Here is a 72,089-nt window from a genome sequence, read left to right as displayed (position 1 = left end):
ATAAACACAAGTTGAACAATGGAACTCAGGGGCAGTAAAATTCACAAAACTGCAGAGTTGAAAATATCCATCACTGAAAAATGTCTTGAGGAAAGTCAGAGAAAAGGACTTGTAAGCAAGGGAGAATGGCAGGAAAGGGATTTGAGGAGGTAGGAAGGACTCGCCATTAAGCACAAGAAAAGGGGCTGAACATTGCCAACATTGCAGTTGGCCAAAAAGGGTGTATGCGTTTTTTTCTGTATATATTCAAGAAAAGGGCATACACTTTTTTAGCCAACCAAACAGGTGGGCACTGGAAATCAATACTACAAAAGATATCACTTCGCATCAGTCAGAAGAGCCATCCTCATAAAGCGTAAACAACAGAAATGCAGGACAGGGCAAGGAGAAGAGGGAGCCCTGTGAGACTTATAGTGGAAATGTATATTGCCAACGGCCATTCTGGAGAAGTGTATTGTGTTTACTAAAGCATCTAAAACATGAGCTACAGAGCATAGGGCACTTGCACTCATGGGCGTATATCTTGGGAAAAACAAAAATCGAGAGGACACAGGCACCCCAATGTTTACCCCCTCTCTGTTTAAAAGATCCTCGACTAGGATATAACTTAAATGTCTCTGGAGGGAAAAAATGGGTAGAGATGTGGTATTTAGGTAGAGTGGAATATTATTCAGCCTGGAAATCAATGAAATATGGCCAGTTGTAACAACTCCGGAGGAATTACGTATGATCTTTCTAGGTGACATAATTCAAAAAGAAAAAGACACATATCATAAGATATCACTTAAAGGTGGAATCCAAAATGGCTACACATGAAATAAATTACAAAACAAAAACATAGTCAAATATGTAGAAAACACGCATAAGGCTGCTAAACAGGAAAGGTGGGGAGGGCTGAGGCATCATCCAGGAGGTTGAAATTAGCAAAGATACCATTCCAAATACCAAACTGATAATCAACAAGGCCTACACGGTAGCTAAAGGAACTGCACTCAGCACACTCAAGTACCCGGAAAAGAATATATACGACTGGTAAGAATCTGAAAAAGAATTTATTGATGTCTCTCTGTACGTGAATCAAGTGGATGTACAGCAGCAAGAAACAGAGCTTTGAAAATCAGCTGTAACCAATATAGTAATAAATTGAAAAAAATAAACGACAGAGAGACAGAGAAAACCTCTTACAACTTTTCCTCAGGGACGGTGATGCAACATGGATTGAACACATCTAGACCCACAGCAGGATGAGACATAAGGCTGGAAACTGTTCGAGCTAAGAGAAATGTGAGGTTGGGTGAGGAAATGCACACCCTTTAAAGTAATACTACCTGGTACCCATTCAATGGGTCCCAAATCTGCAGGTTCAAGGGATCTTCCTACAGCTAAAACATGCATGGAAAACCCAGAGGACTGTACACCATGTGATCGGGAGATGTGTCTAAAATGCAGCTCATTTATCCTCTCCTGGTGCTCCTGTTCACCATTCCAGCCACGTTACTTAGAATCTCCCCACTTGGAGAATCAGCACATTTCAACTTCTGTTTCACACATTTTGCAAATTGTGAGGAGGATGAACGGGAAGAGGGGGAACCAATGAGAGAATAGTTGTAGGGGTTTGGACGGGCACATATCACTCTAATTTCCCATTAAGAATAAGAATTGAAAAAAGGCTCAGCCGGCCTCGCCGGAGCCAAAATAGGGCCTGAAGCAATCCTGCGGGTTTGAGGCCAGCTCACAAAAGAGCAACTTAAAAAATGGAGCTCAGGGTCACTGCAATTCACAAACCTGCAGAGTTATAAATGAAAACTAACGTCCAAAACTATATTGAGGTAAGGCAAAGAAGAGGATCTGAATGCAAGACAGAATTGCAAGAAACAGATTTCAAGAGATACATTGGACTCGTCTTTAAAGCACATGAAAAGCGGCAGAATTTCGACAATGATGCAGTTGGCCCAAAAGGGCGTATGCGTTTTTTCCTGATTATATCCAGGAAAAAACGCATACGCACTTTATGGGCAACGAAGCAAGCAAGCAATGCAAATGTGCACAACAAAGAAGTCTCATTTCCCACTGGTCAAAAGGGCCATCCTAAAAAATTGTAAAAACCAGAAATGCAGGACAGGCCATGGAGAACAGGGAGCCTTTATACGCTGATGGGCAGTGTGCGAACTGCCGAGAGCCACTCTGGAGAAGTGTATGGTGGTTCCTAAATCATCTAAAAAACAGAGCTACAGAGCATAGGACACTTCCAATCATGGGAGTATATCTAGGGAAGTCTAAAAATCAACAAGACACAAGCACACCACAGTTTAGGGCTACTCTGTTTACAAGAACCTCAACTTCAGTACACCTTAAATATCCCAGGAAAGAGAACAATGGATAAAGAAGATGTGGTACTTATGTACAATGGAATATCTCTTCACCATGAAATCAATGTAATAAGGCTAGTAGAAGGATAAAGAGTGGATTTAGGTCCGATAATACTACTTGAAATAAGTCAAACAGAAAAAGAAACATATCATAAGATATCACTTATAGAGGGAGGGTAAATATGGCTGCACAAGAAATGAATTACAGAACAGAACAGTGTCTCACATTTAGAAAACACACTTATGTCAGCTTAAGGGGAAAGGAGAGGTGGGGTGATGCATAAAACCAGAGTTTGAAATTAGCACAGATACCGTTCAATAAACCAAATAGATATTAGACAAGATCTACACCTTGCTCAATGAACTGGCCTCAACACACCCTATACACCGCAGAGAAATATATCTGAGTAATAAGAATCTTAAAACCCATGTATTGATATATCTCCATAAGGGAATCAAGTGTGTGCAGAGCGGCACAAACACAGCAGTGAAAATGAGCTAAACCCCATTATAGAAATAAATTTTAAAAACAAAACGCAGAAACAATGAAAGAGAGAAAAATTCTTACAAAATTCGCTCAGGGGCTGTGATGCAACCTGGATTGACCACATATAAACCCACAGCTGGATAAGACATAAGGCTGGACACTTGGGGCTGAGAGGATTGGTGAGCTTTGGTGAGCAACTGCCGAAAGTTTAATGCAATACTTCATGCTACTCATTCCAAGGGTCCCAACACTCCAGGTTGAAGGGAATCTTCCTACAGCTAAACCATGCTTGGGAAACCCAGCGACTGGTATACCATATGATCGGGAAAGGTTTCTAAAATGCACCTCATTTTTCCTCTCCTGGGGCTCCGGATCGACATTCCAGCCGCTTTACTAACAATATCCCCACATGGAGAGTCAATGCCTTTAAGTTCTGGTATCGCACAGTCTGCAGTTAGTGCGGAGGATGAATGGGAATAGGGGGAACCAGTGAGAAACTAGCTGTAGCGGTTTCAATGGGCACATGTCACTCTAATTTCACATCAGTAAGAAGAATAAACCAAAGGCACAGCAAGGTGCCCCAGAAGAAGAATAGGGCCTGAAGGAATCCTGTGGTTATGAGGCAAGATCACAAAAATAAGAGCTGAAAAATGGAGCTAAGGGCCACTGCAATTCAAAAACCTGCAGAGTTATAAAGGCCAACTATTTTCAAAAAATATATTGAGGTAAGGCTATGAAGAGGCATTGAAAGCAAGGCAGAATTGCAGGAAACCGATTTCAGGAGGTAGACTGGAATTGCATTTAAAATATAGGAAAAGAGGCAGAAAGTCGACAATGATGCACTTGGCCAAAAAGGGCGTATGCGCTTTTTCCTGAATATATTCAGGAAAAAACGCATACGCCCTTTTTGGCCAACCAAGCAAGCTTGCAAAGGAAATCTGCACTACAATGAAGTCTCACTTCCCCCCGGTCAAAAGGGCCATCTGAAAAAAGTGTAAAATCCAGAAAGGCAGGACAGGCCATGGAGAACTGGGAGCCTTGTTATGCTGATGGGCGGGATGTAAATTGCCAACAGCCACTCTGGGGAAGTGTATGGTGTTTCCTAAAACATCTAAAAAACAAAGCAACAGAGCCTAGGGCACTTCCACTTATGGTCCTATAGCTTAGGGAAATTAAAATCAAAAAGACACAGCCACCCCAAAGTTTGGGACGGCTCTGTTTACAAGAACCTCGTTTACGATACAAGTTCAATATCGCAGAAAGCGAAAAATGCATAAAGAAGTGTGGTACTTACGTACAATGCAATATCACTCAGCAATGAAATCTATGTCATCAGGCCCGTAGCAGCATAATGAGTGGATTCAGGTACGATGATTCTAACTGAAATAAGTCACACAGAAAAAGAAACATCATAAGATATCACTAATACACGGAATGTAAACCTGGCGACACAGGAACTGAATTACAAAACAGAACAGGGTCTCAAATTTAGAAAACCAACTTATGCTTGCTTAAGGGGAAAGGTGAGTGGGGTGCTGCATAAAACCAGAGATTGAAATGAGCACAGATACCGTTCCATAAGCCAAATATGTAATAGATAAGAGCTACTCCTTGCTCAGCGAAATGGACTCAACACCCCATATTAAATGCCTAAGAGTATACCTGACTCGTAAGAATCTTAAAACCTATGGATTGATATGTCTCCAAAAGAGAATCAAGCGTGTGTACAGCGGCATAAACGCAGCAGTGATAGGATTGGTGAGGTTCGGTGAGCAAACGAAGACCCTTTGAAGTCATATTGCATGGTACCCATTCCATGGGTCTCAACTCTCCAGGTTGAAGGGATTCTTCCTTCAGCTAAAACATGCATGTGGAACCCAGAGTATGATCCACCATGTGATTGGGAAACGTCTTCAAATGTGTCTCCGTTCTCGTCCCCTGGTACTCGGGTGCAATATTCCACATGCTTTACTAACACTCTCCCCACTTGCAGAGTCAGTGCCTTTAACCTCCTGTTAGGCCCAGTTTGCAATTTCTGCGGAAGATGAACAGGAATAGGGATAACCAATGAGAGACTAGCTGGAGGTGTCTGGACGGGCAAATTTAACTCTCATTTCCCACCCGAAGAGAAATGAACCAAAGGCTCAGCATGCCGTGCTGGAACCAGATTAGGGCCTGAAGAGATCCTGCGGTGTTGCGTCCAGCTCACAAGAAAGCGAGTTGAAGAGAGGAGCTCAGGGGCACTGTAATTCACAAACCTGCAGAGTTATAAATGACAGCTATCATCCAAAATTATACTGAAGTAAGGCTGCGAAGAGGACTTGAAAGCGGGGCAGAATTGCTGGAAACCGATTTCAGAAGGTAGACGGGAATCGCTCTTAAAGCATAGCCAAAGAGGCAGAACCTGGAAAATAATGCACTTGGCAAAAAAGGGCATATGAGTTTTATCCAGAGCTCTCATAACCGAGGGGAGGAGACTCTCAGCAGGCTCCAACTGCCACCTGAGGGCTCACGTTGCCAAGTAAACGTGAGCAAGCCAGGCAGGAGTTACCTCACAGCAGAGGTCCCACCTCACAGAAGGGTGAGAAACCCAGCCAACATCAGACTCTCACCAGAGGGCCCACATCACCAAGGGGATGGGAACCAGGCAGGAGTGTCTTCACACCAGTGGGGCCACATCACCTAAAGGTGAGGTACTCAGCACATGTGTCCTCAAACCAGTGGACCCACATCACCAAGGGCCTCGGAGTGAGGCAGGCAGGAGTAGCCTCACAACACTGGACCTATAGAATAAAAAAGTGAGGAATCCAGCAGTTGGAACCTCCCAGCAGGCGGTCCAGAGCACCGAGGCTATGGGTCCAGGCCACAGTGAAGTCACAGAAGAGGGCCCACGTCATGAAACTGAGCAACCCAGACATTGGGACCTCAGAGCAGAAGGCCCACATCCCCATGGTGATGGGAACCTGACAGGAGTGTCCTGGCATCACTGAGCTCACATCAGAAAACATGGGGAGCTCAGAAGTTAGGGCCTGACGCTAGAGGGCACTCATCACCGAGGGGAGGAGGCTCCCAGCAGGCTCCAGCTGCCACCAGAGGGCCAATGTCTCCAAGGCGATGTGTGCCAGCCCGGCAGGAGTGACCTCACAGCAGAGGGCACACCTCACAGAAGGGTGAGGAACACAGCCAGGATCAGACTCTCACCAGAGGGCCCACATCACCAAGGGGATGGGAACCAGGCAGGAGTGTCCCCACACCAGTGGGGCCACATCACCTAAAGGTAAGGTACTCAGCACATGTGTCCTCAAACCAGTGGACCCACATCACCAAGGGCCTCGGAGTGAGGCAGGCAGGAGTAGCCTCACAACACTGGGCCCATAGAATAAAAAAGTGAGGAATCCAGCAGTTGGAACCCCCCAGCAGGCGGTCCAGAGCACCAAGGCTATGGGATCCAGGCCACAGTGAACACACAGAAGAGGGCCCACGTCATGAAACTGAGCAACCCAGACATTGGGACCTCAGAGCAGAAGGCCCACATCCCCATGGTGATGGGAACCTGACAGGAGTGTCCTGGCATCACTGAGCTCACATCAGAAAACGTGGGGAGCTCAGAAGTTAGGGCCTGACGCTAGAGGGCACTCATCACCGAGGGGAGGAGGCTCCCAGCAGGCTCCAGCTGCCACCAGAGGGCCAACGTCGCCAAGGCGATGTGTGCCAGCCCGGCGGGAGTGACCTCACAGCAGAGGGCCTACCTCACAGAACGTTGAGGAACCCAGCCAGGATTAGACTCTCACCAGAGGGCCCACCTCACCAAGGGGATGGGAACCAGGCAGGAGTGTCCTCACACGAGTGGGGCCACATCATCGAAAGGTGAGGAACGCAGCACATGTGGCCTCAAACCATAGGACAGTCATCACCAAGGGGCTGGGAGTGAGGCAGGCAGGAGGAGCCTCATGACAGAGGGCACAAAGAATAAAAAAGTTGAGGAATCCAGCAGTTGGAACCTCCCAGCAGGTGGCCCAGAGCACCGATGATAAGGGATCCTTGCCGGAGTGAACTCACAGCAGAGGGCCCACATCATGGTACTGTGAGCAAGCCAGCCGTTTTGACCTCAGAGCAGAAGGCCCACATCCCCATGGGGATGGGAACCTGGCAAGAGTGTCCTCGCTCACTTGGCGCACATCAGAAAATGTGGGGAGCCCAGCAGTTATGGCCTAAGGCAAGAGGGCCCTCATCACCGAGGGGAGGAGGATCCCAGCACACTCCAACTGCCACCAGAGGGCCAACGTCGCCAAGGTGACGTGTGCCAGACAGGCATGATTGACCTCACAGCAGAGGGCCCACCTCACAGAAGGGTGAGGAACCCAGCCAGGATCAGACTCTCACCTGAGGGCCCTAATCAGCAAGGGGATGGGAACCAGTCAGGACTGTCCTCCCACCAGTGGGGCCACATCATCGAAAGGTGAGGAACCCAGCACATGTGGCCTCAAATCAGAGGACACATATCACAAAGGGAATGGGAGTGAGGCAGGCAGGAGTAGCCTAAAAACAGAGGGCCCAAAGAATAAGAAAAGTGAGGAATCCAGCAGTTGGAACCTCCCAGCAGGCGGCCCAGAGCACAGAAGCTACGGGATGCAGGCAGGAGTGACCTAACACCAGAGAGTCCACATCATGAAACTGTGAGCAACCCAGGCGTTGGGACCTCAGAGCAGAAAGCCCACATCCCCATGGGGATGGGAACTGACAGGAGTGTCCTGGCATCACTGGGCTCATATCAGAAACCGTGGGGAGCCCAGCAATTAGGGACTGACGCCAGAGGGCCCTCATCACCGATGGGAGGAGGCTCCCAGCAGGCTCCAACTGCCACCAGAGGGCCGACGTCGCCAAGGAGAGGTGAGCCAGCGAGGCAGGAGTGACCTCACAGCAGACGGCCCACCTCACAGAAGGGTGAGGAACCCAGCCAGGATCAGACTCTCACCAGAAGGCCCACATCACCAAGGGGATGTGAACCAGGCAGGAGACTCCTAAGACCATTGGTCCCACATCATCAAAAGGTGAGGAACCCAGCACATGTGGCCTCAAACCAGAGGACACACATCACGAAGGGGCTGGAAGTGAGGCAGGCAGGAGGATCCTCACAACAGAGGGCCGAAAAAATTTAAAAAGTGAGGAATCCAGCAGTTGGAACCTCGCAGCAGGCAGCCAAGAGCACAGAGGCTATGTGATCCAGGCCTCAGTGAACTAACACCAGAGAGCCCACATCATGAAATTGTGATCAACCCAGCCGTTGGGACCTCAGAGCAGAAGGCCCACATCCCCATGGAGATGGGATCCTAAGAGGAGTGCCCGAGCATCACTGGGCTCACTAAGAAAAGTTGGTGAGCCCAGCATTTAGGGCCTGACGCCAGAGGGCCCTCATCACCGGGGGGAGGAGATTCCCAGCACGCTCCAACTGCCACCACACGGCTGACTTCGCCAAGGCAATGTGGGCCAGCCATGCAGGAGTGACCTATCAGCAGAGGGTCTCCCTCACAGAAGGGTGAGGAACACAGCCAGGATCAGACTCTCACCAGGGGGTCCACATAACCACGTGGATGAGAAACAGGCAGGAGTGTCCTCACACTAGTGGAGCCACATCATCGAAAGGTGAGGAACCCAGCAAAGGTGGCCACAAACCAGAGGACCCACATCACCAAGGGGTTGAGAGTGAGGTAGGTGTCTGGACGGGCATATTTAACACTCATTTCCCACCAGGAAGAGGAATTAACCAAAGGCTCAGCGTGCCCTGCCAGAAGCAGATTAGTGCCTGGAGCAGTCTTGCGGGTTTGCGGCCAGCTCACAAGAAAGCGAGTTGAAGAAAGGAGTTCAGGGGCCCTGTAATTCACAAACCTGCAGAGTTATAAATGACAGATAACGTCCAAAAATATCCTGAAGTAAGGCTGCCAAGAGGACTTGAAAGCGGGGCAGAATTGCAGGAAACCGATTTCAGGAGGTAGACTGGAATTGCACTTAAAGCGTAGGAAAAGAGGCAGAGCGTCGACAATGATGCACTTGGCAAAAAAGGGCGTATGCGTTTGTTCCTGAATATATTCAGGAACAAACGCATACGCCCTTTTTGGCCAACCAAGCAAGCTTGCAATGGAAATCCGAACTACTATGAAGTGTCACTTCCCCCCGGTCTAAAGGGCCATCTGAAAAAAGTGTAAAATCCAGAAAGGCAAGACAGGCCATGGGGAAAAAGGAGCCTTGTTATGCTGATGGGCGGGATGTAAATTGCCAACAGCCACTCTGGAGAAGTGTATGGTGTTTCCTGAAACATCTAAAAAACAAAGCAACAGAGTCTAGGGCATTACCACTTATGGTCCTATAGCTTAGGGAAATTAAAATCAAAAAGACACAGCCACCCCAAAATTTGGGACGGCTCTGTTTACAGGAACCTCTTCTACGGCACAAGTTAAATATCCCAGAGAGCAAATAATGGATAAAGAAGTTGCGGTACTTACGTACAACAGAATATCACTCAGCAATGAAATCTATGTCACCAGGCCCGTACCAGCATAATGAGTGGATTGAGGCACGATGATTGTAAGTGAAATAAGTCACACAGAAAAAGAAACATCATAAGGTATCACTAATACACGGAATGTAAACTTGGTTACACAGGAACTGAATTACAAAACAGAACAGGGTCTCAAGTTTAGAAAACCAACTTATGCTTGCTTAAGGGGAAAGGTGAGTTGGGGTGCTGCATAAAACCAGAGTTTGAAATTAGCACAGATACCATTCCATAAGCCAAATATGTAATAGACAAGACCTACCCCTTGCTCAACGAAATGGACTCAAAAATGAGGTATCACCTCACACCTGTTAGAATGGGCATCATCAGAAAATCTACAAACAAAAAATGCTGGAAAGGGTGTGGAGAAAAGGAACCCTCTTCCACTATTGTTGGGAATATAAATTGATACAGTCACTATGGAGAACAATATGGAGTTTCTTAAGAAACTAACAATAGAATTACCATATGATACAGCAATCCCAGTACTGGACATATACCCAGACAAAACCATAAATCAAAAAGAGACATTCACCGCAATGTTCATCGCATCACTATTTACAATATCGAGGTAATGGAAGCAACCTAAATGCCCACAGACAGACGAATGCATAAAGAAGTGGTACATATATAAAATGGAATATTACTAAGCCATGAAAAGGAATGAAATTGGGTCATTTGTAGAGACGTCGATGGATCTAGAGACTGTCATACAGAGTGAAGTAAGTCAGAAAGAGAAAAACAAATCTTGTATATTCATGCATATATGTGGAACCTAGATAACTGTACAGATTAACCGTTTTGCAAGGCATAAATAGAGCAACAGATGTAGACAACAAATGTATGGACAACAAGGGGGGAAAGCTGTTGGGGGGGTGGTGGTGGGAGGAGTTGAGAGACTGGGATTGGCATGTAAACATTTATATGTATAAAATAGATAACCAATAAGAACCTGCTGTATAAAAATATAAAATAAAATTCAAAATTAAAAAGAAATAAAAATTAAAAAATAAAACAGAAAAAACAATTATTCCCTTCACATACATGTATTTATATGAATAAATTATTTCCATGCTTATATCTGTAAATACAAAAAAGAGGAATAAAATCTACCTTGAACCAAAAACGAAAAAGAGAAAAAAAACACGGAACCCACCAGTTACACAGAGGAAAACCGTATCAGGGCACTTGCTCCAGTTGTAAACAATTCTGAAGTTGGTCAGTGGTGGGGAATCGTCTCCCATTCAGCCAGCAGCCCCCACGCAACAAGCATCCTCATTGCAAAGCTGGGGCACCGTGCCGAAGCATCTGTGAGTAAACGTGAGCTGAGCCCCAGGCCAGTTGCTGCTGAACTATTCCCACCCTTCCCGGGTAAAACACCTGAATATATACAAGGACTTGAAAGCCTAGAGGAAGGGCCATGGAGCCACACGAGTGACAGCATGCCGGACGACTTGGTGCCTGCAGGCCAGCCAGGATGGTCCTGGTCCTGGGTGCTCTTCTGGAGGATTTCCATTTCCCTGCCTGAGATACCCGTCCTGTCCCTGCCCCCACTGCTTTTTTCCTTCCTCACCTCTGCCCAGGGAGAAATTCCAGCAGCAGGTATGGGTGACACATCCTCTTCTTTAGCAGGTGGCAGCCTGGCAACTGCTGCAGAAAGTCCAGCAGAGCCCCACTCACACTGGGCCACCCACAAAGCTGTGGCCTCTCACTCCCTCCCACCAGCCCAGCCCCGAGACTGCTGACAGGGCAGAGAAAATGGCGTCAGGCACAGCTGCAGGGGCTCTTGCTGCCTGGAGTGGTATTTATATTGATCTCAACCCAGGCGCACCTGGGGAGGGCTGGCCGGCACGGTAAGGCTGCCCAGCTCAGCCAATCATCACCCCTCAGGGGCTCACAGTTGCAGAAAATGGAACTTGCTGAACCGGCCAGGTCCAAGGAACAGGTGTGGGCTCCTGAGAGTCAGGATAGACAAGGGGCTGCAGCTTTGGCTTGTTTTCTAATCATTTTATCTGGCCCATGAGTGGGAGACAACTTCAAGAAAACCCTCTCCTAATGAGAGGAACCCAGGAGTCAGGGAGAGGAGGGGTGGGTGGTGGTTGGAGACAGAGGCCTGGTGCCCCGGGTGCAGTGGAAGTCTCTGGAAGACCAGGTGGAGGGAGGCCGCACAGAGTGATGCCCAGGGTCACAGACCTGTTGCAGCTGCTGTTTGTGAGTTCAAGTCCTGCTCTGAGGTGCTCTGTGTCAGCTCTGAGCAACAGGTGAGCTGGGGGTGCTCTGCAATGAGGGCTATGTGCATGGTTCCTGTGTGACCAGCCCTGCCATGGTACCTGCAAGGGTAGCTCTGTATCCTGGGAGGGGCCTGACCACAAGAGCCCCGTGGGCTGGGGTGGGGGTGGGGTACCTGCCCAGGTGAGCTCCATATCCTGGGATTGGCCTGACCACGAGAGCCCCATGGGCTGCAGGGGACCTGGTAAAGGATGTCAGGACAGTCAGTGAAGCCACCGAGGATATACCTCCAGTTGCTCCTAATTCCTACACCCTGCTGGTCATTCTACCAACCACCAGGACATGGTATTCTGTATTAGTCTTCAATGATGCCTTCGTTTGTATTCCATTAGTCCCAGAGTCACAAGAAATTTTGGCTTGTGAGTGGCAGGACTCAACATACAACTAAAACAATACTTCCGGGCCGTCTTGCCCCAAGGGTGCAAAAATTCCCACACCATCTTTGGGGAAAGCTTAGCTAAAGACCTAAAAGTTCTACCTCTGGAAAAGGAAACCCTCCTTCAATACGCAGACGACATTCTGATCGCCAGCCCTACTAAGGAGGCCTCTGACCTACCAAGCCAATAAAGGACAGAAGTTGTCCAAGAAAAAGCTCAAATATCACAGACTGCGGTGACCTGCCTGGGCTTCATTCTCACAGAAGGTCGGAGAAGCCCATCCCAGGAAAGGGAAGAAACCATTTGCAGCCTTACCCCTTTCTAAAACTAGAAGACAGCTTAGGGGTTCCTGGGGAGGCCAGGGTTTGCTGCTTCTGGATCCCTAACTACAGTCTACTAGCTGGGCCTCTATATGAAACACTGAAAGGAAAAGATGATGATCCTTTTGAATAGAATCCAGAAGTGGCCTTTCAAGAATGGAAAGAGCAGTCAATTCAGACCCTTGCCCTGGACCTCCCCAATTTAGCTAAACCCTTTGACCTTTACATTCCCAGTGAAAGGTGAATCGCCCTTGGAGTATTAGTGCAAAAACTGGGACCACTTGAAATGGAACAACGCAAGAAGGCCCTCCAGGTGAGAAAAACTACGGTCACCAAGGGATTGGCCAGCCGCCCCATCCAGCCAGGGTACTGGGGGTATCTAAAAACCTGGAAATCAGCAGCCCGCAAGGCCAGCTCCCTCCTAAGGGAAAAGGACCCCACGTGGTGATCCTAACCACCAACCATGCCCTGAAGTTGCAGGTGTCGCTCCGTGGGCACACTGACCTCGAGTGAGGAGGCCCTCCAACTCCAACATCCAGAGAGACAACCGGGGGCATCGGGCCCCCATGACGACTCGTGTGACCATCACGTGACCTGGAGCTTCTCTCAGAAAACAACAAGAGTGTGCCCCAAAGGAGCAGACTACTGCTTGCAGGACTTACTGCACCCAGAGGGGAGCTAATAAGCTTGGCGGGGGAACCGTATATCACACTGTCACCATAGAAAAGCCTACAGACACCGCGGTGATGGCGGCAAGTAAGACCGGCTGGACTCCCGGCTACTTCAAAAGACCGTTGACTCAGTGGCCGTCATGGTCCTGGATCACCACCCACCCTGGACTGAGAGTTGAGCAGGCAGGGCTCTGACACCTGGTGCTGTTTGTACGTTAATTCAGGGGCCTAACTGAAGAAAGCACAGACTACTGGTCAGAGCATCTAGGCTGGCAGAAACCGTCAGCCTAAGGTGGCCGAACAAATGTGGGGCGGGGTAAAACCGGACCCCCCAGCGTCTCTGCGCCTCTCTTTCCTGGACCCTTAAAGGTCATTAGAATCTACAACACTTCCAATGCTGGCGCTCAGGCGGACAAGCAGTGAGGCAGGAGGCCTGGGGACAATCAACCTCACCTGGAGGCTGCTGGGGAGAAGTTCTGACCCTCCCCCCCCCGGTTATGAGGACTCCCAACACAGCACGAAGCAGTTACATAAGAGGGGTCTGCACCCTCAGTGCCCCAAGAATGAGGAAAGGGACAAAAGGCAGAGGAGGGGTTTGTCACCGGCAAAGCCCATGAAAACTTCCTGGGAGATAAAAATAGAATCTGGGCAATAAAGTCAAGTCTAACCTTTTTTTCCTTTGTGCTTTGTCTAATTTCACGTGCTCCTAGGGTTCCGCATGCAGAGGTCCCACATCCGGCACTTCAGACACGATTTCCTAGTGCAGAATGGCTGGGTCGACACCTCAGCTCGCGGGGCCCCGTGCAGACTCCGACATATAGAGCCTGAGCTGCAGCCAACCCGGCCCTCGAGAGCTCCGCCCCCTCCCTCCCACTGACTCTGACAGGATCTCTACACAGCAGCCCAGCCCACAGCCCACGGGGTAGCGCATGCTCTCACCTCTCCATTCTCTGATCAAAATATAAAGTTTCCTTTGCTTGTGAACCAAACTCAGTCTCGATCTGTTTTCTCCAATGACACTGGGCAGGGGGACCCTTGTTGGGGCCCACTCTGGAGGATCAGTAACCAAAATTGAGAGCATTGTAACTTCAATGAACAGATGTGTGAGCCAAACTGTAATTAACATAGAGCAGTGTATAAGGCTCAGGTAAAATAAGACGTTTCTAACACTTCCATTTGATATTTCCATCACTTTATTATAAGCAAGTTCAGTGAAGAGGTTTGTCTTATTTGTCAGGTCAACATTAGAGAAATGAAGTGATTTCTTTCCAAGGATGTACATCTAATAATCCTGGCTAAAGCTTCAATCTTGTTTAGAATGCTTTTCCATTGAAAATGCTACCTCTCTTTCAGCTCCCCCATTTCTGAGAAGTATAAAATCTTATAATTTATTATTACCAAAGGGGAAACGTGGGAGGAGGGATAAATTAACAGTTTGGGATTAACACATACACATTGCTATGTATAAAATAGATCACCAACAAGGAACTACTGTATAGCACAGGGAACTACACTCAATATTTTGCAATAACCTATAAGGGTAAATAATCTGAAAAAGAATAGATATTTTTATCAACATCATCTATCAACGACAGATAAAATGTAAACTAAGGGAAGCCGATGGTGAGCGCTTCTGACCCTGAAGACTTCATCTGAAGTTTGGACTCTGCCTACTTCCCAAGGCCCTTAATGAACATACGTGTAGCCGTAGCTTAAAAATTCCAGTTTGGGGTTCGGGGAGACACTGATTTGAAAAAATCCCTGGTGTTCTCCTTACATGCACGGGACACTTCCTACTGCTAAAACATGCCTGTCACACCCAGAGGATGGTACACCGTCTGATCAGGAAGTTTGGCAAAGGCATCTCATCTCCTCATCTCTTGGTGTTCGGGTTCACCCCTCCAGCGTCATTCCTAACAATCTCCCCACTTGGGGATGTCAGCACCGTCAACATCCTGTTGCGTACAGTTTGGAATTTGTCCAGAGGATGAAGCGGAAGGATGAGAAACAATGAGACACAAGTCCTAGGTGTTTGGACAGGCACAAGTCACTCTAATTTCCAATCCGGAAGACGTACTGACCAAAGACTAAGATTACCCACCGAAACAGAATAGGGCTTGAGGAAATCCTGCTGTTTTGTGGCACGTTTCCAAAAACGCAAGTTGAAAAATGGAACTCAGGGGCACTAAAATTCACGAAACTGAAGAGCTGAAAATATCTATCGTCGAAAAATGTCTTGAGGTAAGTCACTGAAAAGGACTTGTAAGCAAGGGGGAATGGCAGGAAAGGGATTTGAAGAGGTAGTAAGGACTCGCCATTAAAGCACAAGAAAAGGGGCTGAACATCGCCAACGATGCAGTTGGCCAAAAAGGGCATATGCGTTTTTTCTGAATATATTCAAGAAAAGGGCATACAACCTTTTTAGCCAACCAAACAGGTGGGCACTGGAAATCAATACTACAAAGTGTATCAATTCGCATCAGTCAGAGAAGCCATCCTCATAAAGTGTAAACACCAGAAATGCAGGATAGGGCGAGGAGAAAAGGGAGCCCTGTGAGGCTGATAGTGGAAATGCAAATTGCCAAAGGCCACTCTGGAAAAGGGTATTGTCTTTACTAAAACATCTAAAAAATGAGCTACAGAGCATAGGGCACTTGCACTCATGGGTGTATATGTCAGGAAAAACAAAAATCGACAGGACACAGGCACCCCAACATTTACCGCCTCTCTGTTTAAAAGAGCCTCAACTTGGATACAACCTAAATGTGCCTAGAAGGAAAAAATGGATAAAAGAGATGTGGCACTTATGTAGAGTGGAATATTTCTCAGTCAGGAAATCAGTGAAATAAAGCCAGTTGCAACAACTCGGCAGGAGTTACATATGATCATTCTAAGTGACGTAATTCAAAAAGAAAAAGATACATATCATAAGATATCACTTAAAGGTGGAATCAAAAATGGCTACACATGAAATAAATTACAAAAGATAAACATAGTGAAATATGTAGAAAACAAGGCTGCTAAAGGGTAAAGGTGGGGAGGGGTGAGGCATTATCCAGGAGGTTGAAATTAGCAAAGATACCGTTCCAAATACCAAATTGATAATCGAAAAGGCCTACACGGTACCTCAAAGAACGGCGCTCAGCACACTCAAGTCACCGAAAAAGAATATGTACGACTGGTAAGAATCTGAAGAAGAATTTATTGATGTCTCTCTGCACATCAATGAAGTGGAAATACAGCAGCAAGAAACAGAGCACTGAAAATCAGCTGTAACCAATATAATAATAAATTTTTTAAAAAGACAGTGAGACATAAAAATTCTTACAACTTTTGCTCAGGGGCTGTTAATCAACATGGATTGAACACATATAGACCCACAGCAGGATGAGACATACGGCTGGAAACCATTCGCGCTAAGAGAATTAGTGAGGTTGGGTGAGCAAATGGAGACCCTTTAAAGTAATACTGCCTGGTACCCATTCCATGGGTCCCAAATCTGCAGGTTCAAGGGAACTGCCTACAGGTAAAACATGCATGGGAAACCCAGAGGACTGTACACCATGTGAATGGGAAACGTGTCTAAAATGCACCTCATTTTTCATCTCCTTGTGTTTGGGTTCGTCATTCCAGCCACTTTACTAAAAATCTCCCCACTTGGAGAATCAGAGCCTTTAACCTCCTGTTTCGCACAATTTGCAATTTGTGCAGAGGATGAACGGGAAGAGAGAGAACCAAAGAGACACTAGCTGTGGGTGTTTCGACAGGCACATGTCAGTCTGATTCACCATCGGGAAGAAGAATTAACCAAAGGCTCAGCCTGCCGGCCCGGAACCAGAATAGGGCCTGAAGCAATCCTGCGGTTTTGCGGCCAGCTCACAAAAAAGCGAGTTGGAAAATGGAGCTCAGGGGCAGTGCAATTCAAAAAGCTGCAGAGTTATAAATGACACCTAACGTCCAAAAATATATTGAGGTAAGGTAACAAAGAGGCTCTGAATGCAAGGCAGAATTGCAGGAAACAGATTTCAAGAGGTAGATTGGTCTAGCCTTTAAAGCACATGAAAAGCGTCAGAACTTCAACAATGATGCAGTCGGCCAAAAAAAGGGCGTATGCGTTTTTTCCTGAATATATTCAGGAAAAAACGCATACGCCCTTTTTTGGCCAACCAAGCAAGCAGGCAATGCAAATCTGCACAACAAAGAAGTCTCACTTCCCACCACTCAAGAGGGCCTTCCGAAAAATGTGTAAAAACCAGAAATGCAGGACAGGCCACGGAGAACAGGGAGCCTCATTACTGGGATGTGCGCGGTGTAAATTGCCGAGAGCCACTCTAGAGAAGTGGATGGTGTTTCCAAAAACATTTAAAAAACAGAGCGACAGAGCATAGGGCACTTCCACTCACGGGCGAATATCTTGGAAAGATTAAAAATAAACAAGACAAAGGCACCCCAAAGTATAGGGTTGCTCTGTGTACAGGAACCTAGATTTCAGTTCACCTTAAATATCCCAAGAAAGAGAACAATGGATAAAGAAGTTGTGGTACTTATGTACAATGGAATATCACTCAGCCATGAAATCAACGTCATAAGGCCAGCAGCAGCATAATGAGTGGATTTAGGCATGAGGATTCTAAGTGAAAGAAGTCACACAGAAAAAGAAACATCATAAGATATCACTTAGAGAGGGAATGTAAACATGGCTACACATGAGCTGAATTACAAAACAGAACAGAGTCACACATTTAGAAAAAGCACTTATGCCTGCTTAATGGGAAAGGTGAGGTGGGGTGATGCATAAAACCAGAGTTTGAAGTTAGCACATATACCATTCCATAAACCAAATATGTAATAGACAAGACCTACACTTTGTTCAATGAACTGGACTCAACACCCCCTATGCACTGCAGAGGAATATATGTGACTAGTAAGAATCTTAAAACCTATCTATTGATATGTCTCCGTAAGGGAAACAAGTGTGTGTAGAACGGCATAAACACTGCAGTGAAAATCAGCTAAACCCCATTATAAAAATAAATTTCAAACAACAAAAAAACACAAAGAGAGTGAACAAGACAGAAATTCTTACAAAATTCTTTCAGGGGATGTGATGCACGCTGAATTGACCTTATCTACACCCACAGCTGGATGAGGCATAAGGTTGGACACTTGGGGCTGAGAGGATTGGTGAGGTTGGGTGAGCAAATGGAGACCCTTTAAAGCAATACTTCGTGCTACCCATTCCATGGGTCCCAACTCTCCAGGTTTAAGAGAATCTTCCTACAGCTAAAACAGGCATGGGAAATCTAGAGGATGGTACACCGTGTGATCAGGAAAGGTTTCTAAACCGCACCTCATTTTTCCTCTCCTTGTGCTCGGGTTCGCCATTCCAGCCGCTTTACTGACAATCTCCCCATTTGGAGACTCAGCGCCTTTAACCTCCTGTTTCGCACAGTCTGCAAATAGTGCGGAGGATGAACGGGATGAAGGGGACCCAATGAAAGAATAGCTGTAGGTGTTTGGATGGGCACATGTCACTCTAATTTCCCATCAGGAAGAAGAATTAACCAAAGGCTCAGCCTGCTGCCCTGGAACCAGAATACGGCCTGAAGAAATCCTGCGGTTGTGCGGACAGCTCACAAAAAAGCGAGTTGAAAAACGAAGCTCAGGGGCACTGCAATTCACAAACGTGGAGTTAAAAAGGACAACTTTCGGCGAAAAATATATTGAGGTAAGGCAAAGAAGAGGATGTGAAAACAAGGCAGAATTGCAGGAAACACATTTCAACAGGTATATTGGAGTTTACTTTAAAGCACATGAAAAGCGGCAGAACTTCGACAATGATGCAGTTGGCCAAAAAGGGTGTATGCGTTTTTTCCTAGAAAAAAAAATGCATACGCCCTTTTTGGGCTACCAAGCAAGTGGGCAATGCAAATCCGCACAACAAAGAAGTCTCTCTTCCCACCAATCCAAAGGGCCATCCGAAAAATGTGTAAAAACCAGAGAGGCAGGACAGGCCATGGAGAACTGGGAGCCTTGTTACACGGATGGGCGGGTTGTAAACTGCCAGCAGCCACTGTGGAGAAGTGTATGGTCTTTCCTGAAACATCTAAAAAACAAAGCAACAGAGCATAGTGCACTTCCACTCATGGGCATATATCTTGGGAAGACTAAAAATCAACAAGACACAGCCACCCCAAAATTTAGGGATGTTCTGCTTACAAAAACCTCGACTTCGTAAACCTTAAATATCCCAGGAAAGAGAAAAATGGATAAAGAAGTTGTGGTACTTATGTACAATGGAATATCACTCAGCCATGAAATCAACGTCATAAGGCCAGCAGCAGCATAAAGAGTGGATTTAGGCACGAGGATTCTAAATGAAAGAAGTCACACAGAAAAAGAAACATCATAAGATATCACTTAGAGAGGGAATGTAAACATGGCTACACATAAGCTGAATTACAAAACAGAACAGAGTCATACATTTATAAAACGCACTTATGCCTGCTTAATGGGAAAGGTGAGGTGGGGTGATGCATAAAACCAGAGTTTGAAGTTAGCACAGATACCGTTCCATAAACCAAATATGTAATAGATAAGACCTACTCTTTGCTCAATGAAATGGACTCAACACCCCCTATGCACCACAGAGGAATATATCTGACTAGTAAGAATCTTAAAACCTATGTATTGATATGTCTCCATAAGGGAATCAAGTGTGTGTAGAGCGGCATAAACACTGCAGTGAAAATCAGCTAAACCCCATTATAAATATAAATTGCAAAAAACAAAAAAACACAAAGAGAGTGAAAGAGAAATTCCTACAAAATTCGTTCAGGGTCTGTGATGCACGCTTATTTCACCTTATCTACACCCACAGCTGGATGAGACATAAGGGTGGACACTTTGGGCTGAGAGGATTGGTGAGGTTGGGTGAGCAAATGCAGACGTTTTAAAGCAACACTGTGTGCTACCCATTCCATGGGTCCCAACAGTCCAGGTTTAAGGGAATCTTCCTACAGCTAAAACATGCATAGGAAACCCGGAGGATGGTATACCGTGTGATCTGGAAAGGTTTCTAAAACGCGCCTCATTTTTCCTTTCCTGGTGCTCGCAATCGCCATTCCAGCCGCTTTACTGACAATCTCCCCATTTGGAGACTCAGCGCCTTTAACCTCCTGTTTCGCACAGTCTGCAATTTGGGCAGAGGATGAACGGGATGAGGGGGAACCAAATAGAGAATAGCTGTAGGTGTTTGGACGGGAACATGTTACTCTAATTTCCCATCAGGAGGAAGAATTAATCAACGGCTCAGCATGCCGCGCCGGAACCAGAATAGGGCCTGAAGCAATCCTGAGGTTTTCAGGCCAGCTCTCAAAAAAAGCGAGTTGAAAAATGGAGCTCAGGGGCACTGCAATTCACAAACCTGCAGAGTTACAAAGGACAACTATTGTCAAAAAATATATTGAGGTAAGGCAAAGAAGAGGATTTGAAACCAACGCAGAATTGCAGGAAACAGGTTTCAAGAGGTAGATTGGAATCTCCTTTAAAGTAGGAAAAGCAGCAGAACTTCAAAAGATTGAAAGATTGGAAAAGATTCAACCTCCTCAGGGGTTTGTGGATGCTGAGCAGGAGGCTCCGTGCTGGGGTAAAGATTCAGCCTCCTCAGTGAGCTCTGGATGAGGATTTTGGCCTCCTGCTGGGATGGAGAAATTTCAGCTTCCTCTGGGGGCTCCATAGTTTTATCTGGGCTCCCAAAAAAATCCCTAGGTAGGCTCTCCTCAGGGTAAATGGCATCCATACTGGGATCTAAATAATCACCCTGCAAATGTTGTTCTAGACCCTGAGTGTATTTTTTGAAATTGGCCTGTAGTTCCAACAACAACTTTGGCAAGCTGTTGATGCTGAACTACATCTTTCTTCAGGTTTGGGGTGAACCAATGAACATCATTGGTTTTGAGCTCTTACTACCTAGAGGTGGAACAAGTATTTCAAATGATTGGTGACCTTCAGCCTGATCTAGACCTATGTTTTTAGTCTTATTTTTGTGTCCAGAAGGCAGAACCAAGGGCTAATTCTGATCCCAGTCTAGAACTGGAACTGCCTCTGGGAGCTTTTGCACTGGAACTGCCTCTGGGAGCTTTTGATGTTGGGTTTGCTTGTTATTCAGATCCTGATGTGGAACAGCAAACTGATCTGGCCCTGTAGGCAGCTCTCCAACCAAATCCGTGTCCGGGTATGGAACCTCAGTCTCAGTCAACTCCTGATGAGGCGGGGCCAACATCTGCACTGGAGACGAGGACGCCAAGTAATTAACCCCCCAGCTTCTACCAGGGATGTAAGGGCATGGGGCAATTTGGGAGGGGTTCTGAGGCGTGTAAAGACAAAGCCTCGTTCAGCCGTGCGGGGTTGGGGGGTCACCTGGACGGGGCCCAGGGCCCACTCCAGAGGCTGAACTGCCTGGACTAGAAGCCACCGTCGTTGCCATGTGAGAAAGAGACGTGGGGCGCAGCCACGACACAGAGGCGCAGCTGCGACATAACATGCGGCGGCTCCCAGGCGCACCGACCCAGGCCAGTGAGGAGCCGGGGCCACACCCGCCTTCAGAGCCAAACCGAACCGCTATGCCAGCGCCGCGATGCGAGGGCTCAGGTTAGCAACTGCCTGCCCCGCCCCCGCCTAACGTCCCACCCTTTATTTATGAAGTCTTTAGTTATGCCACCATTATTAGGCTCGTGCAGAGATCCAATCCGCGCCACCAGAGTGGGCCTTTTTCCCAGACTCCCCAGGGCGCAAGCCATCCTTCCCCTTGCAAAGGTGACAATTACCTCCTGCCGGGCCCTCTTCCAAACCCCTCCCTGCCCACCCTGGCCCCAAACAATGAGGCGGGATTTGGGCTGCAGACCCCAGTGCAACAAACTCCAGCAGCCCAGGGGTGGAGGGGGGTGGGAAGGATGCAGAGCTTCCCGAGGAAACCAAAGGACCTGGCATTCTGGGAAATTCAAAAGTGCTAGTCCATTTCTGGCAATCTGAACTCTTCCTCCTCAAAGCTGAAATCTGAGAGACATTCTTCCTCCCTTGGCCACACGGCTGACATGAAAAGTAGCTGACCTGCAAAATGATCACCAGTTAGGGTGGCAGGAGGGGGACACTCCTTACAATTATGCTAAAATGTTGCCATTTCCTGCAAACTCTCAGTATTCACGTCTCATGATTCATTCACCACTCTATTATAAGGGGGTCACCACTGAATCAGAGATGACTCCAGAACTTCTGTAGGAGGGATTTGGTGCAGGTGAGCAATTCATTCTGGGAAAGAGAGTCTAAAACCAAGTGAATGGCTCTTTACATTAGCATGGGAAAACTTCCCCCATCCCAAATTGCCTCAACAGAGCCATTAATCTAAAAAAACTACAGTGTCACTTTCCACAGGTCTACCCTGTGTGCACACATGGAGAAGACACTTAGAATGTTAAAGTCAGCATATTAAGTAATTTTCTTGAAATACTGTAACTAGCACCCAGTTTACTTTCTTCACAGTTCTTTTTATAATCTATTAATTTTACTCCTTTTTAATTGTCTGGTACACCTTTAACACCTAAACTCCAAGAGAGAAGGAGCTTCATCTTATTTCCAGTGCCTAGCACATAATGGTTTCGAAACGGAACTGATTCCAAGATTGGCCTCATTTAGGAGTAGATCTGTTGTTATAATCAGGTTTCCAAAATCTTTAGTATCAATACGGAATCCTTTCCTCTCACATTTCACAGGAAGCTAGACTTCTTAAAGCCCAAACATGGATACGTTTGAAGTTTCCTTGACTGATTTAAATTGAAATGAAATAATTATTTTGTACAGGAAAAACTTTCAAAAATTTTTCATTTTTCAGAACATAACCACCTTTTCTCTACTTTCTTCCCTTCAAAACAAACTTTGCAACATTGGGGTGACTTAAATAATCAGAAATCTTGCCCCAAATTAAGCTGTTAATGGTATGAAACACATTTGCTCATTTTAAATAAAAATCCTATATGCAGTACATTAATGTTTTCTTTTATAAATTACATTGACAACTTAATCCCTAATTCGAGGTATACCATATAACTGGTTTACAGAAAGGTTCTTTGGCAAAATATTTAACACAAGATATATATGAGATCTGAGTAATACACCTTACTTGAAAGGCATGAATAGTTTTTAAACAGTGTAGCATAATCACACTTAAGACCATAGTTACTTTGTTCCCAAATCCCTGCTATTCTATTTGAGGGGAGTTCTAAAGGGTCTGTGTCTTCTCCTGTGTCCACAACTGTAGACGTACACGGATGGCCCTCAATCCTGTTCTCCAAACTTCAAATAAGGGGCCAGAGACAAGGCTCGGAACTTGGGAAAGTCCTAGAAATTTCCTGCCTCAAAATCAGTTTCAGAGTTTCACCTTTCCTAAGGAAGACAGAGATGAGTAGACAGGACGAAGTCTTCCAAATCCTGCTGGTTGTTTTGAATTATGGCTACACTGGCTGTGTACCCCTTGAGCTTTTATCTCCACATACTTGAATTAAACCCTGTAGTTCCTTTTCGGTTGGAGCATCTGTGACCTCTTCACAGGGTCTAGATGCCACAGCTGTTTTACCACTTTCTGAAATCAAGTTAACAAGGATCAATCCAGAAGCTTTCTTGTTCTAAAACTTCCTGTATACAATGGTAGCACCAAATAATTAGATATTCTTTTGACTTCTAAAAGCAGAAAATAAGAGCATTTTCCTAGAAGTTCCCTCATCTGACACTTCAGTTTTTATCATAACTATTTGTGAAAACATATATAAAAAGTATCAACGTTGGTTCATAAACTTTACAAACTTAGAAATAAGAACTAAGGAATAAGGACATAGAAATAAAAAGCTGTGGAAACAAAAATGTTCAACCACAATACAATTAAATAGGAAGGCATTAGGTGGGGGTCAAAGTGAGCTCAAACCTGGGATAGATACCACTGGACTATAATAGATACTTCCTATTAGAAGCAAGAAAAGTGCCTACTCCTTGGGACCAAACTTCTACCAGATAGAATGAACAAAGCTTTAGAGACAGAGACAGAGAGAGAGAGCATTTGAACACTCTACTGGCAGAAACTGGCCCCTGTACATTTTGGACAATACAGCTTTCCTCAAGGCAAGCAAGGGCCACCAGGCTTTTTGATCCAAGGAGTTTTGGGTACATATAAGGAGTACCTTGGCATATTAGGCACAAACAACCCAGTCATTTAGTTTGGTTCTTAAAGGTTGTTACCCAGAGTTGACAGCTGATGGAGATTCTGACTGATGACCAGGGAAATCAAACTTCACTGGAAGGATAGCACAAGCTGGAAGGCCAAGACCAATCCAGGGTCAACTCTTACAAGCAAATAAGGTCTCTGACAACTTAGCTAGGATTTCTCAGTCTCTAAGCCTGCAGGGCTGTGAAGCAGGGGAGCAATTCTGTTCCGGGAATCTACTAATCATAAAGTTTCCTTTGGGCACAGCCTGTGACATTCTCACTGCTGTATAACTCGATAAGGAACACAATCAACGCTATTCAATAGCATGACCAGTTTCAAGGCTCACAAAAACGTAGCCGATTATTATATAAGAATCATACTCACCCAATATATCAGAAATGAAAACTGAAATTAAACTGATTCCAAAAACATAGTCTAATAAACTCTTCAACAAGAAAACAGCAATAATAATAACAGTCAATATGTTTTGTCTGCTTACTATGTTTCAGGCATAGTTCTAAGCTTTTTAGATTCATCATCCCATTTACTCTTACAATATCCCCCATTTGGTGGTAAGCTGAATTACTAACCCTATTTGCAGATAAAGAAATTGCAGCTTCGAGATATTAAATACCTACAAATGTCTCTGACTACAAAAATCTAAAATTGCAACAACAACAACAACAAAATCTAAGAGACAAGGTTAGGACTCAAACACAGGTGTCCAAGGCTTATAATCACTACACTATTCTGTACGATAAGCAAGCAATTGAGGAAGAAGTGGATCAAACACTTTCTGTATGAACTGAGGCAAGTCATTCTACATCTAAACACAGGGGACAATAATATTTGCTGTCGTTTTTCTCATAAATGCCACAAAGAACAAATGTAAGACTCCTGCTGTGAAAGCATCTGGTGAATGAAAGAATATGTAATGTTTTAGATAACCATTATTTTCATCCAATTAACTTTTCAAGTAAGTTTATTTGCTCACTGAAACTGAAGTACTTCAAGGACAATCAAAAAGGTCTTACCTAAAACCACAATCAGCAATTTCGGGAATGCATCTGTCATATCTTCTGAATAGCAAGCTTCTGGGTTACCTTCCTTCCTATACGGAATGATAACGACCCTAAATCCAACCAAAACAGATGAATTTAAAATGCCCATATGAATAACTGATTTCTAGGTTATATGTTTAAAACTAAAAATGCATCTGTGATTCTTAGATCATAACCTCAGTGATTAAGGGCAGGCACAACACTGGGGTACGGGTGAATGTCTCTGTTGCAGGTATACCCTGGCATGGCACATTTTTACTGCTCAGATCTATTCTGGAAGTTCCTAAAATACTAGACGGGAAATGCAAACCAAAAACGTGGCACAAATCTCATATTACTCACAGATTTCAAATACACAAGCTGAGGCTACACTGCTACAGACCCTGCTCTCGTGTGCGTAAAGGGCTGGATTCATACAGTGAGATAGATTTGGTGGTAGTGCAGATGATCTGGCCTCTCCTCAAGCATCACCCGCTCAGGCGAATGGTGGAGCCTCCTCCACCCCATTCGTTAACAGCCCTGCCTCTGACTTAAAACCCTAAGCCCAAGTGCCTTGAATTCTAGGAAAAAACTCAGTACCAATCGGAATCCCCTTTCTAGGGATCTACATTTACATATTCTGCTCAGGCCCTTTTGTAGGAGGCAAAGGACTGAACATTTACACAAGAGTTTATTTCAATCTTTAGACAATGATTTTGTTGGGATAACTGAAGGCCAGAAGACATCTGTATATGAAGGACTATTTTAGCACAAAAATAATTATAAACCAAAAAAAAAAATTCCTAACTAATTTTCCCTCCTCCTAAGCTTCTTGGCATGTAGTCATTTCTAAAATTCTAAAGTTTAAGGTGCTGTCAGGTATCGCCTAAGATAAAAACCTATACTGTCAGGCAGAAAAATTCTGCCCAGGGCTTGAGTTGCTTAGAAAAGGTGATGATGTATCTGAAAAGTTGAGTTTCAGAAAGAAAGGAAAAAAGAGAAATCCCACTCGCTCACCACCCCACACACTCACATACTGGAAAACAGACCTTCCTCCAACTTATCCAAAGGTTCCTCAGCCATGCCAACTCCAGGACTCCTGCACTCGTGGGAGGGAAACACCACCTCTAAAGCACAAACGAGCTTCAGGCTTTGCTTCTGAAGTGGTGGCACAATATCTGTATTTTCCCGTTCTTCAAGGTTAGAAAGATCCTGAAGCTGTTAGGATTTTGAAGTAAAGGCTAGACTTCAACATATTCTGTTGTTAGAAATAAATACTAAACTCCAGCAATCCCAGGTAATAGTTTAGGTATGCTATCCCTTCAAAATCAACTGAGACTTGCAAATGAATGACTAGATACAGACAACTATTTTTTTTATGATATACCATACAAATACTGGAGAAAATTATGGACACCACCATCCAAGTCATTGAGATTATCACTAATTCTAGGTGGCAGGCAATGCTCAGATACTTCCATGTGGAAGTATCTCACATCTCCTCCCCATAGCCCTGTTCTATTCTTCTATCTAAAGTCTAGGAGTTCAATGTTGAAAGGAGTCTGGTTAGTCAAAGAAAATCTAAAGAGTTTACCTTGATGATCCTTTTTGACCACCCACCCAAAGTAGTAATTTGCCAATTCTTGGCATCTGGAGCTCTTTAGGGCAAGTGTATTATTTTGAACCGCCTTAGGTCTGGTGCAGAGATGAACCTAAAGACATAAAAGACCTAAAAATATCACAACCCTACATAGAGACTCATTTTGGATATAACTGAGATTTATCAATACCAATTTTATAGAGTGGTTGTGAAGATTAAGTAAGGAAATTTTAAGCAATGAGTTCACAATGATCCCTAAATAAATGTTATTTATTATTTTTAGGTCAGTACTTTTCTGCATCATTTCCAGGACCCCTGATTATCCAGAAGGTTCCCTGACCTCTGGTGGTGAAAGTAATGATGAAAGAACCAAGGAAGGCCAGCAGAAGCCTATTATGGGGCTGGGGGTAAGGAAAAGAAGTGAACTGTTTTACTCATCTCATCATGTAGCTCCTGCTTGAGAATATGACCTGAAGAGGAGATAAGATGGACCTGCCACCGAATTAGGAGCTTAATCTGTAGCACCCCCTCCCCACATTACTAACCCCTGTTAGAAGAGGGAATACATATACCTCTATGAATGTAAATAAAGGAACCAAAAGAATTAGAGGTTCATCTGCATTAACAGGCTTCTTTGAGAGTGCAAATATTTCCAGTCTTAACTCTCTAAAGAACTTACATATTACTGCGGAGTTTTTATATCACTAGTTCTTTCTTAAACGTCCATTTCCATTTTGAACAGGGTATAGTATATAAATATAGTCATAAAAATTCAAATAATACAAATAAAGTCAAAGCATTGTTAATTCTTTATTGATTTGTTTGTGCATCTTCCTCTGTCACTAGTTTATGAGCTCCTTAAGTGCTTGAAGGAACCATATATTATTCTTTCCTTGTTACCAGAAATAAGCATAGATCATGGCATACAATACAGGAGTGATGGTCTGTTGACTGAGTGAATGAATGAGTATATAAGAAAATGAAATTACTTTCTCCAACTGAAGCTGCCTGCTGGGAAGGAGAAATGAAGATTAATTTTTAAATGTTGAGTGTCGCATGGGATGCTAGGCCCTGTACGGTGAGTCTAATGGAGCTGTCCTGGACAATTAGGTATCTTCAGAAAGGCTCTGAGCCCCTAGGTAGTAGAGACAGCTGACATCTGGGATAACCTTGCCACAGCTCTTGCTGGCAATCCTTTCCCTTCGTGCTACTGAGAAAAACTCAGATGCATTAGCCCTTTCCTTCATTTTAAGATGTTATTCTCTTTTCTGTATTTATAAAAAGCACAGGGGAAGTAAGATAAGAAGTATGTATACCTGCCAATGAATAAAAGAACACATAATTGGAACTTCCGTGCTGCTGCAGTGGTTAAGACTCCGTGCTCCCAATGCAGGGGGCCTGGGTTCGATTCCTGGTAAGTGAACTAGGTCTCACATGTATGCTGCAACGAAGAGTTTGCACTCCACATTTCAGGAGCCTGCAGCCACAGAAAAAGGAGCCTGCCTACTGCAAGTGGGGAGCCCACGTGCCACAACTGGGGAGCCCTTGAGCCGCAACTAAGTAGCCCACCTGCTGCAACTGAGACCCGGTGCAAGCAAATAAATAAATAAAATTGAAAAAGAACGCATAAGTAAAGTAGGGAAAAATTTCGGCGTTGTGGGTAGTAAACTAAGGCTCTGCATTAAATAAAGAAATCTAATATGAATGCCCTTTCCTCTCAACTCTATAGTGACTTGGAGAACATTTTCTTCATTACTCTTATCAGTGACGGGCTTTATGCTGTGAAAATCTCACAACCTACGCTTATGGAATGGTCTTAATGTCCAATATAAGAAAAGAACTCATTACTCACAACTGATACCAAGTAACTGTTTCATAATCTTTCCAGGACCATTTGTAATATCTGAGTGGTTATGTGAAATGGTCGCAGGGTCTGCAAAAACAAGAATGCCTGAAACAAAATCATTTCAATCCCAGGGAGTACAGCCAGGATTGAAGAGGGTGTTAAACAGGGTACAGAATTGGGAGGCAGGGTACATGGAGTCCCGTCTGAGGAGAGTTCTCAGATTCAATAAAGGTGAAATCAGTGAGTAAAGAAATATGGGTGAGAAGAGGCAGCAAGGTCAGTAGGAAGTAGCCAGAGCAAGAAGCCAATCAGAGAAGACACACAATTATAAAGGGAAAGGTCTGGGAAATCTAAGCCTCACTCACTTATTCAGAGGAACTGAAAAGATCCTGAAAAAGGAATGGTGGCTGAATGGAGGCATATAATGAAATGTTAATTCTGGGGAAGTAAAATTGGATGGCATGTTGATATGGAATAAGGTTTCTACAATGCATTAAAGAATATTTTAACCATTTTCTGGAATCTGAAGGGAGTTCTGATTAGGCAGTTTGAGAGTGATGATGATGATGAAGCCTCCTTTATCTTACATCTGACAAAAGTTCGTCAAGCTCCGTACATCCCTGGTGGCACAGTGGTTAAGAGTCCGCCTGCCAATGCAGGGCACACGGGTTCGATCCCTTGTCCGGGAAGATCCCACATGCCGCAGAGCAACTAAGCCCGTGTGCCACAACTACTGAAGCCCGCGTGCCTAGAACCCGTGCTCCGCAACAAGAGAAGCCATTGCGATGAGAAGCCCACGCACCACAAGGAAGAGGAACCCCCGCTCTCCACAACTAGAGAAAGCCAGCGCTCAGCAACAAGACCCAACGCAGCCAAAAATAAATAAATTAATTAACCAAAAACAATTTTGTCAACCTCACATATTTAAAATCCACATAAAAGTAAATATAAGGAAAACTCTTGTGAAGATTTCTTAAATTAAGGGGCAGCATAAAATGACATTGGGTTTAACATCAGTTAAGTTTGGGTTTGCCCTCTAGTTTCCACATTTACTGTCATGAACCTTACGTAAGTCACTTAACCATCCTGAGTTCAAGTTTCTTCATCTAAAAAAAAGAAAGAACTGGGGAACTGGGGGATCAGTGGAGCAGTGCATTTGAGAGCATTCTGTACACCACAGTGCTGTACAAACGCTGGCCTTCCCCCCCCCCCCGCCCCCCGGGATCTTAGTTCCCCGACCAGGGATTGAACCCAGGCCCTCAGCAGTGGAAGTGCAGAGTCCTAACCACTGGACCGCCAGGGAATTCCCGATGGCCTATTAGTTTTAAATTCAGCACTTCATCCCAGTAGAGCGAGGAATTCCACATTTGGACCCACCTTCACTGGAGATGTGTGAAAAAGCTGCTTCTGGTCGCATGCCTTTTGGGCTCTCTGGGCATCCCTTAGCTGAATAAAACTTGATGATGGCATAGAACCCAGGACCAGCCACTGCTGTGTTTGGGAAGACTCGGACCGAATACAGAAGGCCAAACTGGGAGAAGACTGTGAACAGAGAATGCTGTAGGGTGGTCCCACGCTAAATAAGTGCAGTAAATTTCAGGCCCAGGAAACCAAACCGCCCATTCCCTTATACTCCCCCAGCCTTTCGCCACAGGCAACTGTGGTGAGGATGCAACTCCAAACACTTCTCATTTCATGAACAAGGTTCCCTCTGAAATCCTAAGCTTCGAGAAGCATTAAGAGGCAATGCACCACCACTTCCCTAGTGGTGCAGTGGTTGAGAGTCCGCCTGCCGATACAGGGTATACGGGTTCGTGCCCCGGTCCGGGAAGATCCCACATGCCGCGGAGCGGTTAGGCCCGTGAGCCGTGGCCGCTGAGCCTGCGCTCCGCAACGGGAGAGGCCACAACAGTGAGAGGCCCGCGTACCGCAGAAAAAAAAAAAAAGAGGCAATGCCGTCTGTTGGGAACTGTCTCTCAAAAATCTATGGGGAAGAGCTGACTGCTCAGGTCGGCTCTAGAACTACGATTCCTCTCAGCGGAGACCACAGGCAAATTAGGTACTGAATCAGTACCCCGGGGCGCCCAGTTACTGGGGCGCGGGGCAGTTTCCTCCACCCCTCCCTCCGCCCCGGCTCGGCTCACTTGCAAGGCCTCAGCCGTGGGTCCAGAGCGCAGCTCCCACACCAGCAAGGTTTTCTCACCCACTGTGAGAACCGGAAAAGGTACCAACTCCACCATCCTACTGCCACTGCGCATGCGCGGCTCGAGGCGCAAACGGACTGCGCCTGCGCACGCGCCCTCGCGCGTTTTTAGAACCGGGAGCCTGAGGGGCGGATCCAGCTTGGTGGGAGTGGGACGAGGGCGGTGCTCGGACCTCTCCCTCGACCCTCCCACTCCGGGCTTGTCTCTTTCTCTAGGTCAGCTTCTGCAACCCAGGTGGCCAGAAGTCTTGGAGTTTAGCGCTTTTATTCAAGTGTATTTTTAGCGTAGAGTCCAAAGTGTGAGTTTACGGGATCGAATGGTGCGGACATCTTTATAGCAGCTGGCTTCATCTTCAAACTCCCAGAGAAGACTAGAGTACCAAGTAGTTAGCGCTAACTATCCACTGAACTTTAAAAATTTAGATTTCCCGACTCTGTGTGAGAAATGACCACCAAAGATGCAATCCTTCGACTTGAGTGTTTTCATGAGTCTTGAATATGCAAATCAAGGTATAACATTAAAGCCATCAACAGTCTAGTATGAAATTCTTAAAAAGCTATTTTCTAGCTCATTTTCCTAAAGTACCCCCAAATCACCGAGCACATTTCTCCATCCCCACGACTTTCTCCACCTCAATATATCAGACCCTTATCCCCACCCATTACCTGCTTCTGAGCTCTTTTACTTCAAAAATTGTTGACTTTGGAGGAATTACTTGGATCTTGATACTGTTTTAAACCAATAACTATAGATTTATTATCCATATCATCCATTGCATTCATTGTATGTATCCATTTATTCATTGTATCCATTATCTGTGTATGGAGATTATCTCCATAATCTTCTCCAGATAGATTATGAACACCTCATGAACAATATTTACAGATTTATCATCCTTTTTCTGGTACCTATTACACTCATACTCTATTAGGTACTCAAGTATACTTGGGATTAATCTGTTGCGGAGCATGGGCTCTAGGCAAGAGGGCTTCAGTAGTTGCAGCATGAGGGCTCAGTAGCTGTGGCTCGCAGACTCTAGAGCACAGGCTCAGTATTTGTGGCACACAGGCTTAATTGCTCCGCGGCATGTGGGATCTTCCCGGGCCAGGGCTCGAACCCATGTCCCCTGCATTGGCAGGCGGATTCGTAACTACTGCTCCACGAGGGAAGTCTGGAAGGCGGATTCTTTACCACTGGACCATCAAGGAAGTCCCAGGATCAGCGTTTTAAAGAAGCATCCCAGAAATGTTTGAGTGTAGAGGGCCACAGACCATATTTTGAGAAATGATATTTCCCTATGGACACCTTTTCTCTGGCAGCCCTTTTAAATGGCAGCTATGTTCTCTCCGATGCTGCACTGCCTGCAGTCTACCCAGCTTTCAGCTTTCATTGCAGTGAGAACATTCCAGAGACCAACAAAGGATGAACTCCAGGTGTTTCTCCAGTCACCTCTGGGGCTGACTGCATGCAACCAGTACCTCACCTGCTGCCCAACTACAGTGACACCTTCCAGATTTGTGACTCAGCTAGCTCTCCACCATGTTATTCTATGTAGACACCACCCGCCTTTTACAAAGACTTGGACACCCATAAGCCTATAAAAACAAAGGAGTAGGGCTCCAGGACTTCTCCAAGTACAGGCGGTGCCTCCTCACCATACCTGTATATGGACGCATGTTGGATAGTGTTGGTTGGCTCTTGACACCCATTTCTACCCCCTTCTCTGCAGGTGCTGGAAGCCTGGGAACCATATTTCACAGATCCCCTCGACAGCAGGGTTCTGCCAATAAAATGTACTTGTGTGAAATTTGGAAGGTGGAAAGCAGATGGAAATCATTCTTTCCTCCTCTGCAGCAGACTCCATATTCCCCATCTAGTCACCACCCTTGGGGCTTTGGGGCTGCAATGACCTCATCAGTGGTTTCCCAAAGTTTCCTGACTTCTGAGTGGCAGCAGCAGTTTTGAGTCTATGGAAAGCAGCTGCGATGAAGTAACCTGAAGGCTAGTGCTACAATGCCCCCATCCCCAACTTTCACCACCATTAGCCCCTTCAATGCTAAGCACCAACTGTTTGGATATAATCTTTCTCTCTTTCTGGCTTTTTTTTTTTGCTTGAAATATCTAGAGTGCTTTCTATTTTCTTGTCTATGGTAGTTTTAAAATATATCCGCAAATTCTTTGACTCTTCTTTCCTCAGAAGGTGGAGTCTAAATCCCCTCATCTTGAATGTGAGCTGGAACGAGTGACTGACTTCTAACCATGCTATGTGGCAGAAGTGGTGCTATGTGCCTTCTGAGGCCAGGCCATAAGAGGAATAATAACCTCTGTCTCTCTCTTGGACAGCTCCCTCTGGAGGAAGCCAGCCATCATGTAGTGAGGACAGTCAATCAAGTAGCAGGTGGACAGACAGGCCCATGCAGGGAGGAAATGAGGCCTCCCTCTAACAACCAGCACCACCCTGGCAGCCAGGTAAGGGAGTGAACCATCTTGGAAGTGGACCCTGCAGCCTCAGTCCAGCCGTCAGATGACTGCAGCCCTGGCCGATATCTTGAGGACCTCATGAGAGACCCAGAGCCAGAACTGCCCAAGATATTCCTAAAGGTTTGACACAGAAACTGTGAGCAATAAATGTTTATTGTTGTTTTGAGCCACTATTTTGGTGTGATCTGTTACATACCACCAGATAATCAATACACTGTCTGATTCAGGGGTTGAAACAGACAGACTTGAGACCCTCAATATACTGAACTGGCATATTAATGAATGATGCCCTCGTAACGATTGGGGACTTCGGTCCTGGGCTCCAAGTCTTATCCTCTACCACAATACTTGCCATGCCAACAACACACAGATTTTCCTGGACACGAAATTCCTCAACCCCCTACTGTGCAAATATACAGTAGGGTTTTATTGTTCGTGGGGGAACTTATAAGCAGAAGAGTAACAGAGTGCACTCAATCCCCCAAGCTTTCAGAGAAGGGGATTAGACCAGACTTACCTGGATTGTGTATCCCATGACCTGTTGAGTTCCCGTAGAGGAGGAGACAGCCAGGAGTGCATCACAGTTACAGGGATGGTGAGGCAGAGAACGTCTGTACTACTAACAATGGCAACTGCTTGGTGACAGAAATGGTCACAGTAGGAGGGGGAGCCTATTTCTCCATTGCTCTCGCTGGTACCTGCTGAGCTAGCTTTTTGCTGAGCTACTGAAAGGGGAAAGGAATGAGTGTCCAGGACTACCCGAATTATTTCTCATCACCTTCTGGATTCCCAACACCTTACTGATCTCCATTCCCAGGTTACATTTGGACCTTATCATCATCTGGAATTTGTCATAAAATATCTTAAAAGTACAATCTTTCATTCTCTGAACATAAGCTCTTGTCCTTTCAGTTCTCACTCATGTGTATCCACCATACATGGTCTTCAGCTGCATCAAAACCTCTGGTCTGGTGCCCCATTTTCTCCCAGTTCCTACTTGGTCTAAACACCCAAGTTGACCTCTCGGCCTCTCTACTTTTAGGCCACCATCGAAGTACTCTTTATAAAACTCGAGCTTGGTCATGTCTCTTCTCTCTTTAAAACATTGTAGTTTGTGCTCTGTTCGCTCAAGGCCATGTGCCTTGACCAGGCCCTTTGGGATTTGTTCTCTGCTCACCCGCACAGCCTCACCTACTGCCCTTTCCTCCTGTGCTTCATGCTTGGGAACACCAGACTGCACACGCTTCAAGCCCACCCAAGATTTCATGCCTCTTGCCTCTGTACTGTCCTCCGTCTAGAATGCCTTTCCTTCATTTCATCCTCCCAAGAAACGTCTGTTTGGCTTCCTTCTTCTTCCCCTCCTCTAAGACATCCCTCACATTTACTCCTTTCCAGCCAACCAAGAAGTGAACCACTTCTTGGTACACTGCCATTGTCATGTCAACACACTGTCTTCTATGTATAATATGTCTTCAGGTGTCTGTGCCTTCTCTCAGTCTTAGGGCCCCACAAGAGCAGGGACTTTGTCCTAACCAATTCTTTCCCCAGCACCAGGCACAGTGTCTGGCATATAATCCAGGCCCAGAACAAGTTCTACCTTTTTCATGGACCCTCCCTAGTTTCCTAACCTTCCCTCCTCTAAATCCTACAATTTTCTTCTCTGTATCACTTTTGCCCGAATCATATATGGTCTCATTTATTATCTTTTAAAAAGTGAATCATTTCTCTGACAGATTTCATCAGAATCAAAATTTTCATTCATTTAATAGCTGTTGGCCTTGTATCTCCCTCTCCCCTTCTATCTCTCAGGTCTCAGTAAGGAGTTGGACTCTGAGCTAGTTTGTCCATCATAAGATGGTGACAGAGGCAGCCCCAGGCGGCCATGTTTTGTACCACCTGACCCTGGGCACCCCTCCTGCTTCTGGGCCACGGCCAGGGATGAGTCCCTGATGCAAGGAGAGACAGCTCACTCACAGGCTGCCCAGGTGAAGTCTCTGGCTCTGGCAAAAACACTGCCCAATCTAGGTCAAGCTGGGCAAAGCAGGATCTTACTCTTGGGAATTTCAATTTACAAATACGGTAGGGTAGCATTTGAGACTAATAAAAAATTGTACAAATCTGAGGTAGTATGATACGAAAAATATTATCTAAGTCTCATTTATGTACCGACTTTGAAATAATGGAAACCTCCCAAAATAGGAACCTGGAGGTACCCGGAATCCTGGTCCGCACGTTGGGAAGCCCAGCAGTACAAGGATCTCTACCCCTGGTTTCTTGTCAGCTCCCTGTCTTTGTGATCACCTCTCTTATTGAAATCAGACCCCCACTCATTACAGAGTTTGAGCGGGCATGGGGACCTTCCGCTCTTGTGACCTAATAGTGTAACCAAAGTGCCTAGTACTGTACCTGGTCCATAGCAGGTGCTCAATAAACAGCAGCTGCCTCCTTCTCCTCATTATTATCATTGTTATCAACTCTTTGGTGGCAAACACAGCTTATGCTTCTCTGCATCCCTGTTGGAGTCTAACAGTTCTGGGCTCCAACCTTAACTCACACTTTTGGACGTGGGGCCTTGGGCCCTTGAGCAGGTTACCTACATTCTTTAAACCCTGTTTCCTATCTGTCAAACGAGGATAACAAGATATGCTTCCACGGATTGTTGGGCTAAATAAGACCATAAGATGCCTAACCCAGGTCTTGGCACCAAGCAAGCAAGTGGTAAATGTTAGCTGCTGCTGCTTCCTATTGTTAGTAGTATTAGTCATGTGCCTTAAACACAGTAAATACTTGTTGCCTCACTGAAGTCACCACCCAGAGAAAAACACTTGTTTTTCATTCTCAGTAAGAAACTTTGGGAGGTGACTTGGGCAGGCACTGAGAGAACAGATGTCTCTCATGAAGCATCAGCAAACTAATAAATCAGAAGAACTGATGGGCCGTTCACTTTTCTCGGAACCCCACCCAACCGGCAGAACCTTCTGGGCTGTCTCCCAGGCCCACTGATCCTCTGGGGGACCGTGTGCTATCACCCCATGGCTTGCACCGTTCTTCACCTCACATTACTAAACCGCCAGCACTATCTGTGGTCATTTAGGTACATTATCAAATCGTGTTCATCCAGAATTTCTTTTACTCATTAATGTATTTAACTCTCACTGACTTAATAAATGTGATTAATGACTTTCTTGGCAGGAGCGGAAGAGCCTTTGCACCTTCCTCAGGTGGCACTGTCATTATATAATCACTTGGAATCATGCAGCCCGGGGCCTGTGCTGGGTGAGGCAGGAGGTGGGTAGGTTTGGTGCTGGGCTGAGCTGTAGGGAGCCGAGCAGCACACAGCTGACCCGCAGTGGGGTCAGGAGAGGCCAGGGCCTGAGGAGGGCTGTATTGGGCAATGGCTGCTCTCACACGTTCTTCTTTACCCTGTCTTTCTGGCACCTCCCTGCTAGTTATCCAAGGGTTGGGATTTTTTTTAAAGAAAAAAAACAACCTAATGGGAATTTTCCACCAGCTTGAAATGGTGGAGAACCCCCTACCACGACAGGGTACACATTTGTCATGAGTTTGAGAACCTGGAAGAAAAGTCAGGCCTTGGCTCCACAGTGGAGGGAGGCCCAGTGATCCAAATATTCTGGCAACCACAATGACCGTACGAGAGGGGCCAGAAGTAGATGATCCTCTATGGGCAGGAGGTCGAGCATGTTGTAAATAACTGGTACTTGATGAACCAGGAGACAGAGAACCAGAATAAATTGTTATTTGATTTAATGATCTACGCCCCTTGAGGATGGTATGTTTTCCAGTTCCCAGGGACAGATGATACTGGGGAAACAACGCAGGGAAGCCCCTCTTCATCCTTCTACTCATCCTCCTTTGCCCACATTTCCTCTTGTGGAAGTACTGGCTACCATGAAGGATTCTAGTTTCAGCTCTGCTTCTTCTTGCAGACCCTTGTTATTGGTATATAAATATTCAACTATTTACATTTTAATTCCTTACCACATGGTTAGACTTGGTTATGAATTTATACATTTTAATATGAGAAAAATAAGTATTTTACAAGCAATGCTGAAAGCCAATATTAAAAAATAAAATCTGCAGGTGGCTTGAGGCAGAACAGCGCTCACTCTGTGGCAGTCTCATCTGCTATCTCACTTTCCTCACCCGCCTCTTCATCAATCCAATATGCAGCCAGAAGCTTCTCTGCTGGGGCTTTGATGACTTCCCTGGGGTAAGACGAATAATGCCAAGGCTTTTACTTTTGAAAGGAACAATTATAGTTTTCATTATTTCCTCATTTTAGATGAGAATTTTATACTGTCCCCTATCATTTACCCTGCATCCTTATAGAATATCTCATCCTCATCAGAAGACTCCCTGTCGTGTAGCTTTTGTGCCATGTTTTCCTTGCATGTGGCGTTGAGAGGCCTATACGTATTCCTAAGTCAAAGTGGCCGCCTTCTCCCGAAAAAGCCCTCCTAGAACACAGAAAGGGAAATATTAATTCTGCATCTACCCTGCTTTCTCTGGCCACAGTACTTTATCCTCCTCAAATTTACCTGACTCTCACTTTCCCCTGAGCTTCTCTTACGCAGCAGAAATCGAAAAAAGCCCCTTGGAGGAAACACACACAGTTAGTGTTACATGTCATTTTTCATCTCTCTCACAACTCATTAGCACTGAGCTACTAGCTCTTTGGAAATATAAGGCAGTGAATGGTACGAGAGAATTAATGCACATCACAACTGTCTAATGTGTTACTAGCCTGAGAAGGTCCAGGGACAAATACAGCTTATTCTATGACTACAATATGAGCTATATGTCATTAGGAGCCCTTGGAGAGGATTTATAAAGAAACACATTTTATGTACTTAGAAGCAAACCCACTTTTTTTATTCATTGTTGACTGTTTTTTTTTTAACATTGAGGTAATTGATGCTTAGTCTAAAGAAGCTATAAATGTGTTCAAGGCACAGTAGAATAGGATCTGTGGTTCTTCTGGAAGGGTGATAAATCATAGTCACCATTAGCCTGGCTCTCCTTGATCAAAAGGTGTGACAAGTTGAGCTTAGGAAATGAACCACCATTGCCTACTGTGATTATGAATCTGAGGTTTAACAGGCTTTCCTGAATCATCTACAGCTTTAAGAGATATCTCAGTCTGAGGCTTGTGCTATCAAAAAATGTCAATAAAAAGAAACGAAATTGAGCTATTTGTAATGAGGTGGATAGACCTAGAGTCTGTCATACAGAGTGAAGTAAGTCAGAAAGAGAAAGACAAATACCGTATGCTAACACATATATATGGAATTTAAGGAAAAAAATGTCATGAAGAACCTAGGGGTAAGACAGGAATAAAGACACAGACCTACTAGAGAATGGACTTGAGGATATGGGGAGGGAGAAGGGTAAGATGTGACAAAGCGAGAGAGGCATGGACATATATATATACACTACCAAACGTAAAATAGACAGCTAGTGGGAAGCAGCCGCATAGCACAGGGAGATCAGCTCGGTGCTTTGTGTACACCTAGAGGGGTGGGATAGGGAGGGTGGGAGGGAGGGAGACGCAGGAGGGAAGAGATATGGGAACACATGTATATGTATAACTGATTCACTTTGTTATAAAGCAGAAACTAACACACCATTGTAAAGCAATTATACTCCAATAAAGGTGTAAAAAAAATGTCAAAAAGTGAATTGCATAAAAATATCAGGAATATTAACTGTTTCTCCACTTTCTACTGGAGTTAATCTAGCAAAAGGAGGCAGCACACTCCTGTGAACAATTATTCATTTAAGACATATTTCATAAATATTTATTGTGTACCTTGTGTCTGTCAAGCACTTGGGTTAAATGGACACATGTGGTCCTTTTTCTCAAAAATCTTACTATCTGTATTGGAGTGGGTAAAATAATAAATAGTACAAGAAGACAGGCAGACATTAGATCGAATCCTCTCATCTGAAAATGTTAAAATTTATGCTCTTAGTTTCATTATCTTTAAATAGGTAAATATTACCTCTTATAGAAATAAAGTTAAAGAGACCATGTCTCTAGAGTGCCTATCATGTGACAAAAATTAGGATGTCAGGAGTTTTAGCACTTTTCCTGTGTTCTACCATTTTTTCTTGACAAATTACCCTTCTCTTCTTTCTCCCTCGTAACTGATCAAGAACTGAAGGCAAAACTTACTTTATTAGGGGACAGTCCACCCTGCCTAGATTCTCCTGTATTCTCCCCGTGCTAGGTAGGACTCACTGACTGAGGCAGGATGCTGGGATGGAGCATAGACTACTCCATCTTGGAGGAAATAAACATTTTTCCCTCAAAGGAAAAGAATCACCTTAAACCTAGGGAACATTGATGCATATGCTTTTTATTTATTTTTTTCCCATTATGGTTTATTATAGGATGTTGAATACAGTTCCCTGTGCTATACAATAGGACCTTGCTGTTTATGCATTCTATATATATTAGTTTCCATCTGCTAGACCCAAACTCCCAATCCAACCCCTCCCTGGCCCCCTCCTCCTTGGCAACCACAAGTATGTTCTCTCTATGTCTGTGAGTCTTTTTCTCTTTCGTAGATAAGTTCATTTGTGTCATATTTTAGATTCCACATATAAGTGATGTCATATGGAATTTGTCTCTTTCTGGCTTAACGTCACTTGGTATGATAATCTCTAGGTCCATCCATGTAGCTGCAAATGGCATTATTTCAGTCTTCTTTATGGCAGAGTAATACTCCATTGTGTGTGTGTGTGTGTGTGTGTGTGTGTGTGTGTGTGTGTGTGTGTGTGTCTTCTTTATCCATTCATCTGTTGATGTACATTTAGGTTGTCTCTGTGTCTTGGCTATTGTAAATAGTGCTGCTATGAACATAGGGGTGCATGTATCTTTACGAATTATAGTTTTGTCTGGATATAATGCATATGCTTTTTAAATCCAGGAGAAAATATTTACCATTATCTAGCCCAGGTGTGCATTAGAATCACCTTGAGGACCTGGTTAAAATATGTGTAAAAACTCTGATGTAGTAAATCTCAGTTGGGCTTTTCTGTTTAAAAAATTGTTCAAAGGTAAATAAGAGTATGTAAATAGGATATTTACAATTTCTAAGAAAGGCTAAAAGAAAATGGAGACCAAGATGTGGTAACATTCAGAGATAGTTGAAGAAATGGAGTCACCTTGTAGAGAAACTGTGGTCCTTGTGCACTGTTTGTGGAAATATAAAATGGTGCAGCTGCCATGGAAAACAGTATAACAGTTCACCCCAAATTAAGAATGTAATTACTATATGATTCAGCAATCCCACTTCTGTGTATATACCTAACAGGATTGAAAGCAGGGTCTCAAAGAGGTGTTTGCACAACATGTTCATAGCAGCATTATACATAATTGCCAAAAAGTTGGCACAATCAAGGTGTCCGTCGATGGATGAATGGATAAACAAAATGTGGTGTGTACATACAATGGCGTATTATTCAGCCTTAAAAAAGAGGGGAATTCTAATGCACGCTACAACATGGATGAACCTTGAGGACATTCTGCTAAGTGAAATAAGACAGATGCAAAAAGACAAATGCTGTGTGATTCCATTTCTATGAAGTACCTAGAGTAAAAAAATTCATAGAGAAAGAAAGAAGGTTAGTTGCCAGTGACTCAGGGGAAGGGGAAATGAGTTGTTTAATGGGTGTAGCATTTCAGTTTTGCAAGATGAATAGAAATTTTGAGATTGCTTGTCCCAAAATGTGAGTGTACTTAACACTACTGAACTGTATTAACCTCAAAATGGTAAAGATGGTAAATTTTATCTTATGTATATTTCACCACACTTTAAAATAACTGATAAAGAGAAGTCATCCTCATTATATATATCACAATTATGTCAGACTAATTCATCACAAAGGTATTTTAATATCTATAATTTTGGTTATAAATTTCGGGGCAGCGAGTTTATTTTTATTTTATTTTTAATTTTTTTAACATCTTTATTGGAGTATAATTGTTTACAATGGTGTGTTAATTTCTGCTTTATAACCAAGTGAATCAGCTATACATATACATATATCCCCATATCTCCTCTCTCTTGCATCTCCCTCCCACCCTCCCTATCCCACCACTCTAGGTGGACACAAAGCACAGAGCCGATCTCCCTGTGCTATGTGGCTGTTTCCCACTAGCTATCTATTTTACATTTGGTAGTGTATATATGTCCATGCCACTCTCTCACTTCGTCCCAGCTTACCCTTCCCCCTCTCCATGTCCTCAAGTCCATTCTCTACGTCTGGGTCTTTATTCCTGTCCTGACCCTAGGTTCACCAGAACCTGTTTTTCTTTTTAGATTCCATATATATGTGTTAGCATATGGTATTGTTTTTTCTCTTTCTGACTTACTTCACTCTGTATGACAGACTCTAGGTCCATCCACCCCATTACAAAAAACTCAATTTCATTTCTTTTTATGGCTGGATTATATTTCATTGTATATATGTGCCACATCTTCTTTATCCATTCATCTGTCAATGGACACTTAGGTTGCTTCCATGTTCTGGCTTTTGTAAATAGTGCTGCAATGAACATCGTGGTACGTGACTCTTTTTTAATTATGGTTTTCTCAGGGTATATGCCCAGTAGTGGGATTGCTGGGTCATATGGTAGCTCTGTTTTTAATTTTTTAAGGAACCTCCATACTGTTTTCCATAGCGGCTGTATCAATTTACATTCCCACTAACAGTGCAGGAGGGTTCCCTTTTCTCCACACCCTCTCCAGAATTTATTGTTTGTAGAGTTTTTGATGATGGCCAATCTGACTTGTGTGAGGTGATACCTCATTGTACTTTTGATTTGCATTTCACTAATGATTAGTGATGTTGAGCATCCTTTCATGTGTTTGTTGGCAATCTGTATATCTTCTTTGGAGAAATGTCTATTTATGTCTTCTGCCCATTTTTGGATTGAGTTTTTTGATATTGAGCTGCATGAGCTGCTTGTATATTTTGGAGATTAATCCTATATCAGTTGCTTCATCTGCAAATATTTTCTCCCATTCTGAGAGTTGTCTTTTCGTCTTGTTTATGGTTTGCTTTGCTATGCAAAAGCATTTAAGTTTCATGACGTCCCATTTGTTTATTTTTGTTTTTATTTCCATTTCTCTAGGAGATGGGTCAAAAAGGATCTTGCAGTGATTTATGTCACAGAGTGTTCTCCCTATGTTTTCCTCTTAGAGTTTTATAGTGTCTGGCCTTACATTTAGGTCTTTAATCCATTTTGAGTTTATTTTTGTGTATGGTGTTAGGGAGTGTTCTAATTTCATTCTTGTACATGTAGCTGTCCAGTTTTCCTAGCACCACTTATTGAAGAGGCTGTCTTTTCTCCATTGTGTATTCTTGCCTCCTTTATCAAAAATAAGGTGACCATATGTGTGTGGATTTATCTCTGAGATTTCTATCCTGTTCCTTTGATCTATATGTCTGTTTTTGTGCCAGTACCATACTATCTTGATTACTGTAGCTTTGTCGTATAGTCTGAAGTCAGAGAGTCTGATTCCTTGGCTCTGTTTTTCTTTCTCAAGATTGCTTTGGCTTTTCAGGGTTTTTTGTGTTTCCATACAAATTGTGAATTTTTTTGTTCTAGTTCTGTGAAAAATGCCAGTGGTAGTTTGATAGGGCTTGCATTGAATCTGTAGATTGCTTTGGGTAGTATAGTCATTTTTACAATATTGATTCTTCCAATCCAAGAACATGGTATATCTCTCCATCTGTTTATATAATCTTTAATTTCTTCCATCAGTGTCTTATAGTTTTCTGCATACAAGTCTTGTGCCTCTTTAGGAGGTTTATTCTTAGGTATTTTATTCTTTTTGTTGCAGTGGTAAATGGGAGTGTTTCCTTAATTTCTCTTTCCAATTTTTCATCATTAATGTATAGGAATGCAAGAGATTTCTGTGCATTAATTTTGTATCCTGCTACTTTACTGAATTCATTGATTAGCTCTAGTAGTTTTCTGGTAGCATCTTTAGGATTACCTATGTATAGTATCATGTCATCTGCCAACAGTGACAGTTTTACTTCTTCTTTTCCAATTTGGATTCCTTTTATTTCTTTTTCTTCTCTGATTGCAGTGGCTAGGACTTCCAAAACTGTTTTGAATAACAGTGGTGAGAGTGGGCAACCTTGTGTTGTTCCTGATCTGAGAGGGAATGTTTTCAGTTTTTCATCATTGAGAGTGATGTTGGCTGTGGGTTTGTCATATATGGCCTTTATTATGTTGAGGTAAGTTCCCTCTATGCCTACTTTCTGGAGGGTTTTTATCATAAATGGGTGTTGAATTTTGTCGAAAGTTTTTCCTGCATCTATTGAGATGATCATATGGTTTTTCTCCTTCAATGTTTTAATATGGTTTATCACATTGATTGATTTGCATATATTGAAGAATCCTTGCATTCCTGGGATAAACCCCACTTGATCATGGTGTATGATCCTTTTAATGTGCTGCTGGATTCTGTTTCCTAGTCTTTTGTTGAGGATTTTTGCATCTATGTTCATCGGTGATATTAGCCTGTAGTTTTCTTTTTTTGTGACATCTTTGTCTAGTTTTGGTATCAGGGTGATGGTGGCCTTGTAGAATGAGTTTGGGAGTGTTCCTCCCTTTGCTATATTTTGGAAGTTTGATAAGGATAGGTGTTAGCTCTTCCCTAAATATTTGATAGAATACTTTTAATTTTTTAAGTATAGTTGATACACCATGTTGTGCTAATTTCTGCTGTACAGTGAAGTGACTCAGTTATACACATATATACATTCTCTTTTTATATTCTGTTCCATTATCCTTTATCCCAGGCGATTAGATATAGTTTCCTGTGCTATACAGTAGGACCTTGTTTTTTATCCATTCTGAATGTAATAGTTTGCATCTGCTAACCCAGAACTCCCAGTCCATCCCTCTCTCTCTCCCCCCACCCCCTTGGCAACCACAAGTGTGTTCCCTTTTACTGTGAGTCTGTTTATGTTTTGTAGATAGTTTCATTTTTGCCATATTTTACATTCCACATATAAGTGATATCACATGTTATTTGTCTTTCTCTTTCTGACTTGCTTCACTTAGCATGATAATTTCTAGTTGCATCCATGTTGCTGCAAATGGCATTATTTCCTTACTTTTTTATGACTGAGTCTTATTCCATTGTATATATGTACCACATCTTCTTTATCCATTCATCGGTCGATGGACACATAGGTTGCTTCCATGTTTTGGCTATTGTGAATAGTGCTGCTATAAACATAGGGGTGCATGTATCTTTTTGAATTATAGTTTTGTCTGGGTATATGCCCAGGAGTAGAATTGCTGGATCATATGGTAGTTTTACTTTTAGTTTTCTGAGGAACCTCCATACTGTTTTCCGTAGTAGCTACACCAACATACATTCCCACCAACAGTGTAGGAGGGTTCTTGGGGCAGCTAGTTTAAATAGAGATTATCCTGTTGTTGCAGAGATATCCACATGCAAAAGAGAATTTACTGTTTTATAATTTTAATACCAATCCAATAAGATGTATTTATTGCATATTCACAGCGTTTCATAACCTTTAGTCATCGGGAGAAAGGATAAAAATGAATATCAAAAAGCTGACTACCTGACTGTATTCTAAGGGTTTTTATATAGTGAAGTCATAGCTCATAACACATTAAGGGAATTGACACAGTTGCTTTGTAAAGTCAGACATTCTGGAATTGTTCTAGAATAAATCTTAGCTGAGAATTAACTCAAGAAATTCAGAGCACTGACACCAGTAAGAAAGGAGAATGAGCTTTCCAGCAACATACTAGGTCAGTTGGATTTACTATAATTGTTCTTAAATGCTCACCTAGCAGTTGCTTTAGTAATATACTTCTCCAGGGGTAAAATGGCCAAGCAGGAAAACCTGAGTGTCCTCAGCTATTTCTCAGCAGTGATGTAAGTCTTTTAAATCAGGTCTGTCGAGTTTCACGTTCCTACCTCTGAAGCTGTTGGGGATGGCCTAGAGAAAGGCAAGTTGAAAGGCAGCTATCGAAAGTGGGTTCAGGGGGGTGGCCACACATGTGCAGCCTGAGCCGGAGTGATTGGATGGTGCTGCCGTGGCAGGAGCAGTGCAGAGTGGGGTGGCCGCTGAAGATGCCTGACCTGCTCTGTTCTGTTCTGAGGCCAGCGGTGTGATGGAGCAGGCCAGGGACCATATACACCTGAGATAGACTGTGGAACAGCACGTACCAGAGGTAGAAGTCCCAGTCAAACATAGAAGGATAGCCTCACTGAGCAACCAAGAGTGTCACCTGTACCCGAGGCGATCTCAGCAGCAGCAGCAAGTCCCTGTGGTGGATTTCCATGCAGAATTGAGACAGGCATTCTAAGCTGAGATACCAAGAGGTGGTTAAAGCAGTATTGGAACACCCAGGTAGCTGATTTCAAGAGAAAACAAACAAACAAAATAAAAACAGGCTCTATCTGCTGTTTGAAGCTTCTGCCCCAGCTTGCATTGTTTGGTGGAGAATCTTCGACTTACCTTAATCTGTAGCCTTCCCTTAGGTCTTAAGGATCCTGAAACTTTCCTGTGGACATTGGATTTGATGGAGCAGCAATCATGACTGTGGGGAAGAGCAGCAAGATGCTGCAGCACATTGACTATAGGATGAGATGTGTCCTGCAAGATGATTGGATCTTCACTGGCACCTTTAAGGCTTTTGACAAGCATACGAACTTGATGCTCTGTGATTGTGATGAGTTCAGGAAGATCAAGCCAAAGAATTCGAAGCAGCCAGAGCGTGAAGAAAAGCGGCCTTTGGATCTGGTGTTGCTGTGCCAGGAGAACTTGGTTTCCATGACTGTGGAGGGACCAACCCCCAAAGATACTGGCATTGCTTGGATATCACTTGCTGGAGGTGGAGGAGGCCCTGAGGTCAGCAGAGCAGCTGGCAGAGGTGTTCCACCTGGTGTTCCAATTCCCCAGGCTCCTGCCCTGTCTGAGGGGTTGGGGGTGAGGCATCCCAACAGGTAATGACCCTACAGGGAAGAGGCACTGTAGCAGCTGCTGCAGGTGCTGCTACTGCCAGCACTGCTGGAGCCCCAGCTCAGTAACCACCAGGACAGGGGACTGTCCCCACACCTGTTGGTTGAGCAACCCTACCTCCAGGAATTATGGCTCCTGCACCTGGTATGGGACCACACATGGGCCCACCAATTAGGCTTCCCCTACTTGAGGGACTCCAATAGGCATGCCCCCTCCAGGAATGAGACCCCCTTCTCCAGGAATAAGAGGTCCACCTCCACCATGAATGTGGCCACAAGACCCTAGGATACTATTGATCCTTCTTAGTCACATTTTTCCTGCAGTGCATCTTGTGGAATGTGTGTAGTGTTTGTGAGCTTTTGTCCCCTCTGCTGCATTAATATCAGCTAATAAATGCATAGAGCAATAAAGAAAAGTGGGTTCAAAAGGAGGTAGATGAACTTCATCTAGAAATTTCAGAGATTGATTGGGGATTGAGACAACTATCAAGAGGAAAGGTGTGGACCCAAATAGAGAACCAATACTGGCAAAATTAAGGGGAAGTAGGTCAGAGGAGACAAATAATGCGAGATAACAACACATAAATAACATTTATGAACCATAGAATACATCCCAGGTACTCTTCTAATCACTTTACTTGTATTAACTCAGTGAATCCTTTCAACAACTTTATGTGATAGATACTTACATTATTCCCCAATGTCTTACCTCGTATCATCCCAAAAGGAGACCTGGGGACAAGGATTTGGATTCAATCCCAGGGCAATGATATCAGGTGCTCTGTCTTCTGTGAGAGAGTGGAGAAGTCAGTCAAGGAAGGGAGGAAAACCAAATAAGTTCTCTTAATTAGTGGTGTCTGCCATGGGCAACCAGGGCTCCAAATGCCACTGGAAATGCTGTATAGAATATGCCTCAGCATTGTTTCACTGAAGGACAGGGAAGTGTTAGATTTTATCTGTCAGCTCCTACCCTTCATTAATTGAGGATTGCTTCTGAGGCATTAATCCTAGGCACTGTCATGTTATCATATTCCAAGACATCATCAGGAAGAGAAGCAGTCTTTGGTATATAAGGAGCTGCAGATGGTGTCAGAGCAATGACAGCATCTGCTTCACTGAGTTTGCATATGAGGAACATGGGACACAAAATTAACATCATTCAGTTTGGATTTATTCTAGAAATAATGACCATTGACTGAAGCTAGGTTTCTATATTCTGCCTGTGTTTACATGGGTAACTCAGTGCAGCTAAAGCTGATGAAACAGACAAGAATAGAAAGACATCTTACACATGAAATCCATAGCTAACAGTGAGACACAGTTCATTGGTTCATTCATTTATTCAATCATTTGTACTTTCATCCAAATATTTACTAAGTGCCAGTGTTGAGTTTAGTAGTGTTTTGTGCACTGGGGATGGGGTGGGGAGAGGGATATAAGGAGAACAATTATGACAAGATTTCTGTTGTCATGCAGTTGGCATGTTATTGGAGAGACAAAATAAATAATTTCAAATGATAATGAATACGTTGAATAAAATAGACACCTACGTGACTAATTACAATGCTAATAGTTACTCAGAGCACCAGCAACTTGCCATAATTGCCAAAGAAAAAGTAAACATCCACTTCTTACCAGAATTAAACTCCTAAATATGATACTGAGGACTGTGTAGTTAGCAGGTGGATGGCGGTACAGCAAAGGAGCGGTGGATAAAGAAATTGGAAACACATTGCCAGCAGGGCTTGGTGCATGCCTGCCCTGATTAGAATGATGAATTGTGATGTTTTGAAAGGAAGAAAATGGTTGTGTATACTATCCTATATTTAACTTTGCATAAAAGATTAAAAGCATATCATCACATATTCTGTATCATTCATTTTAGTAGGCTGAGTGTGTGCTCAAATATGTGATAACTCTAGATCAGGAATTAAGAACTTCTTCAGGACATGCTTTTTTTTTTTTTTTTTGGCCACTGCTCGACTTGCCAGATCTTAGTTCCCCGACCTGTCCTCGGTAGTGAAAGTGTGGAGTCCTAACCACCAGACCGGCAGGGAATTCCCAGGGCATGCTTCTTTCTATGGAATGTACTTCGAGTTACATGCTGTAGGTCACCCTTGGAGACTAGTCTGTCGTGGGATGTCTGTAATCAAAGTCTGCTCATGCATTCTCTCATTCCTTTAGTTTTATCTTTATTCTCACATTTACTGAGTGCCTTTATCGGGCAGGTGCGGTTTGGGGCACTGAATTGAGCAGGAGAGCCGTGGTAACTGTAGCGCACATTCTAGTGGGGGAACCTGACAACAAGTAAACAAGAAACTGATCAACAAAAATGTTAACAATCCTTTCGATTCTGCCCCAGCAGGGTCCTCCAGCCCAGTGTCGTTGGAGCCAAATAGAATGATATACTGAGTTCGGTTCAGAAGCAAAGGAAAGTTTTATTCTTTGATCAAAAAATGGAGAGGTGCGAGCTCGCACTCTCCCCATAGGCAGTGGGCAGGGCTGCTAGGGCTCTCCTAGCGGGGAGGGGCGCCGAGTTCTCGCGGGTCTGGCGCAGGCGTATTGCTCACACTCCAGGTCACGGTGTCACGCACAGCGTCTCCGCACACGGGCCCGCCGCCCCCATCTTGAATCGCAGTGCAGTGCGTCGAGCCTCTGCGTGGAGCTGTGGTGTCAGGCGCGGCTGTGTGGCTCTAGGAGCTCTGGTCCAAAGGGCTGGGTACAGGGCCTCTGCGTGTGGCAGCCTATGGGCAGGTGAAACTAGAATAAGCACAAAGGAGAAGAAAAAAAAAAGGTTAGACACTATTACCCAGCTTCTATTTTTGTTTCCTGGGAAATGTTAATGGGCTTTACCGGTGGCAAATCCCTCCTCTGCCTTTTGTCCTGCTCTTCATTCTCGAGGGGCGCTGAAGGGCGCAAGTTCATTTTCTGTAACTACTGCCTCCTGATTTCGGTTGTCGTCATAACCCGGGATAGAGGAGCAGAACGTCCCAGCTCCCTTTAGCTATGTATGTCACCAGGCTTTGGCTCTAACTGTTCGTATCCCTGAGTGAGACAATTTAACCTTTTGGCGACAGAGGATGTTACCGACTTAGACGTGAGGCCCCCCTCTTGGGGTCCTAGCTGAACCGAAGCCCCCCGGCTCGGTCAGGGTGTTCTTTCCCCCTCAGGTTCGTGCTGCCAATAATGAAACTGAGTTTGGCTCAAGCAAGACCGGGTTTTATTCAATGGCCAGGGAATGGAGAAGGGTAGCTCATGCTCTAAAGGCACATTATTCCTGAAAGGAGGAAAGTGGGGGACTTTTAAGGGGTGAGAGGCAAGTGCGTCATCAGAAATTGGGGAAAAGGATGGAGATTTCCAGGAACAGCCCGGGTATGCGCAGTCCCTCAGGCCCTCTTGCACACGCAAGGCCCTCTTGCACATGCACAAACTGTGTCTAGCAGAGTACAAATGCCCCTTTCGGTGGAGATCGTAGTGTGGTAATGAAGTAAAGGTAACTTTCAGACACCTCCAGATTTCATCTGCGCAGGTGTGTTCCTGTGGTCAATTCAGAGCCGGTTTGGGGCAGTTGACCACTGTATATCTCTCAAAACATATACCTCTCAAAGCACAGCTGCAAAACATCTCTGCCAAACACCAGGTGCTTTTGAAACAAACACAGAAATGAATCTGGGCAAGTGTTGTTCAGCTCTCAGGAGTTGGTATGGAAACACAGAGATAAATGAGGGGAAGGAAAGTGGTGACCTTTATTTTGCCTGCTATCTTGGATCTAGCCAGTTTGGTCTGGTTTTGTTGTGGGCTTTTGTGGCATCCTGTTGATAGAACACAACTAGCTTCTATAGTTAAAAGCAGTTTCTGCACCCAGGGCCTGGGCCGCATAGCATGGGTGATAAGGACACCAGTCAAGTCAAGGTACATGGCCGACATATTAGCAAGAGCAGCATGTCTCAACTATCTGACTGATTATACTTTTCATGCCAGGAGTTACCATGACCTCAACTAACCAATTATATAGGGCTTCCCTCCCATAGTGAGTTTCTTGATGAGTCTCCCTGATGGCTTGACAAGCTGCAGTTGGGGAAAGAAGTATGGTTCTTGTTCATTAACTAGCTACCCATGGCCTCCTACATCTCTAATGAAGCCCCGTTTTTGCACTTTGTCTAATTCTTCCTTTATGCAGATTGGGGAATAATTGGATGGATCTGGCCTTCGAGGTATGAGGGGTAGTTGCCAAGTTACTGGTTCCCTGGCCACCCTTTTGGCAATCACATCTGCCTTGTTGTTTCCCTCTGCATCCCCCTTTTGCCGGCCCCTACAATGAGTTACTACCACCTTTTTTGGAAGCTGTACTACTTCTTTTTTATTATTTTTTTAATTTTGCATAACAAGTTTATTTCTAAAAGGCATATAGACAATAAACAAAGTAAACATCCCATCAAGATCTTAACTTCTGCCAAGTGTTATCTGTCCTAGAATTGCTCCATTAAGTCCCAGTGTCTAGACGTCTTAAATTCAATAATCGTCATCTTCATCAGAGTCCATTACTTTTCTTCTGTTGAATTTAACTGTTGTTTTCTTTTCTGTTCGTTGGTTTACTTTTTCGAGGATTTCTATTAAACCTTGTTCTGATACCTTCCCACTTAGTTGTCCATGCCGTGCCATCTGTATAAGGTAATTCTCTACTATTTTAGTTTTCTCAGGCTTTACAAGTGCTAAGTTACTTAATCGGGCCCGGGCAGACGGATCCAGAACTTGGGCTAAGATACTGTTTCTCATTTCTGCTTCTCTATGCTTTGCTTCCTGTTGTGCTACATCGCCAGGGTCCCCGTGCTTCGCCTGCAGCTCGGCCCTCCTGTGCTTCCTCAGCGCCTCAAGCTCCTCCTCTGCCACAGTGTGGCCGTCTGGAGCGAGCAGCCACGGCCACGCTCCAGCCCACTCAGAGAGCCCTCTGGGAAGCTGTACTACTTCTAAGAGCTTCAGTATGCTTAAGCCACGTTCCAGCTGTTTGTTCTCCTCAGTAAGCATACCTCTTTCCTTCCAAATAGCCCCATGTGCATGGAGGATGGCATATGCGTACTGGGAATCTGTGTAAACATTGAAGATCCTCCCAGTCCTGAACTCTAAGGCTTTTGGACAGAAGTCCCTGGAGGGTAGCCCTCTTGCTTCTGTGACTTGGGTCCAGGAGGTTACAGTGTATCCTGTCAGACTTCTCCCCCTCTCATAAAACTGCTCCTGTTTGTGAACCATTCCTTTTTGGCATTTGGAAGAGGCTCACTTCCTAGCTTGGGGCAACTGGAATAGATGGCGTCTGTGATTTCTATACAGTCATGCTCCAGGGACCCCATTTCTGTGGGTATCAGGGTGGCAGGATTTAGTGCGTGACAGGTTATTACGATAGCCACTGGATTGTCTAAAAGCATAGTCTGAACTTGAGTCGACCTTCCAGGGGATAGCCATTCTGTTCCCTTAGAACTTACTAAAACGTGAATCTGCTGTTGAGTCCATATAGTGAGTGGCTGACCAAACATTAACTTTTCAGCCTCCTTTATCAGGGCTGCAGTAGCTTCCTCAGCCCGAAGGCAAGGAGGCCATCCCTTTGTGGCTTGACCTAATTGTTTAGAGAAATAAGCAACCACCCGAGTAAGGGTCCCATGTTTTGACCTAATACCCCAAGGAGATCCTCCTTCTCTCCTGAATGTAAAGGTCAAAGGGTTTAACTAAATCTGGTGGGGGGGCTAGGGCAGGGGCCTGAAGTAATTGCTTTTTCCATTCTTGAAAGGCCCCTTCACTTTCTGAATTCCATTCAAAACGATCATCATCCTTTCCTTTGAACTTTTCATATAGAGGCCTAGCTAATGGACCATAGTTAGGGATCCAGATGTGGCAAAACCTGGCCATCCCTGGGAAACCCTTAAGTTGTCTTCTAGTTTTAGGAGAAGGTGAGGCTGCAAATGGGTTCTTTCCTTTCCTGGGGTAGGCTTCTCTGACCTTCTGTGAGAATGAAGCCTGAGTGGGTCACCCTAGTTTGTGCTATTTGAGCCTTTTTCTTGGACACCTCATATCCTTTATTGGCTAGGTGTTTCAGGATGGTTCAGAGCCTTCCTTAATAAGCCTGGCGATCAGAATGTTGTCTACATAGTGGAGGAAGGTTCCCTCCTCCAGATGTCGATCTTTCAGGTCTTTAGCTAAAGTTTCTCCAAAGATGGTGGGGTAATTTTTGAACCTTTGGGGCAGGACTGTCCAGCAGTATTTTTTTTTTTACGTGTTTGGGTCCTGCCACTGAAAAGCAAAACTTTCTTGTGAGTCTGGGGCTAATGGAATACAGAAGAAGTCATCTTTTAAATCGAATACAGAATACCAGGACTTGGGGGAAATAGAGTGGCCTGCAGGGTGTAAGGGTTAGGGAGGACTGGATGTATATCCTTGGGGGCTTCATTGACTGCCCTGAGGTCCTACACCATCTGATACTCCCCATTGGGTTTCCTTACAGGGAGAATGGGTGGTATGACAGGCTTATAGCATGGTCTAATTAGGTCCTGGTCATTTAGGCCCTGTATAACAGGGGCAATATCCAGAAGGCCTCCTGATCGATAGGGTACTGTTTTCTGTTGGGTCATGTGTGTCCTGGTTTTTGATGAACTATCATGGGACTGGCTCCTACAGCTTGTCCTACCCATCCCTAGGCTCATACCTTGGGATTTACTCCATGGAGGTCAACTTGCTCTGTGTGGGGAGGTTTGTTCTCAGCTGTTAACATTAGCAGATTCTTGGGAGTGTACTAATTCTTAGAGATTCTTAATACTTCACTAAGTAATGAGATATAACATAGAGGGGTTTTAAAAGAACTATTTCAATAAAAAAATTTCCTTTCATAAGATACTGAGAAAATCCTGATTAAAAAATGAACATATTTTGGACCTTACAAATATACTTCTGGGAATATTTTCTGAAGATATATGTGTAAAGATTCAGACACAAAAGTTTTTTGGGTTTTTTTTATGCTTTTCTCCTTTTTATTATATCAACATGCCAAGCATACTCCCTTTTCTACCTCTTGTTTTACTGAATCTGGAAGGCTTGTCGCCCAGATTTCCACTGGGCCAATGCCATACCGTCATTCAGATCCCTGTTCAAAGGTCTTCCTATTATAGAGACCATCTACTACTTCTTGTCACTCTTTGTCTTCTTAACCTGCTTTATTATGATTATTATAGTTTTATTGTAAGACTTAATCACCAGCTGTTATATTTATTTGTGTGCATTGTTTTTCTTGTCTGTCTTTATCCCTCAGTCCCAGAAATGTAAGCTCTGTGAGAACAGAGGCTTTGTATTCCCAATCTGGGACAAGGTAGATATAAGCAGTGAACACATATTCCATAAATAATCCTTTAACAAATAAATAACATAAACGAAACAAGCTAAATGTCCATCAGTAGGTTATTCACCAGTGCATTAGGTAGCCATATACTGAAACTCTATGCAGCCTTTAAAATGGCATTTTTAGAAAAAAATATATGTATATATATTTTTTAATGTGGTAAAATGTTCATAATAGAGTGTAAGAAAAGGTATAGTTTGCAAAGCAGGGCTTTCACTGTCCAGTATTATTCTCTCTCTTCCTCTCTCTCTCTTTCTGCATATACGTAGCATCTTTGTGTGTTTTTATGTGCATATGAAAAAAGAAACAAAATGTTAATTATTTCTGAGTGGAGAGAAATCAGTTTAATTTGTTCTTTGAATTTTCTATGCATTTTTAAACTTTGTTCTTTCTGTTTCTGTTTTTTAACAAGTTTTTGGGTGTGTGTGTGTGTACAGAAAATCCAAAGTAATAAAGGCATTTTTAATCCTCAAATAGATGAAGCACTTGTGTTGAGCATTGCAAATTTTGGGGGATTTGCTAGTTTGTCTCTCCGGAGTGACCCATATTGACTAAATTGCAAAGTTGTCATTGGATTGTTACCTGTTGCCTCTAATATCTTTATATAAGCAGCCAGTGACTTAATGCTTAATTCAAGAATTTGGTAGATTTTCTATGTGCAAAGGTATACAGTAATATATTGCAGTGATATTTTAGCATCCTAAATACACACTTTTAAAATCGACCCCTACTATATGTTTTTAAACAAATGATAGTTTAATGTAAATAGCAAACTTTGTCTTCTGTTTTTAATGTGGCTTTTGAGTTTTGGTTGCTTACTTTCCTCTTTTCTCTGGCAAATTTAATGTTACTACTGTTATAAAAAGAACCTATTTATCCCTTCAGTCTTTTGATAAGCCTGAGATCCTTAGAGACAGTATTTACAAGAAAGTTATGGTGCTACTGCTATGAGAGTCTAAAAGGGTAATTTTATGATAATAATGCTCCATATAAATGACAATCCTTAGGCAATCTCTTAGTATTTCCCCCAATATGGATCAGCCCATGAACTTCTGAGAAAGATTAAAAATACATTTTAAACTTCTTTAAACTTTTTAAATCTTAAATTCAATGCTTAACTCTTTTAAATGTGTGACACCATCCATCACAATTTATATTTAGACATATAATAATGTATAATCTCAGCTCGCTGTCCACTTGTAAAAATGGGACTAGACTTGGAGAAATAAGCAATTTCCCAACAGAAAATTGGAAATTCTGCCAGCCAGTTCCAGGTGACCTGCCATCAATCAGTGTTAAATTCTCTGAAGGGTATTGCTATTAGTGAAGGGCTTCACTGGTGACTAATGATATATAACAAATAAATTGAGGAACTATAGAAACCCCCCGAATGTGTAATTGTCTGGCAACTTTCAGTGGAAACCTTTACTAGCAATTGAGAAAGTGAGATTTTTATAACCTCCTTGTAGTTCTCTTATTAAAATATCTGCTTTTAGAGAAATAGGTGAAATGATTATGCCATGCAATTAAATTAAATTAACTGACAAAATATTTCTTTATGACTAAACTGTTTACAGTGTAGGCATATGGAATATGTGGTATCATTTAGAATATGTGCGAATGTGACAATTATTCTGATTCTGAAGTTAAATAAGAAGTCTCAGTTTGTAATAAAATCTCCTTGTTTGGTATTATTAAGCAATTATGATTAATGTCTGAAATGTAATGTTCCATGGTTATAATTTCCTTGTTTCCTTGAGTGAGTACATTAGGAATTCATTAAAAATGCAAGCCTTTTAGATACCTGCAAACTACAAATTCAGTGAGGACTTTCTGGAGGTAAGGAAGTATTTTTGAATAAGAAACCATGACTGGGGTGAACCAACAGCTGGCAGATAATCATGATGGATTTCTAGTCCTGCAGTGCAGAGATAGACAAACGAATTTGTTCTTTGATGTCAAAAATCAAATCCATTCTGATGTAAAAATCTAATTGCAAGACATATCTTCCGTTCCTCCAACTCTTAACTATAAAGGCTGAAGCAGGTAAGGCCTCAAACTTACAAAAGTGGCTAATGCTGATGGATAAGCCATAGATATATGAAGGCAGCTAAGAATCTGATGTTCTCAAAAAGCAGTTTGTCTTAAAGTGGTGAAAATTGTAAAATCAATTGATTACTTGATCAATCAATCCAGCGTTCCTGGAGTACCTGCCTCACCAGATGGTTGTGAAAAGTAGAAATGAAGTATGGAAAAAAACCGAATCTTGTGTTTGTTCTGTCTGGAAAGTGTCATTTAAGGTGTTGACCCAGAGTTAGTTGTGTGGTGGTCAGTCAATTGACCTTTGTCTGCTTAGGATAAAGGCATCCAGTGAAGAACCTCTCTATCCTCTGAGGAGATTGTTGCCAATCAAAGAAGGCTGAGCTCTGGTGTCACTTCCTCTTTTTATAAGGACACAAATCTCATCATGAGGGCCCCATCCTCATGACTTCATCTAAATCTAATTATCTCTCAAAGGCCCTACCTTTTAAAATCATCATAATGGCAGTTAGGTCTTCAACCTATGAACAGTCAGTCTATAACAAGGGATATGAGGGCATATCCTTAAAGCCTATAAATCATGACAAGTATACAAAGAGGAGCCAAGATGTCTCTTACTACCATTTTATAGCTTGTGAGAGTTACATGGCAATAAAAAGAAGTATCGATACAAAAATTGATGCAAATGGGACCTGTTATCACAGACAGCCGCCACACTGAAGAGAAAGGACAAGGAATCAGATTTGCCTTATAGCCTTAACTCATCATTTGTTCTTGGACACATCTATTCAGTGCTCTACAGCTCAGTTTCCTTATCTGAAAAATGGAAATCATAAAAGTAAATTGTGTAATGTATATAAAAGTGGTGTCAACCAATGGGCAAATGAAAGGAATTATTGTCTGTATTAGTTTCCTATTGTTGCCTCAACAACAAATTACTACAAACTTATTAGCTTAAAACAATACAAATTTATTATCTTATATTCTGGAGGTCAGAAGTCCAAAATGAGTCTTCAAGGCTAAAATTAAGATGTAGGCAGGGCTATGTATCTTTTGGAGGCTCTAGAAGAGAATCCGTTCCTTGCCCATTGTAACTTAGAGAGGCTGCCCATATTCCCTGGCTTCTAACCCCACATCACTCCAACCTCTGCCTCTGTTGTCTCATTGCCTTCTCTTAACACTCGTGTCTCTCCACTCCCTTTTTTTTATTATGTAAAAAACACACAACATACAATTTACCATCTTAACTATTTTTAAGTGTACAGTAGTGTTAACTATATGTACGTTTGTTCTGCAACAGAACTCTAGATCTTTTTCATCTTGGAACACTGAAACTCTATACCCATTGAATAACAACTCCTCTTCTCCCCCTCCCTCCTGCCTCAGTCTTATAATGATCCTGATGCTGAAAGTTTGGCCTCTGTGCACTGGTGCTGATTCAAATCTTGGAGACATTGGGTGAAGTAGAAAAGAATAGCTTTATTGCTTTGCCGGGCAAACGGGGACACAGTGGGCTCCAGCCCCAAAAAACTATGTGTCCCAACCCAGGAGGATTTGATGAGGGGTTTTATAGCAACGGTTCAAGGGTGGGGTTGCTGATAAGATTAGGGTGTGTGCAGGGCCTCCAATCCTCTAATCTGGTCTCAGGTAATCTTCTTGATGAGCTTCTCTGTTTTCTTTAATGTAGCCTCAGGTGATCTTTCTCTGGTATGAAGAATGCTGATATCGTGAAGAACTTAAAGACATTGTTACTATATCTCTTGAGGTGGAGCCAGGACTGTGCCCCAAGGCTTCACTATTGTTTCCTGGCTGCCCATCCCTTGTCTTTGCATCCCCTTCCCTTCCTGGATTAGCAACTGTTTGAATCTGCCCTTTGGAACTCAGGGAAGGTCATAGAGGCTGGAGTCTAGTAACGGGGGACAGAAAGGCTTCCGTGCCCAGGAGCCCCACAGGGTCCTGCTTGGTTTAAGTCCTTGTGATTATATTGGGCCCACCTAGATAATGTAGGATGATATTCTCACCTCAAGATCCTTAATTATGTCTACAAAGTTCTTTTACGTTTGCAGGTTTCAGAGATTAGGATGTGGACATCTTTGAGGAGCCATTATTCTCTCTACCACATTATCTGATGAGCTAGTTCAGGTAGTTAATATAAAGAACTTAGAAAAAGAATCAGAAATACTGTTATCAGAAATGCTCAGCAGGGCTTCCCTGGTGGTGCAGTGGTTGAGAGTCTGCCTGCTGATGCAGGGGACACGGTTCGTGCCCCGGTCCGGGAGGATCCCACATGCCGCGGAGTGGCTGGGCCCGTGAGCCATGGCCGCTGGGCCTGCGTGTCTGGAGCCTGTGCTCCACAACGGGAGAGGCCACAGCGGTGAGAGGCTCGCGTACCACAAAAAAAAAAAAAGAAAGAAATGCTCAGCAGAGTGAGACATCAACTAATTTTGTATAACTTTATTTTCTTTTCTGCAATTAACCTGCATTCTGGGAAAATGCAATTAGGTACATTAATGGATGATAGTCATGTGGATTAATTAAGAATATGATTTAAGGTTTCTTTTGAAAGAAACCTATTTGAAACAGATGGCTTGTCTTGTTTTTTTAAAAGTTCTCTAAAAGTACTGCCTGAAGGCGAACTATTGTATGTATATTCTATAGGCTAGGACACATCATGTTGATGGGAGATGCGGGTATAAACCAAGAAATAACAAGGCTAGTCCTCTTTCCAATGCTAGTTATAACTTTATTTTCCCCCTCTTTTTAATATTAACAAGCCATATGCTCAGGTATATGACTAAGAGACCAGCCTTATACAAGTCTTCAGGAGAGAGGGCTTCTGTGAATTTGTTTGTAAAGATTAGGGAAATGAGGTCCATCTTGATTCCTTGAATTTTAAAGCTAGAAGGGGCAACTGTGCAATTTGAGGTGCTTCTTGTTTTGTTTTCCTGAATGCCTGAGGGACAAGACAGCCTACCAGATACACAATATAATCTGAGAATCTAAGAGAAATGTTGCAGGATCCCCCTCAATGAGAACAGAGACTCTGAAGCAGTTGCCTCTTTCAGGGTGTAGTCATAACCACACGGAGTACATGTTCCTTGAGGGCATAGACCTCTTGGCTCAACTAGATACTCCTGAGTTTATCACGAGGCACAGTTTCATGACTTATATTTAAGAAGAGAGGATGAGTGATCTACACTGAGACTTCACAATGTCCCTCAAAGCGAGCCCAGCATGAAAAGGAGAAAGAAAACCAGAGAATGGGGCTTCCCAGTATTTTGGTTCTGCTTCATATTTGGACTGAGTGGAGAGGAGACAGCCTTATATTCTGGACCCTCCAAAATAAAAAAGGAGAGAATTAAGCATGGTGAGAGCTAGAATGATCCCGCATTGCTGGATTCTCCAGAATTTTGCCGATTGATTGGTCTTCATATGGGTACCACATGAAGCTCTTCAGTTGCTGGACCCACATCTGAGCCCAGCAGACGAGAAGACTACCACCACCATGGGAAACCTTAGTTCTCTGTTCTGAACTGCCCCTCGCATGCCGCCTGTGAGTGCTATACTCAGGCTAAGCCTTCTGAGTACAACCCTAAGAACCCCTTTGATCACCACTCATCCGCTAAATAGGTCTCCAACCAGGGCCACCTAGAATACACTTTCTCCTTTCATTATCTTATAAATTCATAATTACCCTTGAAAGTTTGGTGCATGTGTGATTTCCTTCAGGAAGGTTTTCCCAAAGCCTACTGTGATGTAAGTCATGACCTCCGTCTTCACTTCTAAAATGCTTCTTTTGGCATTTTGTGCTTTTTTGTATCATAACCAATTTAATAGAAGTGTTTGTTTACTGTTTTTTAAACCTGTAAGACTGTGAGGATAAGAAGTGTGACTTATACCTTTCCATATTATGCCCAGTACATGACATAGGGTCCTGCACATGATAATAAATATGTGAATGAAGGAATGAGTAAATGAACACACAAGAGCTATTCCAGCCCAAGGCTGTTCTGCTGAAAGATAACTGCATGACTTTTTTTTTTAAACATCTTTATTGGAGTATAATTTCTTTACAATGGTGTGTTAGTTTCTGCTGTATAACAAAGTGAATCAGCTATACATATACATACATCCCCATATCTCCTCTCTCTTGTGTGTCCCTCCCACCCTCCCTATCCCACCCCTCTAGGTAGACACAAAGCACAGAGCTGATCTCCCTGTGCTATGTGGCTGCTTCCTACTAGCTATCTGTTTTACATTTGGTAGTGTATATATGTCCATGCCACTCTCTCACTTTGTCCAAGCTTACCCTTCCCCCTCCCCGTGTCCTCAAGTCCATTCTCTATGTCTGTGTGTTTATTCCTGTCCTGCCCCTAGGTTCATCAGTACCATTTTTTTTTTAGATTCCATATATATGTGTTAGCATTGGTATTTGTTTTTCTCATTCTGATTTACTTCACTCTGTATGACAGACTCTAGGTCCATCCACTTCGCTACAAATAACTCAATTTCATTTCTTTTTATGGCTGAGTAATATTCCATAGTATATATGTGCCACATCTTCTTTATCCATCCATCTGTCGATGGACACTTAGGTTGCTTCCATGTCCTGGCTATTGTAAATAGAGCTGCAGTGAACATTGTGGTACATGACTCTTTTTGAATTATGGTTTTCTCAGGGTATATGCCCAGTAGTGGGATGGCTGGGTCGTATGGTAGTTCTATTTTTAGTTTTTTGAGGGACATCCATACTGTTCTCCATAGTGGCTGTATCAATTTACATTCCCACCAACAGTGCAAGAGGGTTTCCCTTTCTCCACACCATCTCCAGCATTTATTGTTTGTAGATATTTTGATGATGGCCATTCTGACTGGTGTGAGGTGATACCTCATTGTAGTTTTGATTTGCATTTCTCTAATGATTAGTGATATAGAACATCCTTTCATGTGTTTGTTGACAATCTGTATATCTTCTTCTTTTTTTCTTTTTAATTTTTATTTACAATACTCCGTTTAAAGTTGCTCTGGATGCACAGGCTCAGCGGCCGTGGCTCACAGGCCCAGCCGCTCCGCGGCATGTGGGATCCTCCCGGACCAGGGCCCAAACCCGTGTCCCCTGCATTGGCAGGCGGACTCTCAACCACTGCGCCACCAGGGAAGCCCCTGTATATCTTCTTTGGAGAAATGTCTATTTAGGTCTTCTGCCCATTTTTGGATTGGATTGTTTGCTTTTTGATATTGAGCTGCATGAGTTGCTTCTATATTTTGGAAATTAATCCTTTGTCAGTTGCTTCATTTGCAAATATTTTCTCCCATTCCAAGGATTGTCTTTTCATCTTGCTTATGGTTTCCTTTGCTGTGCAAAAGCTTTTAAGTTTCATTAGGTCCCATTTGTTTATTTTTGTTTTTATTTCCATTTCTCTAGGAGGTGGATCAAAAAGGATTTTGGTGTGATTTATGTCATAGAGTATTCTGCCTATGTTTTCCTCTAAGAGTTTTTATAATGTCATTTAGGTCTTTAATCCATTTTGAGTTTATTTTTGTGTATGGTGTTAGGGAGTGTTCTAATTTCATTCTTTTACTTGTAGCTGTCCAGTTTTCCCAGCACCACTTATTGAAGAGACTGTCTTTTCTCCATTGTATATTCTTGCTTCCTTTATCAAAAATAAGGTGACCATAGGTGCGTGGGTTTATCTCTGGGTTTCTATCCTGTTCTATTGTACTATATTTCTGTTTTTGTGTCAGTACCATACTGTCTTGATTACTGAGGTTTTTTAGTATGGTCTGAAGTCAGGAAGCCAGATTCCTCCAGCTCTGTTTTTCTTTCTCAAGATTGCTTTTGCTATTCAGAGTCTTTTGTGTTTCCTTATAAATTGTGAAATTTTTTGTTCTAGTTCTGTGAAAAATGCCAGTGGTAGTTTGATAGGGACTGCATTGAATCTGTAGATTGCTTTGGGTAGTATAGTCATTTTCACAATGTTGATTCTTCCAATCCAAGAACATGGTATATCTCTCCATCTGTCTGTATCATCTTTAACTTCTTTCATCAGTGTCTTATAGTTTTCTGCATACAGGTCTTTTGTCTCTTTAGGTAGGTTTATTCCTAGGTATTTTATTCTTTTTGTTGCAATAGTAAATGGGAGTGTTTCCTTAATTTCTGTTTCAGATTTTTCCTCATTAGTATATAGGAATGCAAGAGATTTCTGTGCATTAATTTTTCCTGCTACTTTACGAAATTCATTGATTAGCTCTAGTAGTTTTCTGGTACCATCTTTAGGATTCTCTATGTATAGTATCATGTCATCTGCAAACAGTGACAGTTTTACGTTTCCTTTTCCAATTTGGATTCCTTTTATTTCTTTTTCTTCTCTGATTGCTGTGGCTAAAACTTCCAAAACTCTGTTGAATAATAGTGGTGAGAGTGGGCAACCTTGTCTTGTTCCCGATCTGAGAGGAAATGGTTTCAGTTTTTCACCATTGAGAACGATGTTGGCTGTGGGTTTGTTATATATGGCCTTTATTATGTTGAGGTAAGTTCCCTCTATGCCTACTTTCTGGAGGGTTTTTTATCATAATTGGGTGTTGAATTTTGTCAAAAGCTTTTTCTGCATCTATTGAGATAATTATATGGTTTTTGTCCTTCAATTTTTTGATATGGTTTATCACATTGATAGATTTACATATACTGAAGAATCCTTGCATTCCTAGGATAAACCCCACTTGTTCATGGTGTATGATCCTTTTAATGTGCTGTTGGATTCTGTTTGCTAGTATTTTGCTGTGGATTTTTGCATCTATGTTCATCAGTGCTATTGGTCTGTAGTTTTCTTTCTTTGTGACATCTTTGTCTGGCTTTGGTATCAGGATGATGGTGGCCTCGTAGAATGAGTTGGGAGTGTTCCTCCCTCTATATAATTTGGAGGAGTTTGAGAAGGGTAGATTTTAGCTCTTCTCTAAATGTTTGATAGAATTCATCTGTGAAGCCATCTGGTCCTGGGCTTTGTTTGTTGGAAGATTTTTAGTCACAGTCTCAATTTCAGTGCTTGTGATTTGTCTGGTTATATTTTCTATTCCTTCCTGGTTCAGTCTCAGAAGGTTGTGCTCTTTTTTTTTTTTTGGAATGTTATTTTATTTATTTTTTATAGAGCAGGTTCTTATTAGCCATCCACTTTATACACATCAGTGTATACATGTCAATCCCAATCTCCCGATTCATCCCACCACCACCACCCCTCCCGCTGCTTTCCCCCCTTGGTGTCCATACGTTTGTTCTCTACATCTGTGTTTCAGTTTCTGCCATGCAAACCAGTTCATCTGCACCATTTTTCTAGGTTCCACGTGTATGCGTTAATATACGATATTTGTTTTTCTCTTACTGACTTACTTCACTCTGTATGACAGTCTCTAGGTTCATCCACATCTCTACAAATGACCCAATTTCGTTCCTTTTTATGGCTGAGTGATATTCCATTGTATATATGTACCACATCTTCTTTATCCATTCGTCTGTTGGTGAGCATTTAGGTTACTTCCTTGACCTGGCTATTGTAAATAGTGCTGCAGTGAACATTGGGGTTCACGTGTCTTTTTGAATTATGGTTTTCTCTGGGTATATGCCCAGTAGTGGATTGCTGGGTCATATGGTAATTCTATTTTTAGTTTTTTAAGAAACCTCCATACTGTTCTCCATGTGGCTGTATCAATGTACATTCCCACCAACAGTGCAGGAGGGTTCCTTTTTCTGCACACCCTCTCCAGCATTTGTTTTTTGTAGATTTTCTGATGATGCCCATTCTAACTGGTGTGAGGTGATACCCCATTGTAGTTTTGATTTGCATTTCTCTAATAATTAGTGATGTTGAGCAGCTTTTCATGTGCTTCTTGGCCATCTGTATGTCTTCTTAGAGAAATGTCTGTTTAGGTCTTCTGCCCATTTCTTGACTGGGTTGTTTGTTGTTAGCTCCTCTCTAAATGTTTGATAGAATTCTCCTGTGAATCTGTCTGGTCCTGGGCTTTTGTTTGTTGGAAGATTTTTAATCACAGTTTCAATTTCAGTGCTTGTGATTGATCTGTTCATATTTTCTATTTTTTCCTGGTTCAGACTTGGAAGGTTGTGCTTTTCTAAGAATTTGTCCATTTCTTCCAAGTTGTCCATTTTATTGGCATATAGTTGCTTGTAGTAATCTCTCATGATCCTTTGTATTTCTTCAGTGTCAGTTTGTTACTTCTCCTTTTTCATTTCTAATTCTATTGATTTGAGTCTTCTCCCTTTTTTTTCTTGATGAGTCTGGCTAATGGTTTTATCAATTTTGTCTTCTCAAAGAACCAGCTTTTAGTTTTATTGGTCTTTGCTATTGTTTCCTTCATTTCTTTTTCATTTATTTCTGATCTGATGGTTACGATTTCTTTCCTTCTGCTAACTCTGGGTTTTTTTTGTCGTTCTTTCTCTGAATGCTTTAGGTGTAAGGTTAGGTTGTTTATTTGAGATGTTTCTTGTTTCTTGAGGTAGGATTGTATTGCTATAAACTTCCCTCTTAGATGTGCTTTTGCTGCATCCCATAGGTTTTGGGTTGTTGTGTTTTCATTGCTGTTTGTTTCTAGGTATTTTTTGATTTCTTCTTTGATTTCTTCAGTGATCTCTTGGTTATTTAGATGTGTATTGTTTAGCCTCCTTGTGTTTGTATTTTTTACAGTTTTTTTCCTGTAATTGATATCTAGTCTCATAGCAACTCTAAAGCCAGAGCCTCAGCTCCCAGCCCCCACTTGCCCCGGCGGGTGAGCAGACAAGCCTCTCTGGCTGGTTAGTGCTGGTCGGCACCAATCCTCTGTGTGGGACTCTCTCTGCTTTTCCCTCTGCACCCCTGTTGCTGTGCTGTCCTCCGTGGCTCCAGTGCTCCCCCCCCGCCAACCTGTCTCCACCAGTGAAGGGGCTTCTTAGTGTGTGGAAACTTTTCTTCCTTCACAGGTCCCTCCCCGAGGTGCAGGTCGCATCCCTATTCTTTTGTCTCTGTTTTTTCTTTTTTCTTTTGCCCTACCCAGGTACGTGAGGAGTTTCTTGCCTTTTGGGAGGTCTGAGGTCTTCTGCCAGTCTTCAGTAGGTGCTCTGTAAGAGTTGTTCCACATGTAGATGTAGTTTTGATGTATTTTGGGGGAGGAAGGTGATATCCACGTCTTACTCCTCCACCATCTTCTGCATGACTTTCTTTAGAATCATGCCTGTTACTGTAAGATGAGTCTTTATGAAGACAGAAACTCTTCATTCATTAAATTTGATTAAGTCATTATTTTACCTAATTTAGAGAAGGCACAGGTAAACATGTTGGCAGTTACAAACTAAACTTAATAAAACAGTCTGTTCTTTACCTTCTGGTTTTGGAGAGAAAGAGTCAAGTGATATGTTAATTTGAAATGTGATACTACATGTTAATAATATCAGTGTCTTGTGTTAGGCCCTTATGTGTTAGGTGCGGTGCTAGGTGCACTGGAGCAGAATTTAATTCTTAGAACCATCTGCTTCCATTATAGAAGGGGAGACAGGGTTAGAAAAGTGAAGGGGCTTGCTGTCTGCCCCAGAGCCAGTACATGCCTCAGCTGGGGATCTAAACTTGGCTGCTGCTATTCTGAAAGCTATGCTTCTAACCATTCTGCAACCCTGCCATATTTGGTCATCTGAAAAGTCTAAAATGCTTTAGTCATACATTTTGTTTATGATACGCACTTAAGTCAGAATCTCTGTAGCAACAGTAGGAAAAAAAAAAGCAAATAACCTCTGTAACAAGTAGCCAATAGACGCAGGATCATCTGGAAGTAAAGCAAGATTCATATCATGTAGTTCTGTAAAAAGTAAAGTCGTGTTAATTTAAGAAAATGACAAGTTGAGTGTGAGTGAAGGGACTGTATTAGATTTCCCATAGCCTAGGATTTGCCTGGCTTCAGTGCCATTTCTTACCACTCCCCAGGTTCACCATACTGCAATTGTGTTAATTTGATTCCTGATCTTTGAATTTATCAAATATTTCCCTCTCTGGGTCCTCCTACCTATCTCTGCCCCTACTTTCTGGAACTTTCTTCTTTAAATGTTCGGATTACTGTCATCCTTTGTACCTGGAGTATAGTAGACAACCAATAAATACTTTCTGAATAAAGGAAAGAAACAGAGGCACATGAGTTACTGGCCTATTTAGCATAATTTTTATACTGATTTGCATAGACGTCTCCCTCCCCTACTGTTCTTCGAGATATTATTGATGTTAAGCATGTGCCTTTTTTTCCATTACATCTCCAGAAGATGGAGAGGGAAAATGAACACATCATAATTATTTGGTTTATAACATTATATAAGCTTCATGTGTACAGCATTATATTTTGACTTCTGTATACCCTATAGCATGCTCACCACCAAAAATTAAGCTTCCATTTCTGATGTACCAGGTTCTTACATATAATTGCCCCTTAAATCCTCAAAACATCTCTTCATAGCAGTTTACAGACATGAACTTTGAGGTCAGAGAAGTTAATGGTGTAGTCAAAAGTATTAAAACATAGAACCAGCATTGCAACCCAGGTCTATCTGATTCCAGAGGCTGTCTTCTTTCTATTGTACCAGAGTGACCTGTATTGATGAAATAATCAGAAACATTTCTTATGGAAGGGAAGAGGTGAAGGAATAGGGACTGACTTTAGAAGTGGTTAAGAAGGATGTTTGCACAAGGTGGAGGTCATGAGTTTCTTTCCTTTAGTGCATCCCATTGCTAGTCCTGGGATAATTGTATTAGCTCTGGCTACTGTGGACAAAATCTATTTTGATAGACTCTTGAGAGAACAAGAGGTTGAATGGTATTTTAGTAGTAAATAAGTTACCCTAGACAAAGCAAAAGTATACTTTTCTCTTCCAGTAAAATAAGAGAAACAGGAATTAGGATATAGAAATAGGAACATACTACTTCTAGTAAATGAAAAAGGAAAATAAACTGATTGTAGAGGACACTGAATGCAAAATTGTTCTGCTCTCAAATGCCATTTTGGGCTAGCACATGTAGAGAAACACCTCTATCATTGTATTGAGCAGTGAACCCTATTATACCAAGTGTGTTATCTTTGACCCTTATAGCTGGTGGTAGTGTGAGAGGGACCAGAATCATGGGCTTTGGAGACAGGCAGACACAAATTGATTTCCTAGGCAGGTCTTCTAGTTACTAGCTGATTGATACTTTGGCCTTTAAACTCTCTTAGCCTCAGTTTTGATGCCGAAAACTCAGCCTCTGTGTACCAGTGCCAAATCAAATGTCAGAGTTTTGGGTGAAGTAGAAAAGGATAGCTTTATTGCTTTGCCAGGCAAAGGGGGACACAGTGGGCTCGTGCCTCTCAAAACTGTGTGTCCCAACCCAGGGGGATTTGATGAAGAGTTTTATAACAATAGTTCAAGGGTGGGGTTGCTGATAAGGATCAAGGTGTGTGTAGGGCCTGCACTCCTTTAATCTGGCCTCAGGTGGCCTGATGAGTTTCTGTGGTTCCTTTAATTTGGCCTCGGGTGGTCTCTTGAAGAGCTTCTCTGGATCCTTTAATTTGGAATGAAGAATGCTAACATCCTCCATTTTTGGGGTTTTAGTTTTGTAAAGAGCTCAAAGATATTGTTATGTGTATCCCTTGAGGTGGAACCAGGACCCCCCCCCCCCCCCCCCCCCGCCCCCGCCAAAGCTGCACTATTGTTTCTTGACTGCTCCTCCCTTGTCTCTGCATCCCCTCCCTTCCCTGATTAGCAACTGTTCAAATCTGCCCTTTGGGACTCAGGGTCCTGCTTGGTTTCAGTTTCTTCAATAAGAAATGAAGAATATCTAACTCTAGTGTTTTGTGGACTACAGTAATGCTGCAAAACGCTTTACACAGAAAAAGGTGCTTTATAAAATGAGTTATAGTTAATAATAATATTATTAATGTTAACAATAATAATTTGTAATGATTAAAAATATTTCTAATATCTTTGTAATGATAAAGATATTAGAAGTAGTAATGGTGCATTATTTTATACATAACATGTAATCATTAAATAGAATTACTTGTAATTTGCTTTTTATGAAGTGGTAAAGTGCATAACAAAGATGCTTTACTTGGGGCTTCCCTGGTGGCGCAGTGGTTGAGAGTCTGCCTGCCGATGCAGGGAACACGGGTTTGTGCCCCGGTCCGGGAAGATACCGCATGCCGTGGAGCGGCTAGGCCCGTGAGCCATGGCTGCTGAGCCTGCGTGTCCGGAGCCCGTGCTCCGCAACGGGGGTGGCCACGACAGTGAGAGGCAGGCGTACCACAAAAAAAAAAAAGCTTTACTTGAATTGTATGTCACTTATATACTTTATCTTAAAATGAGACGTTATTAATTTAATAGATATTTAGTACAGTGATGGATTATGCTGTCTTCATTTGTTTGAATAATTACTTTCTGACTGGGTCTTATAGAAACCTGATTAAAAATTACCAATAATACTGTTTCTTTACTGCTTTTCATGTTCTTTAGTAAGGTGTGAAAAATAATTATATCTATTAACAAAAACTGACTACTTAAGCAGCTGAGCATCAGTATCTTTACCTTTACTTGGCCTGGATTTTCAAGATAATCAATGGCCATTTTTTTTTTTTTTTTTTTGCGGTACGCGGGCCTCTCAATGCTGCGGCTTATCCCTTTGTGGAGCACAGGCTCCGGACGCGCAGGCCAAGAGGCCACGGCTCAGAGGCCACACTCTGCGGCATGCGGGACTGTCCCGGACCGGGGCACGAACCCGTGTCCCCTGCATCGGCAGGCGGACTCTCAACCACTGCGCCACCAGGGAAGCCCTCAATGGCCATTTTTAAACAGTGAATAATTGAGCTCCCCTTTTGGAACCTGAAAATGGAAAAGTAGGAAAAAAAAAAAAAAAGACTTAAAAAATTCACACAGTCACGCATACAGGTTCTGCATACTAATCTAAAACTCTGCCTGAGGGCACGGCAATCCCCTCCCAATCTGAATTCAGTTCCCACCCCATGGCTCTCAGGAGAGCAGGAGTTCAGAATCAAACAAGCATCTACACTAATAATACTTTTAAGGCATGTAAGGAAGCCATTTATCAGAATCAGGATGTTTCTAAAGTGGTGTTGTCAGCTGAGACGTTTAGACTTGTTCTAATGACAAAGAATGAGGTTAAATTAATCAAGCAATTGCCAACTTTTGCTTTGGTAAAGAAATTAAATATTCAATCTGGAAATCAGATTAAGGGTTCATGTAGAGCTGGGTCTATGTGGCCACTGAAAAAGCATTTCAGAAAGGAATATTGATGTACGGTCCCATAGAACGCTGAATCCCCTTAGAGGTTTCCCTGTTTTGTGGTAAAAGCATAAAAATTAGAGCAGGGTAGTGACTTTTTCTGAAAACGATTTTTGATTTATTTAAAAGGCACACATTCTGAAATTATAACATGTTATATGTATCTATCCGTCTATCATCTATCTACTATAAGTGAAAAAAAAAATCAGTGGTTGATCTAAGAAAGATACGGAAAATTTTATTTGAGCCAACCTGAGGATTATAACCTAGGAGACAGTCTTCCAGAAAGCTCTGAGGACTGTTCCACCCATTAGAGGTCAAAGTACAGTTATATAAGTTTTTGAGACAAAGGGTTATATGTCAGATGACATATTGATACTTTACACAATCCAGATCCTCATGTACAAAGCAAGTAGTGGGTCAACCTGATTCCTTACAAGATTAAGAAGGAATGTTACCTTCTAAGGAGTTCTGGTTAATGCAGATTCACAATACACAGTAAAGGGGAGGGAGGAGATCCAAACAGGCAGAGAAAAATTTTATGTTTAAATTTGTCTTGTCTTGCTATAAAATATGAATTTTATTTCATCACTACCTATGTATCTTCTTCATCATCATCATCATCTACCTGTTTATCTCAAAATGCAGAGACAAGTCTAGATCATTCTCATTTAACTTTGCAATTTAACTGGTCCTTGAAACTCTAATTCTATATACCAGTAATGTAGAGTCAAGACTTCAAAGATTACCTTGCAGCTCCAGGCCTACTGTTAATTGGCTAGATAACCTCTTAGTCATTTTCTCTAACTAAAACTCAGTTTCTCACCAGAGATTTAATACAGTGATGTGGATAGTCCGGCCCAGTGCTACACAAAGGTCTGAGGACCAGCAACATCAACATCACTTAGGAGCTTATTAAAAATGCAATATCTCAGGCTCCACCCCAGACCTACTGAGTTAGATATTCTGATGGAGGGGCCCACATACATGTAGTTTAGCAAGTTCTCCAGGTGATTCTGATACACTCTAAAGATTGGGTATTAGTACTAATCTGTCCCGCAGAGATGATGCTCTTGATTTAGAACCAGAGTATTTCATTGTAAATTTTACTCTTGTTAGAGGAATTGGGTATCCCACTGAGCTATCAATACTCTCTCACTTGGTAACCATAATATCTGGGGGAGTAAATGGCTCTTTGTGGGTCAACTTCTTGTGGACCTTGGTGCCTTTCAGTTTGGAGGCTCTGGGAGATGAAACATTCCCACTTGGTGAGAAGGCACTAATAGTTTTGCCTCAAAGAATCAGTAGTTTTTTTTGTTTTTTTTTAATTAAAGTATAGTTGATTTACAATGTTATATTAGTTTCAGGAGTATAATACAGTGATTCAATATTTTTATAAATTATACTCCATTTAATGTTATTACAAAAATGTTGGTTATATTCCCTGTTCTGTACATTACATCCTTCTACCTTATTTATTTTATACCTAGTAGTTTGTACCTCTTAATCCCTTTTCTCTATCTTGCCCCTTCCCCACCCTTCTCCCCATTGGTAACCACTGATTTGTTCTCTGTATCTATGAGTCTGTTTTTTTTTGTTTTATTCATTAGTTTGTTTTATTTTTTAGATTCCACATAGAAGTGATAATATATAGTATTGTATTTCTCTGACTTACTTCACTAAGCATAATATCCTCTAGGTCCATCTATGTTAATGCAAATGGCAAAATTTCATTTTTTATGGCTGAGTAATATTCCATTATATTCCAACATTCCATTATATATATACCACACCTTCTTTTTTAAAAAAATTTTATTGGAGTATAGTTGATTTACAATGTTGTGTTTGTTTCAGGTATACACCATAGTGATTTAGTTATACATATACATATATTCATTCTTTTTCAGATTCATTTCCCATATAGGTTATTAGAGAATATTGAGTAGAGTTCCCTGTGCTATATAGTAGGTCCTTGTTGGTTATCTATCTTATATATGGTAGTGTGTGTATGTTAATCCCAAACTCCTAGTTTATCCCTCCCCCCCATATTTCCCCTTTTATATCACATCTTCTTTATCCATTCATCTGTTGATGGACACTTAGATTGTTTCCATATCTGGGCTATTGTAAATAATGCTACTATGAACATTGGGGTGTATATATCTTTTCAAATTAGTATTTTTGTTTTCTTTGGATATCTACCCAGGAATGGAGTTCTGGATAATATGTAGTTCTATTTTTAACATTTTGAGGAAGCTTCATACTGTTTTCCGTAGTGGTTGTACCAATTTACATCACACCAACAGTTAACTAGTGTCCCATGTAGTCTGCGTGTACCCAGTGGCTTTGGTGGGAGAGCTGGATCTGAAATGAGCATGGACTGTGTCTTCCCCCAGGGAGTGCTGCAGCCACCATCTTGGTGGGAGATAGGGCTGGAGATGGAGGGGCCACAGCCAGAGCCAGGTGCAAGCTGGGGCTTCTCCTATGTTCAGTGGCTGCCACCACCCTGTTGGGGTGGGGTTGGGGGCTGAGGGGCTGGAGCAGGAGCCTTGAGGGAGTTGGGTTTCTTCTGGGTATGTGGCAGAGCCTGAGGGCTTGGGGCTGCACTTCTGTGCTGGTTTCACTTTTTCCCCAGTGTGTGTGCCTTGGTTAGAGGCTGGGTCAGGGCTGGAGGGGTTGGTGCCACATCACTGAGCTGGCCATACCCCTTCCCAAGTGTGTATAGGGACAGGTTCTCCAGCAAAGGTGGTCTCTGCCCTGGAGTTAGCTTCAGGTTGTGTGCAGGGACATGTGAGCTGGCAATGCTTGTGTCTGTCCTGGTCAGAGTCAGGGCTGGG

The 72,089-nt window shown here is 43.0% G+C and overlaps 1 protein-coding gene and 3 pseudogenes across 1 annotated transcript; 2 read left to right on the top strand and 2 right to left on the bottom strand.

Moving 5' to 3' along the window:
• Nucleotides 1-21,991: 21,991 nt before the first annotated feature.
• LOC101269210 (RAD52 motif-containing protein 1-like) lies at nucleotides 21,992-31,072 on the bottom strand (annotated as a pseudogene).
• Nucleotides 31,073-45,690: 14,618 nt separating this feature from the next.
• LOC101290285 (SNRPN upstream reading frame protein-like) lies at nucleotides 45,691-45,909 on the top strand (annotated as a pseudogene).
• Nucleotides 45,910-46,040: 131 nt separating this feature from the next.
• Nucleotides 46,041-46,806, top strand: LOC101290028 (small nuclear ribonucleoprotein-associated protein N-like; annotated as a pseudogene).
• A 4,246-nt stretch (nucleotides 46,807-51,052) lies between these two features.
• On the bottom strand, nucleotides 51,053-51,565 carry LOC101269457 (programmed cell death protein 5-like). The gene has a single exon (XM_033418069.1). It carries the CDS (start codon nucleotides 51,563-51,565, stop codon nucleotides 51,053-51,055), a length of 513 nt encoding a protein of 170 aa, XP_033273960.1.
• Nucleotides 51,566-72,089: the final 20,524 nt, after the last annotated feature.

Source organism: Orcinus orca, chromosome 7 (assembly GCF_937001465.1).
Source record: "Orcinus orca chromosome 7, mOrcOrc1.1, whole genome shotgun sequence".
Classification (NCBI taxonomy): domain Eukaryota; kingdom Metazoa; phylum Chordata; class Mammalia; order Artiodactyla; family Delphinidae; genus Orcinus; species Orcinus orca.
The sequence above is the reverse complement of the archived record's forward strand: the minus strand, read 5'-3'. Positions and strand labels throughout refer to the sequence as shown.

Excerpts from the sequence above, each read along its gene's own strand:
- LOC101269457 (XM_033418069.1), bottom strand. The coding sequence starts at position 51,565 with ATGCTTACTGAGGAGAACAAACAGCTGGAACGTGGCTTAAGCATACTG.